The sequence below is a fragment of the Zosterops lateralis genome (assembly GCF_965231275.1).
Source record: "Zosterops lateralis genome assembly, chromosome: 2".
In the NCBI taxonomy this organism is placed as follows: domain Eukaryota; kingdom Metazoa; phylum Chordata; class Aves; order Passeriformes; family Zosteropidae; genus Zosterops; species Zosterops lateralis.
This window is the reverse complement of record NC_139763.1, coordinates 116,531,438-116,592,385: the sequence shown is the minus strand read 5'-3', so window position 1 is coordinate 116,592,385 and position 60,948 is coordinate 116,531,438. Positions and strand designations below refer to the sequence as shown.

At 41.1% G+C, this 60,948-nt stretch overlaps 1 protein-coding gene across 2 annotated transcripts; it reads left to right on the top strand.

The window, feature by feature from the left end:
• The first annotated feature begins 8,354 nt into the window (after nt 1-8,354).
• On the top strand, nt 8,355-29,449 carry MRPL39 (mitochondrial ribosomal protein L39). 2 transcript variants are annotated; one of them, XM_083885219.1, is made up of 10 exons: nt 8,355-8,432; nt 9,681-9,887; nt 10,108-10,247; nt 10,884-10,983; nt 12,262-12,329; nt 13,575-13,687; nt 15,196-15,261; nt 16,420-16,573; nt 28,595-28,642; nt 29,318-29,449. In XM_083885219.1, exons 1-10 carry the CDS (start codon nt 8,390-8,392, stop codon nt 29,414-29,416), a joined length of 1,038 nt encoding a protein of 345 aa, XP_083741345.1. In that variant the 5' UTR covers nt 8,355-8,389; the 3' UTR covers nt 29,417-29,449. The 2 variants fall into 2 exon arrangements, with proteins under 2 accessions (XP_083741345.1, XP_083741344.1); XM_083885218.1 differs by having other exon boundaries at nt 10,872-10,983.
• The last annotated feature ends 31,499 nt before the right edge of the window (nt 29,450-60,948 follow it).

Sequence of the window (60,948 nt, the reverse complement as noted above, 5' to 3'; positions counted from 1 at the left end):
CTTTTCTCCCTCCCCGCTACACTGCTGCTACGGAAAAGGTTTTTTCTAAAGGTTTTTTCCCTTAGAGTTCCCTCCTCCCGTGTTCTAAGCTCAGCTGTCTTACCAAAATCGAAGAATGCAGTGCAGGTGTTTTCAAATTCAGCTCAGAGGTTTCCTGATCACCGACCTGCAGATTTCAGGAGACGAGTCCTGGGCCCTTGGAACTCGTCCGTCCGAGGTGAATTTGCAAATAGCCGCCATCTCAGCATTTTGTTTGCTACATTTCTATACTTCTTCCATATTCTCTAAGTTGCTATGTCTTTAGGCTTGCTTTAAACTTACAGTGCTATTAAATCTACTCAACTGTGGCCTTTTCCTTTCAACCATTCCTCAACCAAATCCTCCACACTTTTTCCTTTTTCTTTTTGTGCCAACAGCGTGTTATGCCACATTTTAATCATTGTCTGCTTCATCACTTGTTGCATACATGAACAAAAGCATGGAATACAAACAACTAGCATCATAAGCACAGCTAAACACAACAGTTCAAACATGAGTAATGAACGCAACCATCCTGACAATCCTAAGCCTTTTAGCCAATCTAAAATATCTCATCCATTGCTAACTTGTAGGTGTTGCGTCAATTCCTGAAGCTTTTGAATTTGTTTGTGAATCGATTGTGAGTGATCAGACAAATTCATACAACACATACTTTCACAATTCAAATTATAAGCAAAAATCGTAGCCCTTCTTTCAAAGGCTGAGTTAGCCATGGTGTTAGACCAAAAGTCTGGGTTAGCCAATCATCTAGGGGATTTTGTGAAAGCTTAACCTCTGTCGTGTGCCTTTTTAGCCAGTCCAGTTGTGCATGTATTGATTGGCTATGATCGGATAAATTAAAGCAACACATCCCTTTGAACTCAGAGCACCCGTGTCCTTGAGCAAGAAGAAGGAAGTCAATAGTGGCTTTGTTTTCAAGAACCGTGTGTCTCAGGCTGTTTACGTCCTGAGTGAGTGCTGATATGACTTCCGTAGTAACATTTGCCTGCTTTATGGCCCAACATGCAAGTTTACTGTATTTGCTAAACAATCCTCTGTCCTTTGGATTAGTAAGATTAAGGGGTAACTCTATCAGGCAGGTTTTGAAAGGCTGTGAGACACTGGCTAATGACAGACAAAAAACATTAGTCCTGGTTGCATTTGCCCAAGTAACCTACACATTAGCATTTTCCAATATTGGAGGCATTGCGTTTGCCTCTCTTTTTAGATTTATGCCTCATTTTAGCAAAACGAGCACAAAGATCATCCCAGTCATTTTCTGGAATTACCCACTCTCTGGGGACACTTACTGTTTTACCACAGCATGTAGCACAAATATTTGAGCGTGCAGCAGCAAGCAAGCGTGCAGCGTGATGCTTTATCTCCCAGCGTACTCCGGCTATTATTCTTTGTTTCGGAGACTCAAACAGCTGGCTTGCCAAGTGGGTGGGAGGCCCTGTATCTTTTTCTAGTGCAGTAACGGGTGTCTCCCTGCGGTACCGATCAAAGCACAAGTAACAAATTCGAAAAAGTTTGTAAAGAATCCCCCTCTTCAGCAGGCAATATTACTTCTTGCCACTCATTTCCCTGCTGCCATGTAACAGCAGCTTTTTGTGACTTTTTCTCAGCATCTGTGAAAACTGTGATTGCTTCTGGGATGGGCTGTTCACTCCGCAGAGGTTTGCTCAGCCACTGTTGTTCTTCCACCTATCTCAAGGGTGGGGGCCACTTTACCGTTGTCACAACTGTAGCCCCTCCTCCCAGCAGAGCAAGGCCCACCTCCTCATGATTTTCAATGTACCATTGCAGTATATCTCGAGCTATTGGCAACAGAATAGTGCCTGGTTCATTCCCCGTAATCTGTCGTGCACGCTGTCTACCTTTATGGATAAGGACTGCCAACATTTCTGATTTTTGAAAAACAGTTTTACATTGTTGTAGGGGTGGCTGTAACCATTCTAATACCCGAATGTCTTTCTCCTCTCCCTTATTCTCACCCTTTTTCTTTAATTGCTGAACAAGGGCTCCAAGAAGATAGCATTTCCCGAGCCATATAGCCAAATCAATAGGCGGGAGAGGGTTACGACGAAAAGTACTGCTTTGCTGAATGATTTCAGCAAACCAAGAGCAATATTCCCATTGTGCTGTTGTCTCGTTTTGCCAATGAGAAATGTAACTTTTCTACGCTTTCCTTGCACATTCTTGTTTTAGACAAGTGCGAAATGGATTGGAAGGCGTGGCAGGTGATAAACACAAATTATCCTGACCAGATTGATTAACCCAAGTGACCCACATGTTTTGCCTTTTGTCTGTTTTTGGTAGCTCTGTGAGCTCAGCGGCGACAACACATATCCCAGTCAGCAGGATCCACCTGATGCATATGAGGTATCCCCACCCCATATTTGCAGGTTGTCTGCAATATGCGAGTAGCCTTTTGTGCCAACAGGCGACACACCTCTCTTTCTATTAAAAATACCAATTCCAGCCTATCTCTTTGACCTAAATCTTGAACAAGGTTTACTGCTTCTGGCACAGTACTGCACCCTGTATAATTTTTTATGGCGGTGTGCCAATTATAACGATGCCAATAAAAGGAGCAGCGTGGGCACCATGGCTGTGCAAGCTGCTGTTGAAAGACCCACCATTGTCTGCAACAAGCCTCACAATATATTTTTACCCAAGCACTACAGTTAGGCTTGTCGCAGTGCAGACAGTTAGAACTCTTAATTAATTGTAGTCGGGTGCTTTGTAGTTTATGCAACAATGTTAGTACATCAGTTCTATTTTCTACTACTAGAGGATTAGGCCACACTGGCTGGAGCCGAGCTATCACAGGTTGAAGGATCAGGAGCAGGCGATGCCGCTCTCGTTCTGCTGGACTGCTGGGTGTTGTCATTCACTGCTTGCATCCAGCAGCTGGTAGTCCACACAGGACCTGTGGGTGTAAGCACACACATGTGACCTCAACCAATATATTGTACTTCAGCAGGTCCAGTGTTAAGAATGCTGATCCTCCTGTAGAGTCAAAACCATAGTATCCTCTTTGTGTTTCCGAGCGATGTTCCGGAGCCAAGGTCGAAAATGGTAACAATTGAGCTATCTGGGTGCCAGCTGGAGTGAGCACTGGAGGATACAGTGTCCGTGCTAAAATACAAATCTCGCCTGTGAAATCAGCATCAATAAATTCCACAGTAATGTCCAATCCTTTTAAAAAAGTAGAAGATCATCCCAAAAGTAAAGCAGGAACCGACTGTCCCTGATAGGTTACTGGTCCCTTTACTCCAGTGGAAACTGGCACAGTGCAATTGTCCTTAATAGATATGTCCACTGTGGCTGCCAAGTCCAGGTCGAGGCTTCCGGAGGTGGCGGGGTGCAGGTCACTGGCTGCTGTACAGCTGCTATTTGTGTCCCGGCGCGGCGGCTGGATGGCGCGCTGGTCTTGCCATTTCCCGATTTCCTCTACAACAGTAGCACCTTTCTCGGTCTTTTCCGCCTCGCTTCAGCTGACTTGCTGTAACAGCAGCTTGGAGTGGAGCAAGAGCAGCAAAAACTTGAGCCTGACTACTCTCTGCCTGTTTCTGAAGTGTTTCACTTAGCTTTTTAATAGCCTTTACAATAAATGCCTGAGGCCCAGAGGGTACAGATGCTGCTTTCTCTAGAGCCTCTTCTACAGACCAATTAGCTCTCAAGGTGTTAACTAGGTTTTTTGTAGCCTGATTACTATTTTGAAGTATACAGTGTTTTAACATAGCTCCTTGCATATAGAGTGGCACTCTAGCATTTTCTATTCCTTCTACTAGTCGATCTACAAATTTACCTAATGGTTCTTTTCTACCCTGTTTTATTCTCATATATATATAGGGGTTCCATGTGGATCTTTTACCTTATCCATAGCAGCTCTAGCGAGTTTCATGACCTCTCAACATTTTTTCGGTCCTAACAGAGCCTGTGCCTCTGTTCTTGCATGCCATCGAGCTCTCTGATTCTATCATCTGTGCATTCCTTCGTTCTACTCCTTCTCTAGCTAGTGCACTCCATACCTCCCTCTGATTCCTGGCCATTACCTCTGTCAAATCTGATTCAATTTTAGGAATAGTTTCATCGCTCTCCCCAGTCCATGGTAATGGACATGAATCTGTCAGCTGACCCGCAGCGACTGGAGGCATTGGGGGAGCTGATGGTACAGAGTCTGCAGCTACTGTGTCCCCTTTGGTGGCACTTATTTGCTCTGGAGGCACATGTACTGTACATCCAGGAGGCAAGGGAAAGTCTGACTCTGATGAATATGTCAGATTCATTCCCTGGGCTGCTACTGCCTGCTGAGCTGCTTGTTTTTCTACTTGGTGTTGCAGCAGAGTATTATGTACTGCTCGCCACTGTTTCTCTAACTTCTTGGCTGTTTTATCATCATTTAAACTTGCTTCCCATATCTTATTTCTAAATTTTCGCCATTCAGAAAGCTCATGTACTGAATGGGGATTAATAAAGTAGCCTCTAGCATATCCCCATGTTAGTAATCTCGGAAGGTCTTTCCTTATGTCCTTAACCCCCCGTTTCTCTAACCCTGTCATAAATAAATCATATGCTGCTTGCCTGTCCATTATATCGTCAGCGCTGTTGCAACTCTCCGGCTTCGGCAGCACGTATGGCTCAGGACCACCTATATGGCTCCTGAGGGCGTTATCCCTTCCTCGTTTAACGCCGACCCGGTTGCATCAGGTCCCAACCCTACTTCTCCAACCGTGGCAGACGTGCACCAGGGCGCGGAAGCTCTTCTTTCGCCGTTTCTCTACCAGCCCCACCGATGTGAGCACCGGGGCGCGGAAGCTCTTCTTTCGCCAGGTGCAGGCAGACGTGCTCCCCCTTTTTCTTTTAGTCGAGACGAGAAGCAGCTTCAGATTCAGGTTCCTGTTTGGGTCCCTGTTCGGGCGCCATTTGTCGGAGAAGGGAGACGCGACACCATATGGTCATCAGCAGAACTCCGTTTATTCAAGTACAGTCTTAAGTTATATACTTTGCTTAATTAGCTCATACATATTGCAAAAGCCAAGCTCCTGATTGGTAGTGACTACACAATAGTTTACTTTATGTTATATCAGCATATTGCAACAGTTTGTATCGCCTTATAGCATTTAGTTCCTCTTTTCTCATCCTCATGCTGGCCTTGTCCTAGCTTCTAGTTACAATATTAGTCTGAGAGCTATTGTGTCCCTTGTCTTCTTGCCATTCCTGAGCCAGCATTCAAGCTCCATTTCTCAGCTAGCCTCTCCACAATGTGGTACTTTGTGATATGATTTAGTAGATGTGGTGGTATTCAGTTAAAGATTGGACTTGATGGTCTTGGAGGTCTTTTTCAACTTTAATGATTCCATGATTCTACAATTCTATGGTATTATGAAGAATACACCTCTCAAGATGTAATTACACTGCACGTTGTTTTACAAGGCTGTTGCTGCTTCTGGCCATGGATTACTGCTCTCTCTATGCTTTTGCATGGGAATTAGTATAAGAAATAATGTGAATCATGCAAATAAAACATTATCTTTCAGCAGTACTGATCCTGTAATTTGTATCACTCCAGTGACCTTGCATTCAGTGCATTCTACAGTGTGCAGTATTAAGCAGAACTTTACTCCTGTCGTTCTATACTCCCTCAGAGAGACAGGTTTGTTTCTGTCTTTCATTCTCTGAACATTCTGCATTTATCTACTCATAGAATACTAAAGTGTTCTTTTTATGTGCTACACTAGGAACCTTCTTTTGCTTTTTTTTTAACCATTTAAACCAAGATGACTGTCATGTGATCATTGACTGCATATGATTCCTTGAGTTAATAGGAGAAATGGTGTCATTGAGCTGTAATTACACAAATATTAGCATAATTCTAAGTGACTTGTATTTAACTTGTTTCAAAAATGAGGAAGCGGGATGATTGACTTGCTGAAATTCTTAACCTATCAAATAATGTAACAAAGGGCACATATAGCTACCATACTCCCACTCCTAGTTTTATGGATGAGAGCCCAAGTGATGAAGAAAGCCAGAGCCAGGTACCAAGGGGAGCCAGCTGTCTCACTGCTCCACAGATGTTTCCATGGTGGAAAATTCCATGTCTTTTATTATTTTGATGCTAAGTTTAATTACATGCTTTAGCTCTTAATGACACTAATTCAGTGTAACTGTCTGACACTGGCTTCACGATGCCCACTTATATTGTTGCCAGCTGAAGACTGTGATGAAGACCATCATGAGCTAAATTGTAAAGCATCAAAATGAACTCTTGAGTTATTTCATAAATATATTGTTTTAATGTGAACCATGGTTTTCCTCCATGAGCAGCAGCTAGTTTCTGCTTGTGTTCAATCTTTTGGGGAGGAAGGACAGTTGGGAGGTGTGAGGGGTTGGCTTTAGCTGGACACCAAGTGGCCCCCAAAACCACTCTGTCACTCCCCTCCTTAGCTGGACAGGGAAAATATAGTGAAAGGCTTGTGGGTTTGAGAGATCATGCACAAACGATCACCACCAGCAAACCAGACTGGTTTGGAAACTGAGGAAAGTTCATTTAATTTATTGACAAATCAGAGTAGGGAAGTGAGAAATAAAAGCAAGTCTTCCCTATCTCTCCCTTCTTCCCTGGGTTCAATTTCACTCCTGATTTCTCTACCTCCTCCCCTCCTCAGTAACACAGGAAGGTGGGGAATGAGGGCTGCAGTCAGTTTGTCACACATTGTCTCTGCTGCTTGCTCCTCATGAGGACTCACACTTTTCCAGTGTGGGCAGTGGAATCTCTGCTCTGGTGCCTGGAGCATGTTCTCCCTCTCCATCTGCACTGACCTTGGTGTCTGCGGGGCTTTTCCTCTCATACACTCCCAGTCCTTCTTTATCTGCCTACAATTGCTGCTGAAGAGTAACTTTTTTTCCTTCTTAAATCTGTTATCCCTGAGCACTACCGCTATTGCTGACAGTTCACCTTGGCCAGCAGTGGCTCTGCCTTAGATCCAGCTGGCATTGGCTCTGTTGGACACCAGGAAAGCTTCTTGCAGTTTCTCAGATAAAAATACTGGGGTGTTCCCCTGTAGCTACCCCGCTCCACTTCCCAAAGTCTAGCCATGCAAACCCAGTGCAGGTGGGCAGTGATAGCAAAGGGGAGCAGGCAGTGAGTGTGGAGGTACAACATTCTGTGATGATGTTCCTGCCTTAGAGTAATGTTTAGAACTACTCTCCAAGGCACTGGTCACAGCACCAAGACTGTCGGAGCTCACAGAATCATAGAATCACAGAGTGGGTCAGGTTGGAAGGCAATACCTGTTCCAACCACCCTGCTCAAGCAGGGTCATCCCAGAGCACATGGCACAGGATTGTGTCCAGATGATTGTGGAATATCTCCAGTGAGGGAGATTCCAGAACTTCTCTGGGCAAAGACGCTGTGATTCCACCACCTCTGTCTCAGACACATGGTGGTGGGATTCTTGGGGTTTTCCTTTGCAGGGCCAGGAGCTGGACTGCAATCAGTCATAGATTCACAGAAGGGTTTGGGTTGGAAAGGACCTTGAAAATCATCTCATTTCAACTCCTTGCCATGGATAGGGACCCCTAGACCAGGTTACTGCAAGCCCCATCCCTGACTATGAACACTTCCAGGGATGAGACAGCCACAGCTTCTTTGGGTAACTTGTACCATGCCCTCACTACCCTCTCAGAGAAAAAAATTTTCCTTATATGTAATCTAAACCTACTCTCTTTCAATTGAAGCCATTTCTCCTTCTTCTGTCACTGCAAGCTCTGGTAAATAGTATTGAATCTCTTTTCTGTAAGTTTTCTTCAGGTTGCAGTTAGGATGACCTAAAGCTTTCTCTCTTCCAGGCTGAACAGCCCCAGTTCTCTCAGCCTTACCTTACAGCATAAGTTCTTCATCCCTCTGATAAACTTGGTGGCCTCCTCTGGCCTGGCTCCAGCAGGTCCCTGTCCTTGCTGTGCTGGGAGCCCAGAGCTGGATGCAGCTCTGCAGGTGGGGTCTCAGCAGAGCGGGGCAGAGGGGCAGAATCCCCTCCCTGCCCTGCTGCCCACGGGCCTTTGGATGTAGCCCAGTACACGGGGGTTTCTAGGCTCCCAGCGCACACGGCTGGGCCATGTCCAGCCTCTCACCCACCAGGATGAGATCCTCCGATGATCGTTGCAGGTCCCTTCCAATGCAGAATACATTCTGTGGCTCTGACTTGTGCCAGGGCTGCTGAAGGGAGCGGTGACAGCCCGAGCCCGGGATGCTCCTGCCGCCCGGCGGCCGCGCGCGGAGCAGCGGCGGAACTGCGCGGCTGTTGCCGGTGTTTCCGGCGGAACCGCGGGAGGAGGCACTGTGGCGGGGCAGTGGAGCATGGCGGGGCCGTGGGTCGCCCGCGGGCTGCGGGCCGGGAGCCGTGAGTTTGGGAGGGAGCTGGAGGGAGCCGAGACTGCGGGAGGGAGCAGGGAGCCGCGAGTGTGGAGCCAGGCTGAGCTCGGGTTCTTACTGCGGCGGTGCTTTCAGAGGCTGAGGTGCCCCGTATTAGGCTGCGGGGGAGTTGGCCTGTCTGAGGGAAAGGCCTTTGCAGCCAGGGAGCGACATTGACTTTCGCATAGAACCACAGAGTAGTTGGGGTTGGAAGGGACTTCTGGAGATCATCCAGTCCAAGTCCCCTGCCAGGGCAGGGTCACCACGAGCAGGTGACACAGGAACGTTCTAGGTGGGTTTGGAATGTCTCCAGGGAGAGAAACTCCACACCTTCCCAGGGCAGCTTATTTCAGTGCTCTGCCCCTCTTCATGAAAACAAGTTCTTCTTCATGTTGAAGTGAAACTTCTTGTATTTTAGTTTATGGCCATTGCTTCTCGTCCTGTTGCTGGTCACCACTGAAAGGAGTCTGGCACAAACCTCTTGGCATCCGCCTTTGAGATACTTTTATGCGTTAATGAGATTCCCTCTCAGTCTTCTCCTCTCCAAACTAAACAGGCCCAGCTCCTGCAATGTCTCCTCATAAGAGAGATGATTGAGACCCCTCATCATCTTTTTGACCCCTTTTATTGCCTCAGAGTCTCCTGTTGAGACTTTGTGCAGGGGCCCACTGTGGTCACTTGCTGGAGCTGCAGAAGTGCTGCCTTGTACATACCGAAACAGACAGTTGGATGATGGGTAGTGTTGTAGAAATCAACACCTTTTAAAGAGTGGGGCACAGAATGGTTGAGGTTGGAAGGGACCACAGTGGTGGTGGACCACCTGGTCCAACCTCTCTGCTCAAGTAGGATCACCCCAGAGTACATAGCACAGGATTGCATCCAGATGGTTCTGCAATAGCTGCAGTTAGGGAGGCTTCACATCCTCTCTGGACAATCCAGTGCTTGGTCACTGTACAGGAACATTCTTCCTCATGTTCAGATGGAACTTCCTGTGCATCCTTTTCTGCCCCTTGCTTCTTGTCCCGTTGCTGGGCACCACTGAGCAGTGTTTGATCCATCCTCTGACCCTGCCCTGCAGGCACTGACAGACATTGATGAGGTCCCCTCTCAGTCATCTCTTTAGGCTGAGCAGCCCCAGTTCCCTCAGCCTTTCCTCATCAGAGGGATGCTCTGCTGGACCCACCTCCAGATAGCTTACTCCGGGATTACTGCTTACTCAGTATCTCTCTGTCACCAGGGTACATCTCCACACCAGCTTTCTCTCAGCTGACACCTGATGAGGTGGTTCGGATGCGTAATGAGCTCTTCACCAAAGAGAAAGAGAGACAATTGTCTCTTCACCCACGAATTGAGAAAATTGAAGTGAAATACACTGGGAAGTTCCATCCTGGCAGTGTGTTTGTCATGAACAAGGCTCTGTCTACACCATACAACTGTGCTATGCGTAAGTGGATGGACTTCTGAACTAGCCCCTCATGGTGAATGTTGTCCTGCCAATTGAAATAGAAACAGTTAATTTTTGGATGCTTTTTTCACTGCTCATCCTTCCAAATCATTTACAAATGTGAAACTTGCTGTTGTTAAAAATGCAGCAGTCTGAACTGCTGATCCTGAGAAATATGGTTAATAACTAATACTTTAGTTTTTTTTTTTACTTTCTTTAGATTTAAGCGAATGGCATTGCAAGAACTCTGTTCTGGCTGTTGTGGATGGTGAAATATGGGACATGTACAGACCCCTGACCAAATCATGTGAAATTCGGTTCCTTACCTTCAAAGATGAAGATCCAGAGGAAGTAAACAAGGTAAGTCATTATCTTGTTCCATTGTAGGTGACCCTGGTTCTCTGTAACTTGTCTCATTCCAGGTGGCTCTGATTATGACCACTTGATTCTGTGTGCACCTGTCTGCTTTCAATGCCTGTCTACTTTCTTGAACTTTTTTGTCATTAAAGTTCAGACATTTAATTTTTTTTTTTAATGGTGCATCATGGCTATCATTAGCTGGACCAGTGTGTGGGCTACGTGAATTGTTGGCTTTCCTTTCAATTGTATTATTCTATGATTTCAGATTTAAATATCTCCAGAGTTACAACTGGCTTGCATTTTAAGTGCAGTTTTGATTTTTTTATTTGATCCTGTTTGGAGAAGCATCTCCAAATATAAGTTTAAACACGTAAGAAAGTAATCATAGAATCATGGAAAATCTAGGGTTGGAAGGGACATTAGAAGCTCATCCAGTTCCACTCCCTGCCGTTGGCAGGGCTACATTCCACTAGACCAGGTTGCCCATAGCCCTGTCCAGCCTGGCCTTCAACAATTCCAGGGGTGAAATGCTTGGGTTGGCAGCTAGGTTTGTGTATCATCCAGTTAAGTTTTGATCGGTTTTTTGGAATAATTAGCTTATGGCAATAAATTCATGTTCTGAAGTTCTCTTTGCAGGCATATTGGCGTTCCTGTGCCACAGTCATGGCATGTGTACTAAAACGAGCGTTCAAGGATGAATACTCCGTCAACCTGGTTAAAGCTCCAGAAGTGCCAGGTGATAAAAGTGTTTTATATTGATTGTCTTTTGCTGCTTCTCGAGCAAGTGTTTAATAATCAAACTTAGAAAAAAATCAGAGGCTCTTTTTCTGATGATTGATGGTACTTAGCATTGATACATGTATTACATGCTGTTGTTGTTGCCTTTAATTTATAATAACCACACTGAAAACAATTTTGTTATCAGTGTTCAGAAAATTGATCTGTGCAGCCACTGGGTTTCAGACCTTTCCACTTAGGATTTCATAGCTGAAATTAGTAACTAAACCTCTGTATTGTGAAGTGACGTGAGCAAGGTTTCTAGATGTTATATGACATGTTTCTGTGGAATTTGCTCTAATAACTGATAAGCTTGCCCAGCACTTGAGTTACTAAAAATGACAATGTCTACACCAAACTGGAAGCTTATTGAGGTACAAACAAGCTTATTAACAACTTTTGCTCATCTGTGATCTAAGATTTAGAAAAGGGAGAAAATGCACAAGAGAAGAAGTTTCAATAACAAAACCTGCATAATTATGCATTTAATATATAAGAAGGTTGGTTGGTGGCTGGAGTGCAGTAACTGCTTCTCTTTTTTAGCAATTTTAACATTTGTAGTGATTGATAAGTACAGGTAAATATTTCAGTTCTACCAGAATTTGGAATAATCTTGGCTATACTCAGCTGTATCATTATACTGCATGTACAGAAATAGTATGATCTTATTTGGTTCGTAGGTTTGATTTCTAAATAGCCGTAACTCAATATACACAATAGAGTATTCTAACAACTGTCAGAGAAATTTGTGTTGCCTTTATCAGAAATTTGTGCCATGCTTGTGTCATGGATAAACAGCTCTAATATTGTCTGATTTCTCTATGGAAGAAATTCCTCTTTATCATTTAATAGCTCACATCTGTTTTATGAGGAATGCAATGGAAAAATGGTGAAGTATTTTTAAAGTGAGTGGTTTTGGTTTTTTTCTGCAGTGTTAGATGCAGTTTTGGGAAGCAGTGTATTTTTCCTCCTCTTTATTGGGATTCTATTATACTGACATTGCATTAAAACTCCTTTCAAATTGCTTTCTCATTCAGTGAAATTAAAACAACACAAATTCAATCTGCCATTTTATAGTATAATCAGAACTGAAAACTTTTGTATTATGATGAATTTATAGAGATAATTCAGTTTTTTTTTTTCTTTTCATTCATTTTGTTGTAAGAATATAGTATGATTGTGAAATACATACTTAGTTACAAACATGAATATTTTTGTCTTTGGATTGGAATTGCAGTGATCTCTGGAGCTTTCTGTTACGATGTAATTTTGGACAATAAACTGAATGACTGGAAACCAACAAACGTAAGCATTTTTCAAATTTAAACCCAAAAAGTTCTATGGCTTGTGTCCTTGTCCAGTTGTTCTTTTTTAATAGGGGAGAAGAGACAGCTTTTTTTTCCCTTTTTGTTAGTGCACATTTGGAATACTCTTTGGGAGCTGATCCCTGCACACACTGGTGCTATGTCAGAATGCTCTCAGATTTCCTTTCAGGCAAGAATAAACATTGTACTGTCTTCCACATGTTTTCAGGCTTTAGGTCTGGGGAGCTAGAGAACATTCTAGTCTGAAGTACAAGTTCAGAAACAGTTGATGAGGCTCTTGGGACCTCGGTGCCATTTTTGTTACTGTATATAGATCTGTTCCTCCTCAGCCACTCTTGCATGGTAATGTAGATGCAGCCACAGTCTCTGTGCAAGTAGAGCCTCCGAAAATGAAAGTGTGTATAAGGCATGTTTTCTGGTGGTTTACAGTGGAATCAGTTTGTTTTTGAATAAAATCTGTGAGCATATTCTGCTGCAGCTCTCCTTAATGGCTTGCTTATGTTTCATGCTCTGCAGTAAATCTAGTAATCTGAATACTCTAAATCTCAGAACTGTTTGTGATCGCAGATATTTTACCCATCTGGTGCCCACTCTTGTTCTTGTGACCAAAAACCAGCAGAGGTGTGTATGGCTACAAAGCAATATTGGTACAATGCAGAATTTTTCTTAATATGATCTTGTAGCTGAAGTAATTTCATTAGAAGTATTTTCTACGTGACATTTCAAATGTAATTTCACCTCATAACAATTTCTTATTTACGAGTAAATCTGAATTACACAGAACCTTGGGTTCTGGTCAAGGGTGGCCAATTTTTATTTATTAAATATTCAGTACCTTTTTTTCACTTTGATCTATCACAATAGAGCTTATCTGTAAGTGAAGACACCACTCTCTGGGAAACAAAATATGTAAATGAGTATATAGCAGTAGCAAGACTGTATGTAGTACCATGTAGGGAAAACCTGGGAAGTTTAATTAATAAATATTGTTTCTGATGGAAAAATGCCTATTGAGTTGACTGGGCATTGCATCTCTTCATTAAAACAGTGATGATCCGTAGAGCTCCTATGATAATAGTAGGACATTCCAATAGTAAAATTGCTGTATTTGGGGTTTTTAGTAGATGATCTTTGTGGTTTTGACTAACATTTAATGTTTGCTGTGCTTTTATCTGTTCACTATAGCTGTGAAAAGGTGGTTACAGTTTTTATGTCCTTTCTTTAGGACAACTTCTCTTCTCTTACAAGGGATGCCAAAAAGCTGATCCATCAAGACCTGCCCTTTGAAATACTGTGTGTTGAAGCAAAAGTAGCACGTCAAATGTTTCAGCATAATATGTGAGTGTCTGAATTTGCCTTTCTTTCAAAGAGGCAATTAGAAATCAAGTCAAATCTCTGCTTGAAATCTTAGGTTTTATAAATCTAAAATAAGATGTGACAGGTGAAGTAAGAAGCTACTTCTCCCACTGCTTTGAATGAGCCTGCTTCCATTTTCTTTCCACCAACTTACTTAGTTCTTATTGTTCTCTCCAGAGGCCAACACCAGGCACCTTTACTGGATGTTGTTTTATGACTAAAAGACTGAGACTTCTTCTGTTCACTAGTGAGCTTCAAGATTCCACTACTATTAAATTGAAACTCTGGTGGTTAGCCTTGACATGGTAGCCTTTGCTGAAAGGCTTCCATGTTTAAAGAAATGTACATTTTTCATGTCCTGGTATCCTCAAATGAAGATTTGATGAAATGCAGTTTTTGAACTCTGCAGGGGAAAAATGGATAAAATACTTTGGTCTGTGCTATAAAAACAGGTTTGTTCAAAACCTTTGGTCTTTTTTACCAAAAAAAAAAACCTTAGCCATGTTTCTGGTCCACAGCATTTTGGCAGTTGGAGAGATGTAGGGGGAAAATGATAAATAATTTATCATTTTGTGAACGAAAATTAAACTACGGTGAAGTTGCAAAATAGCAAATTTTTTAGCTTAATGTTGAATGTGATTTTAATGTGACACATGGATCATCATCTCCACATTGTTGGCTGCATTGACAGCAGGTGGGAGCTGACTTTTGATGGTATCTTTAGATACTGTGTATGGAAAGCACAGAGGACACTTTGCTGTATTGCAGGTGACCAGCTGTTGAGGGCTACGCATTGCATAAAATCAATTTAGGTGGTCTCATGGTGTATTCTAGTCTTACAAGTGACCTGAAAGACTTAATTGTAGTAGTAGTCCTTCGTGTCTTTCTGAATAAAACTCTGCTGTGGGAGCATGGCCCTCATATAAAATATGCACAGAATAGACTGGAATAGATGTTTCAACAGGAGGGGACCTACAATAACCACCTAGTTCAGCTGCCTGACTGATGTAGGGCTGACAAATTACAGCAATTTATTAAAGGCATTGCCCAGATGCCTCTTAATCAGTGACAGGCTTGGGGCATCAACCACCACTCCAAGAAGCCTGTTCAGTGTTTGAACACCATCTCCTAAGGAAATACTTCCTAATGTCCACTCCGAACTTCCTCCCAGCACAGTATTAAACCATTCCCAAACATCCTGTCTCAGGATCCTATGTTGACTGTGCCTGATGATAACATTATTTTTAAAGTGCCTTTCAGTAGTGCTCAATAAATCTCTGTAATTTTTCCATGAACTGAGGTTAACTAACAGGTCTGTTAATGAAGCATTTCAATATGTGTTGTCATTCGGAATTTAAACTAGTCTTGAAGTTCACATAAATACAAGCATGATTTTTAGGAATTTTAAATAAATTAAATTAGTTTCTGAAGTGTTCTTATAAGAACTAGATGTTAAAGATGAGGATTTTTAATTTTTTTTCCTTGTCCAGATACAAAATGGAGATGATAGAAAGAAAAGCTTCTCAGAATGTGGATGGAATTGTACCATTACATAGGTGAGCAAAACTGAACTCCCAGTTTGTAATGATTCATTGGTACATTTGAGTATATTGCAAGTACTCACTGCAAGTGAGAAGAGCAAGTTACTTGTGATGGTTTTAAATTTAAAGATCACTTGTATTCATTACTGTCTGTGTCTGTCTTAAGTTGCTTGGGGCGGTTTGTTTGCTTGATTTTTTAAAACAACCATTATTTTGTGATACTTTGTGATACTACATTTCTGTTTCTTATTATGTTAAGGGTGGTAAGTGCAGAGAAGTCTTACTGCTTTCAGTGCTTTTACATGAAAACTAAATAAATTTCTAGAGCTTGACAGGCTAAATAAAATATAAATGAAATCCTGGTTGGAAACAAGGGTTAGCATTGTATAATGGATTTTTCTTTCAAAGATGTCAAGATCTTCCTAACTTGCAAGCTGCTGCTTTGTAGTGGGGGAGATGAGAATAGAACAGCATCCTGGTGATACAGCCTAAGATACAGAGTTGTTAGTCTGGAGGCAGGAAACTTGTATTGTATCTCAGGCAATTCTCTATCTTAGGCCATTGTAGGATATTCAGTTTTGTAGCTGTCTAAAGAGTTCTTAATTTGTTTTTGTGGTCCACATCTATCTAAAGGAACACATGTCTTTGCAGTGGTGGTTCTTGACATTTTAGAACAATGTTGTGTCATTCTTCCTTCCACTCTGATTTGTGCAATAAAGGGGAAAAAGGCCTTACCTATTTCTGGGAGAGGTTCATTCTCAGTATTTCTTTACTGTACTCTGTGCTGTCTCTCTTCATTGATTTGCAGTTTTCCAAGAACAGGAAAGGAAAATAGCTGTGCAGGTTGTAAACACTGTACTGTGGAAAAGAGGCAATCTTGGAGAAAAATCTTCTTCTGGTTAATGACAGTTATCCCAGTTTTAGAGCCAACATGGCATCAAAGATTTTCTGAACCTAAGATCCTTTCCTAGACTTGGGGTTTAAATTTCCTAAGTTCCTTTAAGGAAATTGTGTGACCTGTACTTTTGGTTTAGGAAATTTAAAAATGCTGAGCAGGAGATTTCTGTGGACTTTCTTTCTGTTGACTGGAATTTGCTAATCAAAAATTAAACCTTGTATTTTGCTCCAAATATATTTGGCATATAAGCTGTTTTTTTTTTTTTGTCCCCTCAGGTTTGGTGACTTTGTAGATGTTAGTGAAGGTCCACATATTCCAAGGACAAGTTTCTGTTTTCAGTATGAGATAACGGCAGCCCATAATCTTCAGACTGACCAATGTGAATTGATAAGGAGATTCCAGGGTGTGTCCTTGCCAGTCCATTTGAAGGTAAGTAATCCATTTTGCACAGGTTTTCCCTCTTTAAGTTAGAGCATTTTACCTGTTTTCCTGTCACAGTTAGGGACACGAAATGAATCACACTCACCCGTCAGGTAGAAGCAGGGAAAACAAGGCAAATTATTATGATTTAGGGTTTAGATAGTATTTGGGATTTGGTCAAGGATTGGTCATTGAGAGGAACACCTCTCTGACTCCAGTGGTCAATACAGAAGTCCATCACCGAGAGGAATGAAAACAATATAGATTGTTTTGAGAGACTTTGAAGGATTGTATGTAAACTGTCATCAGAAGGCTTAGTATTATGCCAATATGTTCCCGTCTTTGTTAGGTGCTGTGTTGGTAGCTAGATGGAATTCATAGTTGAGTGTTACCCCTGCACTTTGAGGGTAACATGTTGCGACATGAGTGTGGACCCTGAGAGAGGACAGCAGGCAGCAGCATGGTCAAACATGGAAGGCTCCTTTATTATCTGATTCCAATCTACTTATATACACTTTTTACCCAGATTGGCCCAAGGAGGTTACAAACTCCTGACTCCATTGGTCACTATGACCATCAGTCAAATTCTCTCTCAGAGAGCAACTATGCAAAACATACAGATAAATTCTAAGAATACACATTGTTTACAAGAAGCAGCGTGAGAATCAGTCTGCAAATGTTCAAACACTTGAAAGCAGGAAAGTCAGGGGCGACATCTCACTCGTTTACCATTAAAAAAAAGAAAAAAGGAAAAAAGAAAATGAACATAGTTTAATTTCTGTTCCCATGGGAGGACCATCGGAGTGACACTCAGTGTCATCGACATCAGAGTGATCTCTCAGTGGTTTCTCCACTGTTGACCTTCATTTGGTCACGGTTTCTTGCTTTTCACATTGCAGGGTTAGTGAAATTCTGTGGCACCTGTAAGGTGCTCAATGGCATGCAAAACCTTTGCCAATTAAATTTGCGGGGTTTCGCCCTGCATTCCCTGTTTTTGTTTTGAAGAACCAGGCCTCTGTGGCTCGTCAAAGGTTCTTCAGCCAATGGAACAAACAACATTGCTGTCTCCCTTCAAATTGAACAACCCAACTGTGTGCCATGTCAGCCACAGAAATTAAATCCGTGACTCAATGAAAAGGTTCCTGGAAAAACTGTTGAAATGCCATGACAACAGCCCCAATACAACCAAATGGGCTGCCCATCCTCAGGGGCTTCCAAAACTTGCCCCTCAAAACCATCCTTCCAAGCAACAATGGCCTACCTCGTCCTCCTCAAATTGTCTGTAAAGACAGTGGGTTCCTGCACTAAGTTTGGACTATTTTTGGGCCGCAAAAAAAAAAAAAAAATCCAAAGGATTTTTGCCACTAGCAACAGCTCATGGCTCCAGAGCATTTGGCAGAAAAGCACTGCTTGCAAACCTCTGATCAAATTTCTCCCGTAATACTGAGAGTATGAATTCTACAAAAATCTGCACCCATTAAATTCATAAGCATTGTTGCCTGCATTTATCAATCGAGCAATGAGCTCATACAAAAATGATTGATTACCATCTTTTGGTAAATCAATCAATTACCATCTTTTGCTGAAATCGAGCAATTAGCTCAAAAAAAAAATTTTTTTTGATTGTTTGTTTGTTTTTTCAAACAATATTTTTGCCGCCTTGTGGCAGATGGGGCAAGATGACCCAGTCCAGAATGTGCAAGGGATTGGACATTCATCTGCCAATGGTACCTGCAGGATACAAATGAATCACACAAAACAATAATTCAGATTCACAATTGAGGACTGGCTTTTTGGAGGTGTTATAAAAACCTCCAGTCCCCAGAGTTCTGTTACGATGCAGAACACAGAAACTTCCCAGGACTGGTTGAAGATACCAGGATCCTGGTCCAGCAGCTCCCAAACCCAGTCACAAAGGACGACGAATGTGTCTTGAAGGACAGTCCATTCCAGCTGCCAAGCAGCAAAGGAGAAAATTGCAATGTCCATTCCAAATGGTTCCAGAACAGTCTCTGATCAGAGCAACAGTCCAGTGAACTTGAGGCAGCCCAGTAACTTCAGAGCAACTGCCTTCTCACCACTGACTCTTTGTCCTGTGAACAGAACTCAAACACAAACAATTCTGGTCCCTTCAGGGACTCTGACAGGGAGAGGTGGGTGTGGGACTGAACTTTTCCAACAGACCTCCGTCAGCTGTGGGGACTGGGAAGACCTTTGTGTCCAAGCACGCGTCCTCTTTGTGCCCCACTGCTCATTTGACAGAGGCTGGCCTTTCACATGAATTGTCTTGCAGACATTTGCCATGTGACCTGGCCGTTCACACCATCCACAAAGAAACAAAGGAGTGATCCATTTCTGCATTCTCTGTCTTTGTTTCTTGCTGACCTGAGCATTAGTCTTGCTGGCCTGAACATTAGACAAGACATCATGGGCCTCTGAATCCCATCTCATGTGCTCCACGGAGACAGGGATGAGAGCTTGTCTCACTGCACCTGCAGAGCTGGGGAATCCACTGCTGCCCTGCAGGGGCCACTGTGCTGACCCACAGCCGCCCACAGCATCAGCTTCGGTTGGGACATCATCCGAGACTGAGGGGGACCCGGCACCCCGGGACCCTTTACAGCAGGGGAACACCTGCTTGTCATCGGCTGTGCCACGCTGTTCCTTTAAAATTAACACCACACAGCCTGCAGCTGCCTTCAGATCAGCAGAAGCTGCCTCTGGATCAACAGCATCTGCCCCTGCCGCACTGCTTCTGCTCAGTGCAGAGGGGGGAATCGCAGCACTGGGGAGGGGTGTGTCCCTCAGTGCTGCTTTTGGACCGGTGGCCGCCGCCCGCTGCATGCCGCCCTGACCTGGCACGAGGGGGAATCGCAGTGCTGCAGGAGGCATGTCCCACTTGTCAAGCACTGCCCCCACAGGCGCAGGCGATTCGGGGGAAGTGCCACAATTGGCACAGGGAGGAGGGGGGCTGGGGGAGTGCCCCAGCTCCTCATTCCTCCATGGAGCCATGGCTACGGCTCCAGTGCTGGCTGGCTGGGCTGCCTGGTGCGGGGCCGCCCTGCCCCTTCTCATGAGTGGGACTGGCCGCTGTGGGAGGCATCTCTCCTGCTCCAGGGCCACGCCCCCTCACGCGGGCTGGGCAGACAGCGTTGCCCACCCTGGGCTGGCCCCGCCGTTTCTCTGGGGCCACCCGCCCCCCGGCGTGGGCTCCGTGGGCCCCCCCGCCGCTTCCGCGGGGCACTCAGCTTCTCACCAAACTGCTTGGAACTGTGCATCCCCTGCAAGTCCCCGCGAGGATCCGGGATTACCCCACCCAGCGCCCCGGAACGACGAAGCCCCGCACCATCCTGCTGCATGGAATATCTTATCAAAATTCCACAGTGCGAACAGTCCGCGAAAACCACCCTGCGCCGCCCCCCTCCCCCCCCCATCCAAGAGGGCTCTTGGCACTTCCTGGGTCAGGAAAGTACAGGGGGGAAAGTGAGGGAGGCAACCTTTCGCCTCCTCCACCACATCTTCTGCAGCTCGGGACTCAGGGAGACCAGTTTTTTGAGGCTTTCGCAAGCCCCGAATTTCTGCTGCCACTTTTGGGGCACGGGACTCGGAGGCGCTGATGACGCTGGTCCCACAGGGCTCTTGCTGGCCCCAAATTCTCCCACACTCGATCGCCAATGAGGCATGGGTGGAGAAGGGGTCTGCTTTGCAGACCCCGTGCCAACCTCAGCAGGTGTGCCGAGTACAGGCAGGCTTCCCACCATGCTGCTGTGTTTCTGAGGAAGGGGGGTCGGTTTTTCTGCCCGGCTCCTTGGGGCAGGAACAGGAGAAATGACTCCACCGTCTCCCCTGGCACCCAGCCCAATGAAGCTGAAGCCATCCTCAGAGCTGGAAAGCTGCAATTTAGGCAGCACCTTCTCCAGCCTGTTCCATGTCGCTATGAGTTCCAATAGCTTCATACTGTAATCTGCAAAGAAAACCTGAAACAAATGGTCACCCAGCGACTCCCACTCTGCTGTAGAAAATAACGTTTTGAAGGCTGCAAAAGACCTATGAGTTCTAGCATAATAGAACAATTTCTGGAGAGCATCTCCAGGAACAGAGGCTTCTTCCCTCTGTAAGACCTCAAGCCAAAGGTCCATGTCCTGGGTTGCAGTGTAGGATGTACACAAAGTACATTCTATCACCATCTTCATGAACTGTTAAACCAAGTGGGGCAGTGTTCTAGTGTTCCCAAGCCCCCTGTCTTTGGGCTGTCTTCTGCTAATGGCCCATCAACACCTTGCCCATGACTCACAGATAACTCCCTCCAGGAGTTATCTCTGTTTAATGGGCCATCAAGGACCCATGTCACAACTCATCATCCCATTGTGAGATGCTCCACCCAGGGGGAGGAGCCAAGCATTCTCACCTGGATATAATCTGGGATTTGGGACAGTACAAGCAGCCCTTACCTACTGGATTCCCAGAGGACCAGAGCTACCAGACCTTTCTACAGGATCACTGTTTCAGGAAGATCACTTCATCTGGACTGCTTACAGCATCCTGCTCATGTTGTATTCTGACTCTGTCAGTGGTCCTTTGTGTTATTGCATTTATTTTATTTTTACCTTTTCACCTTTCTTCTTTTTATTAAATTGTATTTCTTACTTGGAGCGTCTCACTCGTTTTGCTTTCAAACCACGACATACTTTTTGGTGACCAAAGTGGGGCGAAGAGGTACTGAGAGAAGTCAGAATTAAAGGGTTTTGGTTTTTTTTAGAAGACACCTGTTTGCTGTGATGCTCAACATGCTTACATGTGTCTTATACCTATCTCTGTATATTTTTCCAAACATGGGGCATTATCTGCTGGTCTTAATGCTCCTGCATAGACCACGGTATGGTACTAAAATTGCCTTATTGGTCTGTTATGTCCATTGCTTGATAAACTCCGAGGCAGTGAACAGCATTCTGAATATATATCCAGTTTTGTATTCGTGTTCTGGTCTAGGATGCTACATCTGGGGCCTCAACAATCTCACCCAGCCCCTGTGGGGAGGAGTAAAGAATGATTTTTCCCAGTTTTTCAGGCATAACACAGCAGTTTTTGAAAATATTGAGTACCCTCTGGGTGCCAAAGACAGTATGATGTTGTTGTTAGTCCTGCTTTGTCTTCTCTGCGTGGCCCTTTTTTTTTCTACACCATGCTTAGGATCAAAACACTACATGGTATGATGCAGTGTGTTCTTAAGGAAGAGGAAGAGGGAAGGAGAAGCAAAGCAACAGCATCAGCATCTACACGGACTGTCACAGAGGAGAAGGGAACCAAAGGCCTCATCTACACAGACCATCACAGAGGAGAAAAGCCAAAAGTGAATCAACAGTGTCCACCTCCACACAGACTGTCACAGAGGAGAAGGGAACCGAAGGCAAGGCAACAGTGTCCTCATCTACACAGACCATTGGAGAGGGGAAAGAAGCCAAAGGTGAGGCAACAGTGTCCACATCTATGCAGACTGTCACAGAGGGGAAGGGAACCAAAGGTGCCGTCAGCATCTCCACACAAACCGTCACTGAACTGGAGCAACCTAAACCAGTAGCAGTTGCCACCACTCAGAAAAAGAAGTCGAGGAGCAAATCAGTCCGTGTAGTGACTGACGAGGATGCAGCAGGACCTTCGCAGCCAGCAGAAGAGACAGAGATAGAGATTATTATTCATTCTCTATCCCTGGGTGAGCTGCGTGACCTGCGAAGGGAATTCACCTGCCAGACCAACGAGTCCATCCTGACCTGGCTGCTCTGCATCTGGGATGCTGCAGCCAATGACACCATTCTGGATGGAACTGAGGCCAGGCAACTGGGATCACTGTCCCGGGACGTGGTCATTGACCAGGGGATTGGGAAAACCCAAGAACCTCTCAGCCTCTGGCAACGACTGCTAACAAGTGAGAAAGACAGATACCTTTATAAAGAAGACCTCCAAGTGCACCAAGGAAAATGGAGCACAATAGAACAAGGTATCCAATGCCTGAGGGAATTGGCTGTGCTGGAGATCATTTTTTCAGAAGACCGGAGATTTCCTAAAAGCCCAGATGATGTCCAGTGCACATCACGGATGTGGTTGAGATTTTCACGGCTTGGACCAGAAATTTACTCGTTACCTGGCAACACTGCAATGGAGGGAAGGTAATGACAAGGTGGGTGTCTTGGCTAATAAATTAAGGATTTATGAGGACACTGTCATCGCCCCAGTTCACACCCATGTCTCGTCTGTGGAAACATGACTGGCTGAGCAAGTCTGGAGCTTGATTGAAGAAGGCCATCAGAAATTGAAAAAAGAACTTAAGGAAGAAATTTACCATATCTCACCAGAGCTGACGAGAGTCTCTGACATTAGGAGCAGGTGTCCCCCAGCCAGGGAGAGAGAATACACACCATGAAGTAACCTCTGGTCTTTTCTTCGAGAGCATGGAGAAGACATGAAGAAGTGGGATGGAAAACCCACCTCCTTCTTAGCAGCCCGGGTATGTGAACTGAAAAGAGGAACACCTACCACAAGAAGCCCATCTAGAATCAATGTTGCCCCAGTCTCTCAGAACTCCAGACGGTACAGGAATGATGATATGACTGATCCTCTTGAAGGGACCTCAGAAACATATGTACAGGAAAGCAATGTATGCCATGACCAGGAATAGGGAGGCCCTGCCTCTAGCCAGGAAGAGGAAAGGGACAATCGGATCTACTAGACTGTGTGGATCCGATGGCCTGGCACATCTGACCCACAAGAATATATGGCATTGGTTGACACTGGGGCCCAATGTACCATGATGCCATCAAGGTATGTAGGAACAGAATCCATCTCTATTTCTGGGGTGACAGGAGGGTCCCAGGAACTGACTTTATTAGAGGCTGAAGTGAGTTTAACTGGGAACGGGTGGCAAAAACACCCCATCGCAACTGGCCCAGAGGCCCCATGCATTCTCGGCATAGACTATCTCAGAAATGGATATTTCAAAGACCTGAAAGGATATCATTGGGCTTTTGGGATAGCCACAGTGGAGAAAGAAGACATCAGACGGTTGAATACTTTACCTGGTCTCTCAGATGACCCCTTTGCTGTGAGACTGCAGAGTCAAAGAACAACAGGCACCAACTGCCACAACAACAGTACACCGTCGCCAATACCGCACTGACACAGATCCTGTGATTCCCATACATGAGATGATTCATAAACTGGAGAGCCAAGGGCTGGTCAGTAGGACTCATTCACCTTTCAACAGCCCAATATGGCCCGTGCGTAAGTCCAGTGGAGAATGGAGACTGACGGTGGATTACCGTGCTCTGAATGAAGTCACGCCACCACTGAGCGCTGCCATGCCAGACATGTTAGAGCTTTAATATGAGCTGGAGTCCAAGGCAGCAAAGTGGTATGCGACCATTGACATTGCCAATGCCTTCTTCTCCATTCCTTTGGCAGCACAGTGCAGGCCCCAGTTTGCTTTCACCTGGAGGGGCGTGCAGTACACCTGGAACCGACTGCCCCAGAGGTAGAAACACAGCCCCACCATCTGCCATGGCCTGATCCAGTCTGCACTGGAGAAGGGTGAGGCTCTGGAACATCTGCAGTACATCAACGACATCATCGTATGGGGGAACACCTCAGGGGAGGTCTCTGAGAAAGGAGAGAAGATTATCCAAATTCTGTTGAAAGCTGGTTTTGCCATTAAACAAAGTAAGGTTAAGGGACCGGCTCAAGAAATCCAGTTCCTGGGAGTCAAGTGGCAAGATGGACACCGCCAAATCCCCACAGAGATAATAAACAAGATTACTGCCATGTCCCCACCTACCAACAAGAAGGAAACACAAGCTTTCCTAGGTGCATAGGCTTCTGGAGGATGCACATTCCTGAGTACAGTCAGATCATGAGCCCTCTCTACCTGGTTACCCACAAGAATAACAATTTCCACTGGGGCCCTGAACAGCAACAAGCCTTTGTTCAGATCAAGCAAGAAATTGCTCATGCAGTAGCCTTTGGCCCAGTCAGGACGGAACCAGATGTGAAGAATGTGCTTTACTCTGCAGCCGGGAACAATGGTCCGTCCTGGACCCTGTGGCAGAAGGTGCATGGAGAGACTCGAGGCCGACCATTGGGATTCTGGAGCCAAACTTACAGAGGCTCCGAAGCCAACTACACTCCCACAGAGAAGGAGATCTTGGCCGCCTATGAAGGAGTTCAAGCTGCCTCAGACATGATTGGCACTGAAACACAGCTGCTTCTGGCACCCCAATTACCAGTGCTGGAGTAGATGTTTAAGGGAAAGGTTCCCTCCACGCATCACGCCACTGACACCACATGGAGCAAATGGGTTGCTCTCATTACACAGCACGCCCGTACTGGAAACCCAAATCGCCCTGGGATTCTGGAAGTTATAACAAACTGGCCGGAAGGTGAGAATTTTGGATTATCGTCTGAAGAAGAAGAAAGGCAAGTAACACGTGCCGAGGGAGCCCCACCATATAATGAGCTACCGGAGACTTAAAGATGATACACTCCCTTCACTGGTGGCTCCTGCCAAATTGTAGGCGCTAACTGGAAATGGAAAGCTGCAGTTTGGGGCCCCACACGACAAGTTGCACAGGCTACCGAGGGACAAGGTTGGTCGAGTCAGGTTGCAGAACTTAAAGCTGTCCAGCTGGCTTTGGATATTGCTGAATGAGAGAAATGGCCAAGACTCTATCTCTACACTGACTCATGGATGGTAGCTTATGCTCTGTGGGGATGGCTGAATCACTGGAAAAAGGCCAACTCACAGCACAGAGGAAAACCCATCTGGGCCACTGACATTTGGCAGGACATCGCGGCCCAAATAGAGAGACTGACCATGAAGGTTCGACATGTGGACGTGCACGTACCCAAGAGCCAGGCTAATGAGGAGCATTGCACCAACAAGCACGTGGACAAAGCTGCCAAGGTGAAAGTATCACAGGTGGATCTAGACTGGCAGCACAAGGGAGAACTGTTCCTAGCTCGTTGGGCCCATGATGCCTCAGGTCATCAGGGAAGAGATGCGACATACCGATGGGCCCGTGACCGAGGGGTGTACCTTACTATGGACAGCATCTCCCAGGTCATCCACAACTGTGAGACCTGCGCTGCAATCAAACAGGCCAAGCAAGTGAAGCCTCTGTGGTATGGTGGACGATGGCTGAAGTACAGGTATGGGGAAGCCTGGCAAATTGACTACATCACCCTTCCCCAAACCCGTCAAGGAAAGCGCTACGTGCTGACCATGGTGGAAGCCACCACTGGATGGCTGGAAACCTACCCTGTGCCTCATGCCACTGCCCAGAACACCATCCTGGGCCTGGAAAAGCAAGTCCTATGGAGACATGGCACCCTTGAGAGAATTGAGTCGGACAATGGGACCCATTTCAAAAACAGCCTTATAAACACCTGGGCCAGAGAACATGGTATTGAATGGATATATCACATTCCTTATCACACACCAGCTGCCGAAAATGTTCAAAGGTGCAATGGACTACTAAAGACTGCCCTGAAGGCACTTGGCGGGTGGACCTTCAAGAATTGGGAAATGAACTTAGCCAAAGCTACTTGGATGGTCAACACCTGAGGGTCTATCAATCGAGGTGGTCCTGCCCAGTCTGAATCCTTGCACACAGTGAATGGAGATAAAGTCCCTGCAGTACATATGAAAGGCATTTTAGAGAAGACTGTTTGGATAAATCCCACCTCAGGAAAAGGCAGACCCATCTGTGGGATTGTCTTTGCTCAAGGACCTGGTCACACTTGGTGGGTAATGCAGAAAGATGGGGAAACCCGTTGTGTACCACAGGGAGACTTAATTTTAAGTGAGAAGAGTGTGTAACGTTCTATTCTCTATGTGTATGCATATCTTTGTAAGAATGTATTGATTTGGATATGATGTAGATGGTAATAGAAGAAGGGGTGAATTAAAAAAAAAATGTCGTGGTTTGAAAGCAAAACGAGTGAGACCCTCCAAGTCAGAAATACAATTTAATAAAAAGAAGAAAGGTGAAAAGGTGAAAATAAAATAAAATAAATGCAATAACACAAAGGACCACTGACAGAGTCAGAATACAACATGAGCGGGATGCTGTAAGCAGTCCAGATGAAGTGATCTTCCTGAAACAGTGATCCTGTAGAAAGGTCTGGTAGCTCTGGTCCTCTGGGAATCCAGTAGGTAAGGGCTGCTTGTACTGTCCCAAATCCCAGATTATATCCAGGTGAGAATGCTTGGCTCCTCCCCCTGGGTGGAGCATCTCACAATGGGATGATGAGTTGTGACGTGGGTCCTTGATGGCCCATTAAACATTAAACAGAGATAACTCCTGGAGGGAGTTATCTGTGAGTCATGGGCAAGGTGTTGATGGGCCATTAGCAGAAGACAGCCCAAAGGCAGGGGGTTTGGGAACGCTAGAACACTGCCCCACTTGGTTTAACAATTCATGAAGATGGTGATAGAATAAATACTTTGTGTACATCCTGCACTGCAACCCAGGACAGTCCAACATGAGGGCCTCATGATCTGAGGAGGGTTTAGAGATCATACCTCTTACCATGATTATCTCAGGCAGAGCAGCTGCAGTCTATCAGTGGGCACAGAGGTCCACCCGACATGCAGTCTCTCACACAGTTGGAGGTCACCAGTGTGACCTGTTCTCCCACATCAGGGGTTCGTTCAGACATGGACAGTGTTCAGATGTGCCGTTCAGACATGGAGAGGTCACCAAATGTGATGAGGGGGCCGGATTCTCCACAGTCAGATCCCCAGATGTTACCCCTTCACTTAGAGGGGTAACATGTTGCGATGTGGGTGTGAACCCTCAGAGAGGACACCAGGCAGCAGCAGGGTCAAACATGGAAGGCTCCTTTATTATCTGACTCCAATCTACTTATATACACTTTTTACAGAGGGCCCAGATTGGCCCAAGGAGGTTACAACCTCCTGACTCCATTGGTCACTATGACCATCAGTCAAATTCTCTCTCAGAGAACAACTATGCAAAACATACAGATAAATTCTAAGAATACACATTGTTTACATGAAGCAGCGTGAGAATCAGTCTGCAAATGTTCAAACACTTGAAAGCAGGAAAGTCAGGGGCGACAGTTTGAGAACCATAGCAAGGGAGGACTCCTGATGGTGACTGTGTTGGATATTTGGGATTCATTTTCCTGCAACTGTTATGGCTATGCAGTCAGAACTAGAAAAGTTTGCATGAGAGGGCCATGATACTATTTTTTAGTATGGAAAGTGTTGTTTCACTTACATAAATTCTTCTTGCCCAAGTTGTGCATGGCAGTCTTCTGACATCAAGGCTACTGACAGTGCTTAAAAGAGCAGAACTTTGTATTTATACTCATGATAAATATACCATTCCAAGAATTTCATGACACCAAAGTAAAATGTAGCAACAACAACAACAAAAAAATCCTAGCTCTAATGAGTCGTAAACAAAGGCTTTGCAGATTTCAAGGTGGAGGCAGGAGTCTTTATTCCCATTCCTGTTGACTTAGATGATTTTGACGTTGTGGTCTAGTACATGTGCTATTGTCTTAGTTGGAGAAGTTTTCAAGGGTTCCTCAGGTCATCTCTGTGTTCCCTTCCTAAGCATAATTCCCATTTTTGCCAATTAACTCCTCAAGGATTCCACACAGTAGATGAATCATAGAAGCATGGAATGGTTTGGGTTAGAAGGGACCTTCAGATTCATACAGTTCCAATTCCCGTTCCATGGGCAGGGGCACCTTCCACTGGACCAGGTTGCTCAGAGCTCCATCCAACCTGGCCAGGAACACTTCCAGGGATGGGGCATCTGATGGGTAGACATTTATTCAAATCCCCCACATGAATATGGGCAAATTGGACACCAAAATTGTTAAGTTGTGGCATTTGAACTGGACATTACTGTGGTTTTGCTCCATCATTTCTATACATTTGTCAGAATCTATTCTGTGAGAAGTTTATTTTCTACCTGTGTTAACATCATTTCATGACATTTCACACAGGCTCACCACACTGTATGGCACAAACTGCTGGAAAGATCAAAGAGGCTGGTAAGTCTTACTAGTGTTGGAAGTACATGGTACCAAATACAAAGGTATGCTCTGATAGAGGACAATTTGAATGATTAGAGGTGGGTAGTATACTCAAGAACATAAGTTTAGGAATGAAAATATTCACAGGTGAATGGAAATAGGAAATCTATCTGCTTGTTTATTAGAGAACATGGTAGCAGTGTTTCTGATGTCTGTTATTAAAATGCATTATGTCATTTAAAAAATACATCATAAACTATTTGATTGATATGATTTGTCCAATTAAAAATATTTTAAGTAAATGGAAGTAAATATATCATAACTCACATATGACCAAATAACCACTATAAAGACATGTTTAAACATAGGAAGTCTTTGTAAGTATTAAAGAGCAGCTGTTTTACAGCCTTCAGATTAATAATTTTACTTATTTCTTTGGCAAGAGGCAGAAAAAAAAGTACTTCATGTCTTCTGAAACTTGTTAGCCAAGGATATGTTTTGAGGCTTCCCCATCTCATTTTCCCTGAACTTAGTTTGAATATTCTTGTCCTTCAGGTTGTTTAATTTCAGAGAAGATTAAGTCTTTGTAGGTTGTTCTTTCTTGTTACAGTGGCTGTATGAGGCGAGTATTTTCAGGATCAAGGAGAGTGAAATAATTCTTTTAAATATAACAAAATTGGTATCTTTCTGCAGGTAACTGAAGAAGAATATTTGGAAGCAGCAGCACCATGTCTTGAGGCAAAAGATGGAACTGAAAAAGGAAGAACTGTTCAGTTTAAGTTGAACCTCTAAAATGTACATAATAAAATGTGTATTTTTACATGACTTGTTTATGCCTCATACAAAAATGTCTTGGGTAGTTAATTTGAATTCTGTGACCTACATCATATATAAGTATAGGCATGGGTGTACATGAGATTTTTCAGTCCACTTTAAAGATTTCCTTAAAGAAAAAAGAGTGGTAGGGAGGGAAGGTAATGTTTTATCTGCAATAACTTTAAAGTTTCCCCTGTCCTTACCTTGACAACAGTAATTCCATGTGTCCGTCCATATGGATGTGTCCTACTGCAACTGAAAATTGAGACAAATAATATCTTAGAAAGATACCTGTAAAGGTATGTAAAGGTGTAATTGCCATTGCTTTACCAATACAAAAACATCAGAATGTGAAAGCCAGGAAGTTCTTGGAGTTTAATGATTTCTTTCTGCTGCACAAATGCAGTTAAAGATCATTTTCCAGAATAATACCAAGAATGTAGTTCATTACTTGCATCGCCAGTGTAGTAAGATCTATTATGTATTTTCTTTCTTTGATATTTAAATATGGTAACTTCAATTAAATTTCACCAGGGTTTTTTTTAGATGATATTTTCTAACATTTTCTATTTTCATCCCTAACTCATTAGAACTGTTCTCATTATACCAGAGGAAATTGTTACTACTTTTTGAAGTGCAGATATTTTCTCTGAATTTTATCCCAGTTATTATTTTTACCATTAACTGCATCACTTGGTTCCTAATCAGTTGACACCACAGTTTCGTGAGAGCAGGGTAGTAGTTCAGTGAAATACATTTAGGTATAACTCATGTCTTCTCAGTATACTTGGGAAACTGATGGTTTTTTCCCTCTTGATTAATGTTGCAGAGGACTTTTTGCAATGGTATCAATGCTTATCTTTTAAAATAAGATTGTTGATTCAAAGTTTACTGTGAAAGTACACATATACATTTACACATTCTATATATTTTCAACAAATTGAACTTGCCAGAGTACTTTGGCTTTGAACCTGTTGTTCTGATGCTGTTGAAGAAGCAGGCATTGGTTCTTAAGAAACAGAAAAAATTGCTGTTTGTGTTGTTTTTTTGGGGTTTTGTTGTGGTTTTCTTTTAGTTTTGCTTGGTTGCTTGCTTTTTGTTTGTTTCACTACTTGCCATGTTTGATTAACCCAAGACTGGTGAAATTTTGCCATGTGATTTGGGATCCAATCCATGTGGTCTGTTTTAAATATGAAGTTTGTTTTATTACAACCCAGAGAGTGCCCTGATATCTGCTTGCTATTGTGTATCCAGAATTCCTCCTGGATTCTACCAGCTGCAGAGGAAGGTGAGAGTGCTGCTGTCCCTTGGGAATATATCTTTTTTAACTCTACCTGGAATTTCAGAGGTTTCCTGGTACGTTCTTTTTTGGGGGGCTGGGGAGAGGTTTTTTTTTTTTTGCTTGTTTGGGGTTTGAGTTTTTTTGGTTGGAGGAACAAGTCAGTCACCTCAAATCCCCACAAAAGGGACTGTTGCAAGTGCGTGACTACAATATACTGAAAATGCTGTTGGGGTCTGTAGTAGACCCATCCCTGCAGGTCTGTGCATAAAAAGGTGGAAGCTCGAACTTCTACTGAGCTCTCTGTTGTCTCACACCTTGATGTCCATGGGGTCCATAAGACAGGTAATCCTTTGGGAGAGATGTAGCTGGAGGATGCCTTTGAAAGCACCAGAATTCTCACAGAGCTCTGCAACAGTTAGGAGAACAGGGCAATAGTGTTTATTTCTTTCTCACTATAGCACATTTTGAAATAGGAATGTAGATTCAAGTCTGTTCTGCTAAAATAGGATTCAGAGCCACATGTGCGGGGAAGAACATCTGTGTATTTTGGGGGGGATGGCTTATATGGTAATTTGAGTACTCCCTCCCTGATGCATATTAAGTGATGGTGCTGCTAGAAAAGTCCTGAGTGTTTCTTGGATGAGCGTGAAACAAATGGAAGCAGTGCTTGGTTCCCCAGGCAGCCACAGAGCAGTAGGGAGACACAATCCTGAGCTCAAGGCCATTTATTTTACCATTGCCTGTTGGTGCATAAAATGCTGAAATTGTCTGCTGAGAGGGTGGTTGCAGCAGCTGGGTTAGAGGGATGCTTCCTTTCTCTTTTTGACTTAGGTTTTCTGAACTTCAGCTGAACTGCAGGGTAATTCCAGCCTGGCTGGCTTGGCTGGGGCTGTGCTCCAACACACACATGCAACTATCACTGTATATACCAAACTTAAAGCTATGGGGTTATATAAAGTACCAAAATGGGTATGGCAAAGCTCTGGCTGATTGTGGATTCTGGATGTTCGTGCATTCTCCTGCTTACCCTGAGGCCTGGCCCAGTCTTCTCCATTGGAAATAGTCAGAAGACACCATCACTGATCAGTTCAAAAAGAGACAGGAAAGCAGATGTTATTTTCCTATATGAACACCATAGGAAACTGCAGGGATTAGGGATTAATAGATGGGCAAAAGACACTGCAGAATTTAGCCAATTCCCCTTCTTGGCTATTTCTTTTTATTAAATTTCTGTGTGTAAAGAGGCAATTTTTACTCAGCAAAAGAACTGCAGAACCAGCTGAAAGGTAAGGAAGAATCTAGGAGGACACAATGCTGCAAAGTGGAGAAAGGGGAGGGTAGCATCACTTACATACATGTGCAGAAGATGATACTGGCCAGATTCTGATAAGGAATAAATAGGATTTTTTTTTTTTTTTTTATGGTGAAAGTGGTGAGACATAGGAATGTGTTGTTCAGAGAACTTGTGAGTACCTGTGCCTTGAAAATGTTTGAGGTCAGATTGGATTGAGCTTAGTGCATCCTGGTCTAGTGGAAAATGTCCCTGCCTTTGTCAGGGGTGTTGGAACAGGATGATCTTTAAGGTCTCTACAAACCCAACCCATTCCAGGATTTTATGATGACAGGAGAAAAGGCAGGAACTGAAGCTTTCTTCCTTATTGCACATCTCAGTAGTAGCTTCATGGCTTCTCACATTCAAGTTGTTCTTCCTTCTGCATTTTGTTTGAAAGAATTGAAACTTTTAATTTTTCCCTTTTGTTTACTAGCTTTATCCAAAAATAAAACCCCCTGTATTAAGGTTAAAGCTACATGGTGTCTTGATCCTAAGAGGTAGGAAGGCTGAGCAGTTCCAGCTGACACATATAACCAACCGAGAATTTTTTTTCCAAAAAAATATTCTGTATTTCATGTTATCATGGATTTTGGAGATAAAAAAGGCAGTTAGGATATAGTATGACTTATTTCATAACAGAAGGAATTAAATGCTAAGAAAGAGTTATTTTTTCTTACCAGGCAATAAAGGTCTTCCCTGGGAAATTATATGCAAGTGATGAACATATGCAAGTGATGAAAACAATCATCAGTAGACATCAAGTACTTTCATGACAGCAGCCAGATTCTTTTTTATTTCAACTTCTGGCAAGGAGTAATCTTCTACTGCTTTTTGGTAACTTATCTAGAAATATTCCACTCAGTGCAGTGCTTCATTTTATTTTAAGCTGGTGAACTTTCTACATTTATTTTATTCATTTTTACAGACGCAGGAGCTTGGCAGCATAAAGGTGTTTGATGGAAAGAGTTGACAGTGGGTATTTCTTGAAGAACACCAACCATCTGAAAATGGTAATGCTATCATGCTGTGGCTTTTCATGAGGCTTAACCCCAGTCATGGACAGCATTAACATTTTTCCAGAGTGACATGAAAACCTATTATTTGAGTATCTGCTAATATAATATTCACAACTTAACTATGTCTGCTTTTCTGGAGAATCAGCTATGCAGAAAGAATACACATAATTGGTCTAATATGGGACCATATTTATAATTTATATATATTTCTTAAGTTTGCAAGTTACTTACCTTTTAAAGAGAGAAAATGTGAGGGAACAAATACTTGATTTTTATGGCATGACTATGAATCAGGATGGTGAGTGGAAATACCTGTTTTCCTCCTTAAGACACCTTCTATTGACATGTTTCTGTGCAGGATAGATGCTCTAGGATTATCTTTGCTTCAGCAAATTGATACTGCTGATTGCAGCCTCAAATGGACAGAGAAATCAAACTGAGCTTAAGAGTCACCCAAGAAATGAGATTTTCTCTCCTTTTTTGGCCACAATTTTCTTCCTGGTTTTAAAGCCATTTTCTCTGGAAAGTTAATAGGAGTATGCTTTTCTTTACCAAAATATGCTGCACTACTTTGAGAATTCCTTCTCAGGGCTATGGCACTGACTTTGGAAGGGATAAAAGTGGCTTTTTCCTTTTTGGTAGTTATGGCTCCCCAGCTGTATGCATCTTGGGGGAGCCACTTAACCTAGAGCCTGATTTGGAAAACATTTATGCCCTGCAGCAGTTCTGTCTGAGTGTAAAAATCACATTCAGTGAGACTCTTTGTATGGGACACCTTTTTATGAGACCATTGATTTGTAAGTTTCTGTGGTCTTGGGTGCTCTGTGATCATTCCTAGTACTGGGGATTCAAAGGCAGAACACTGATAACAGAAAGAGGTGTTTGTATTGATACAACACAAATATAAACCACATTTCTTAATTAATGGTGAGTACTTTGAGTTTTTTAAGTTTCCACTTTTGTTCTTCCATCAAATTAATGTTTCATAGCTAAACTATTCCCCAATTAAATTTAAGTAGAGATAGGGGAGAGTTTGAAGGACTGGCTCTGTAACTCAGATTTTGTGACTGTGAATATTCAGGAACTATTTTGACCTTCCACAAAATAAATATAAAAATATTCTCCTCTTTCTCCACAATTTTCTAAGACTTCTAAAAGTTTAAAATGCACAGGTAATCCTAAAGTAAACTAAAGATATTTTCATTTTGTCCTAATGACCCATTGACCCATTTCTCCTAAAGAACTAACAATAGAATCTCAAAGAAATATTTTCTGTCAGTTTTTCTCTTACATATAATAAAATTCTATTGAAATTAATAGAAGTCGTACATGCCAAAAGTTTAATCCATCCTTTTTCTTTCCTAAATAAAAATGAAGAAATTAAATATTTGTGTAGGAAGTAAAACCAAAAGAGGTAAAAAGCGATAAAGTAAGGTTGTTGCATTCAAAATGTTACATATTTGACATGCTAGGAAGGACTTGCTAACACACCAAGCTGCTATTTTTCATTGTTTTTCCAGACTCTATGCCTAGCAAGCTTTCTAGCAAGCATGCCTGTATGCAGAACAACTTGTCCTTTTACATGTAGAGCAGAGGTTTTTCCCAGCAGAGCACTGACTGATTCATGAATTCTGTTCTCCTCCCACAGCAACAGCTTGTTCCGTGTGAATTCTGGTAAGAGGCATGGTACAGTGTTAATGCTAACATGTAGGAGTCAGCCGTAGGTAAAAACCCCTATCACGATTAGCATTAACAACATACAGCCAACAGAAAACCTCCAGAGACTGGAGTATGAGATGTAAAGAACTCAAAGCCCTGGGTTTGCTCATTAACATACCTAAAAAAAAATAAAAAAATAAAAAAATAAAAATAAATATATATATATATATATCTATATCAAGAAATTATGGCAGAGGATGGAGAGACATCAGAGAGGGAATTATTGCAGTTAAATACACAGGAACCATCTGCTGTACATTTAAACCCAGTCAAACTTGATATTGTTTTAGTTAGAGAGAGAGAACCAGAGAGCATTGAGCAGTGAGTGCATTGTGCTTGCTGTGAGCATGAAGAATAGAGATTGCAGCATTGTCTAGATTAATTTTGTATCTCTTTAGATATCTGTTAATGAAGGCTTCTAATATAAGCCTAGTTCCTCAAAGTGTTTTAAACTCCCAAAAAAAAACACCAAAACCAAAAAGGACTCAATTTATTCTGATTTAACTAAGAAAAAATGCCTTTCAGGAGAGCTGACTAACAGGAAGTGAGGAACAGAGCTAAAACACAATTGTAGTTTCATCAGTATGTGAGGCTGATGATTAGGCAACAAATATTCCTTTGGATTCTGGTATAAATGAGCAGAAAGAAAATCTGTTGGACAGATTTAGTTGCTGGTCTAGAATCCATACGCAGGGCTCCTACACCCTAGTACAAGTAGAATGAGATTAATTAATATAATTGTCTGTATTGAACTGTTCGCTAATTGCTTCATAATATTAGCCAGGCCATTAACTGTTGCTTTGACTATAAAATTAACGTGCTGAATCTTTTTGACCAAAGTTGAACACTTTCTTACTTCTTTCAACCTATTATCAGTTCTCCTCTGGAAACAAACAAGGAGATACAGTTTCAGAAATCAGCAATTTCAAAAATCTGCAAAGAAATTACATAATGAAATAGAAATACACTCAGTAAAAGCAAGGGTAGAGAATCATCGTTGTATATTCAACTACCTGATTTATTTTTAGAATTTTCAGTTACTTACATCAGTAATAAGGGTTGAATTGTAGAGAAGGTCTTTCCAAGCATTTTTAAAAAGGTCTAAGTAATGCCCATTTAGCTCTCTGCTAAGTATGTCTTGATTGAAATATATTCTTCTTTATCCATCCTTCTGAAATAAAGTATCAGCTCCTGTGCAGAGTTCATAGATAGTTGAATCTTGTTTCTTTTCTCTTTGGTCTCACAGTAACCACTTAAAAAAACCCCACCTTTCTGTTGTTTAATCAAAAAGTAACAAGAAAGCCCCTATGAGAAATGAGAGATTATATATGAGGCAGTTTTGGAGATTTTTTGTATGTAAATTTAAAGAAACTGATGTACTTTTATAACTTCCCTACTGTTACTAACACATGTTTTAAGAGGAAGTCAAAATGTCATAGTAAGAGTATGATCTAATTTAGAGATTTTAGGGAAATTACCTTTCACTTTGTGCCACTCTAAATGAAACCAGCTTCATACATGGCTGCAATATGTGAGTGGCAAGCAAAAATTCCAAGGTGAATATAAATTTTTGGTAGGCAGAAAAAAAGTGGTTTAGAAATTTCCAAACCTCAGGTTTAAAGAGATGATTCAGAGCACTGGTGAGTGCTCCGAGTAAACTCCTACTAAAGGTGGGCACAGAAAGCTGTGGTATAAGATTTGCCTTTGTGGGCAGTGAAGTGAACAGTTTTTAAACGTGTGATAAAATGTTGTGTGTCTGTTCATGATATGTCTGCTTAGGGTAAGGGACACAGGAGAGGAGGACAAAAGACGCAAGTTAAGGTGTTAATTTTTGGTGGGTTTTTTGTTGTTGTTGTTTTAGGAAGAAAGCAAACTAGTAATTCCTGTCAATAAAAGGCTATTTTCTTACCTAAATTCATTCTGCATAGAACCTTCTTTGGGCAGGGCTTTGAATTTGATGATCTGCAGAGTCTTTTTAACTTAAATTATACTTGAATTCAATTACTGTGCTTTTAACGTCTCTAAGTCCCTAAATCCTTATTCACTTGATATCACCCAGTGGGCATACATATGTATGAAGAGTTCAGTGCAAAACTTCAGCTCCTTTTGTGGAAAAAAATTGGTCTTCATTAAGCTTTGGATAAGGATCACTTCAGGCAGTAGGACAAGAGCTTTCATAACAAAAGCTTCTGTCACCTCCAAGTCTACTGCCTCTAGAATATTTGTAGAAAATGTTTGTTAATTTGCACTCTCTTAAATGTATTCCAGGTTGCTATTCTTTACACCATGCTTCCAAACTCTAATTAATTTCGTGTCTTAAATAGGTTTTGCTAAAAAGCAAATGTTTTTATCTGTGGTTCGCAGCAGCAATTTGTAGTTGACAGTATACTTTTCTCTTCAGTCTGCCTGTGTTCAGACTTGGATAAGCGATTGTTTTGGGACTGATCACTTGAAAAATCTAGTAGTTGTTTCTCTAAAGAAGCTGAGTGCCATACTTGCCCATGCCAACTTTCAGCAGTGTTGCTGAGCAGTGATATAAGTGAGAGACTCTGGGCAGCAGCTGGTCTCTGGAGCTTTACTCCAGAGCCAGGCCTTCTTGACAAAAGCACAAGACCAGAACCACAGATGAGAATCTACTTTAGGGCTTTTCTACTCCCATGATCTTGAATTTATGTAATGGTACAGTTTTGCCTAGGCTGCTATACTTGCATTTCAGTTTTGGAGTTAAAAGCTGTATAGCACCTCCAGCACTGCAAACTGTTTGGCTTCTATGCTCTAGAGGCAGAAATAGTAACATGCTTTATCAGGAAGGGGTGAGAAATTACACGTGTTTCCTCTTGCTGAACCTTTGTAACAGCCTTTTGTACAGCTGTCAGGTTTCCCTTACGTGCACAAATACCTGCATTGCTCCCTGCTGTCTTCTCAAACAGCTCAAGAAATGTGGCCTTGACATCAGTGGTAACAGTGATCATCTACTCAGGTTTAAATATAATGAAATAAAACCCCCTGTTATTCCCCTTGCAACATTAATAAAGAAAAAGCTCATAAGATCTGGTGTTACTTTCCTCTTCCCTTTTCTGGCACTGTCTTCCTTCCCCTATCATCAGAATAAAACACGTATCCTTCCAATCTTGTATGCTGATCTCTGGTTCTTAGGCCCCATCCACTCGTCTGCTTCTCTGTTCCTTCATCTATTGCAGTGAGCTCAAATAGGTGTGTGTCTTATTTTCATTTTCAGACTTCATATCTACTTTCACTACTACTGCCTCCATGGAAGTTTTCCAATTAAAGAGTCAGATTCCCTTCAGAAGTATGATCACAAGTGTAGTTCAAAGTACTTAGTTAAACTGTGAAAAATGCTTCTTTCTCCACCTGTACATCTGGACATTTTTGTATGGTACCTCAAGGTTCTGAGGGGATTTATAGTAGTCCACTGAATGATTAGGAGCAACTAGCTCATTAGTCTGGTTATGTGACTCTTAGCCAGTTTTGCCTCTCCAGTTCCAATGGTCAAATTCTTATTTACTTATTGCCCAACCAGAGAGGCTCCTTTGTCACAAATCTGGAATAAGATTCAACCTTTTGTCCCTGGGCTGATAGGAAGAAGACATTTAGACAGGAAGAAGACAAGCTTTGGTAGTACTTCCCAGTATAATTTTTTCTTATGAAAAGCGTATGCAGCTTAGGAAAGTGTTACTTTCCTAAGCTCTGCAAAATTCACTAGCCAGTTTAGAAAGGTAAACAGTGTTCTCCAAACAGCAAAAAGAATTTAGAATTTGCCTTTTGGGAAGCATTTGCTAATGGTGCTTAGGGTTGTGCTGTCACATCTACAAAGTCCTTTTTCTGGTGGGAGGAAAGGCAGTTCACCAAGGCCAGAAATCTGCAGTGCTCATACATGAGTATATAAACTCATAGCTGTGTTGGAGGAATCAGACTGTGATAGACCCCAAGCCTGATGCTTTGGTAGTGTGTGAGTGTCTTTTGAATATATTGTTCTGCAGTCAATGAAAAACCCATTTTTGTAAAAGATAAGACCAAAACGGAATGTACCAGTTTCAGGAATGTTTTAGCTTTGAATAGCAGAAATCTGATTTTGACTGAAAGAGAATTAGAGTTAATGCAATTAACAATTATATGAATATTTTAATCACCTACAAAAGGCTATTACATATAAACAATACACAACCATCTATTTTCAGATACCCTATTTACATTTTCAGAGGTTATTAAGTCTTCTCATCTAATTTCTCAGAAAGTAAACCTATTCTTTTAATAATATTAAAAAAAATGAATTCAGGTTTTTAAGATACTGGGAGAGCTCCAAAGATGTGCATGTAGATAGAAAAAGCTTTTCTCTACTGAAAACTTTCCTGTTTAATAAAACATGCCTCCACTTTGTGACTCAAGTAGCTGGATTTTTTTTTTAATACTAACTTTCAGCTACTTTGTTTGCTCCTTTGTAAATTAAAAATTGCCATATTGAAAAGCTAGTAGATGAAAATATTAATCTTAGATATTTGCTGCCAAAATTTGAATCCAGAGCAAATTTTTGTTATCCAATAAAACCTTAGAGTTTTTGCTTGACAGGTATTAATGCTGAGCATGGAGCTCCTTTTTTTGTTGATATGTTTAGGGATTTCAAGAAAGCTATGTTGAGTTCTTATATTAGCATTTGAATCATGTTAATTTTAAAAATAATAAAATGAACCATGGCAAATTATGCAAGTCTAATGGGTATATTTTAAATAAGGCATTTCTCTGCTGCTTATTTATGAAATGAAGATCAAAACTTGACACATTATTCAAAACTGGTTTTTTGGCCAAATTTAAAAAGTCACACTGGTTTATACAGTTACTTTTCCACATCTCAAATTGCCTCTGGTAAGCTGTTGGCAAGACTGTAACTGCAGATGCATCATTAAACTCTTCCAAGCAGCCATCCGAAATGCTGTAGAAATTCTGTTCCATGTTGTATGGTCTTCTAAACTGTTAACCTCAGTACAAAAGCAGGGGAGCATGAGCTAACAAGCAGTATGCAGGCATGTGTGTGCTGTCCCACCAGATAAATGAGGTCACCATGAAGGTGAATTCAAAGAAAAAAAGGGCACTGCCTTTGCATTCCCTGGAGGCTATGTGAGTCTGGATGGCTGGAGGCATATTCCATAACGATGCCTGCTAGAGTATTTCTGCATGTGTGCAAAAGTTTGAAATTCAGCCTCCCTGTCTCTATACCCCTCTAAGCTCTGCCCTGGAGGCCCCTCCCTTGGCCTGGTCTCCTCTCCTTTAGCACACAAGCTTCTCAATTTTAAAAAAAAGAGTGCATGCAAAAATAAACAAAACAAACACCAGAGAACCAAGGTGAAAAACCTACCTTCTATGAGGCAGTGTCTTTACACAGAGATACAAGCAAAACCAATGCAGCAAGAAGGCCTCAGACTTCCTTTGTTCCATCTCACAGGTTAACCATGATCACTCAGCTTGGCTTTTTTTTTTTTTTTTTTTTTTTTTTTTTTTTTTTTTTTACCTTTTAAAAAGAGAGAGAGAGAAAGAAGGCAAATGAAAAGTGAGGCAGGAGCAGTTGCCACACTGATGTGTTGGTCTGGCTGGTCTCCTGATATCCCTTCAGCATGAGTTAGGTGAAGAAAGCCCGCTCGAAAAAACTTGAGACCCTTTATAAGTCATGAAAGTGACTCATAACTAACCGACTTGCCTTGCTTTTAGTAAATCCCCCACTTTCCTTTTCTTAGAACAGAGCTTCAAAAAAAAAAAAAAAAAAAAAAAAAAGAAGAAGAAAAACAAAAAGTAGAGAAACCCCAAAGAAAACAGAAAACTCCAATCAAATTGAGGATTTTTTTTTTAAATGCACCAAGTACTTTCCTTCCCTCAGACATCTTGACATCAGCCTTTGAATTGAATAATAATAAACACAAATGATTGTTTAGTAGTGCTGGTACACTTAAACAGGTTGTGGGTATGTTGTGAGGGAGAGAGTTCAGTATCTTCTGACTGAAGAGGGAGTTCACTGTAGTGAGGTGTTTCTTACTTTTCTCTGTATTACTTTTACATCCAGGGCTGTCCTGTATGGACTTTTTGTATTACAATTAACCTTGGCAGATTTAGCCAGGGAAAAACAAACCTTAACAAACAAACCTTAAGAAATGTTCAGAGACACCAGACAGCTATAGCTGGAAGAGCTGCAAAACCTCTAAAACCAGGGACATACTTTAGTGAAAATAGGGTGTAGGTGGAAGACTGTTACTAAAATTGTATAGCATTTTTTTAACACCACTGAAAGACCACTGCAGAGAACTGGAAAGACAGGCTGGTCTAAATGGACAGAACGTACAGTATTATACAGTTCTTAGATTCTGAACATTTTTTCTGAAAAATCCAATTTATTTTTATTTCCAACAACAAAAATGGTGGCTGCTACTGCCTAATTTTTCTCAGACACTGAGGGTTGTATCTTTTCAAAATTGATACATTTTCACTGTGAATACAGGATCTTTTTTCCTTGAGTTTTGGAAATTCTATGATGTTTTTAAAAGTATTTTCATGCAGAACTCACTAAGATGGCTGAAATACAATAGTTCTGTTTGTCAATCACTGAAAGGAAAAAAATCTGTCAAATTCTATCTTAAACATACTGTTGTTCTCCTTGTTTTGTGTGTGTAATTACATATGCCTTAATTTTTCCCAGTAAGCCCACATAAGTTTCTGGTGTTTGTCCTTAGATCTGCACTTCCATGGTTCCATCAGACCCTCATTGCTCATCAACAATTTGATTAGATTTGTCTTCCATGGTTATAGAGATGAGTTTGAAGCTGTGGCTGGAGCAGTGGTGATTCCCTGACATATCAGCTCTTGGAAACACAAACAATTTTGTCTCCAAGGTCCCCTGCTCTGGGAACATTGCTGCTGCCCACACTGCTGGAGGAGAGGAGGGTAGTCAGCTGGGCTGAGCTCTAGTGCTCCTGCCTCTAGATAGGTGGGGAGGCTACGACAGACACCTCTCTGTGTTCTTCCTGCACCTGTGGCTTGAAACAAGGCTTGATTTCCCTTGGGCACTTACTGAGGAGAAAGGAAAAATCCTCACCTACTTGGTCCACTTCCCCAATGATCTTCTCCTATGTGGTGGTACTTGATGTAGGGCCAAAACTTGGGGCCAGATTTTATGGGAAAGAAGTGTGAGATTACACTGATATTGTCTCTAACCTGATCATATTACAAGACAATTTCTTAATTTTTACCTCAAATTCTTTTCTTAACTTGCATATTTGATTTCAATATAAATTGAAAACTTATATTCCTAAGGAGATGAGACATACGGAATTGTTGTGTATGTCTGTGTGCATATCTCTTGGTCTCCTCTCTAATAAGTTGAAATAATGGATTAATTTGAACACATTTGATGATGAAGGGGTATCTCAAAAATATGAAGCTCCTATAATTTCTGTGAAAACAAATGCGCAGATTAGAAATGGCCTTATTAAAATTCCCATTTGTGGCAAGGATGGTAATTGGAGTTCAACTCTTATTTAATATCAGTTTTACAAATCTATAGGCAATAAAATTTTGCTCATTTTGCCATTCACAAAATGACCAGGTTTGTAAGAGATGATTTTAAATGCATCAAAGCATCACTTGATACATTGATTGATAGAGAATTTTGGGTTAAACAACATATAAAATCCTAATGTTGCAAAGAGCAATATGCACAGGTAATTTAGCAGGATAACTGTCAACTAGGCATTGATGCCTAGTTAGAGTTAGACTGTTTAGGGTTCTGTACATGCATTTATTTGAAGCCAAGCAGAAAACAGCTCCAAATGCCCAGACCGCAGATGCTCTGAGGTGGTCTGGTGGCATTCCTGTGGTCTAGGGTGCTGCTGAGGCTCTCCCAAGCTCTCTTCCTGCTTCTCTGGGTTTCACTCCCTAAACTCTATTTTGCACCTTTCAGCAGTTATCAACATGGTTCTGCACTTGAGTATGGCACAGTATAATTTCCAGGGAGAGGATAAACACCCTTTGTATTTTCAAGTGTGTTCATATGATTCCAGTGGCTAGTCTGAGGCCCAAAGCAATATTGCCTTGCAAGAATGTAAAAAAAACCCTGGAGTCTTTCTAGTTGTCCAGCCTACATAGAAACATAAATCTCCTGGATGACAAGGAAAAGATGCTTAGGTTTCCTGTCTTCTGTGAGCAATATATTCATACAGGGAATAGACTCCAGTCAAAAACTTATGGGATTCAAGGTGAGACCTATAACACTCAGCACTAACTTCACTTGAGATTGTTGTTATGGCTCAAAATAACTTACCAGAGACAGGAGCAAATCACAACTTGGAGTATATTAGAAAATAGACAATGGAGGAGGTAGAAATGCTAGGTTTAATTAAAGTTGCTTAATGACAGAAATACCATTTTCAAATAGAGTTTCTTCATGATTAACTGTGGAGCTTTAACACTGGAAAAGGTAATAAAAATCTAAATGTCATAACTTTTCTTTTAATTAGCTGCAATTTTTTTCAGACTGTCCAGACTCATTTTCTCCTTTTTGAAATAAGTTTTATTCCTTAATGAGGCTTTTTCCATTGAAAATTCCAAAATTGCTAAAACTTGTCTTTGCAATAAAAGCTGCCTATTAATTTTTATTTTCAGTGTCCTTTTAATACTTTCATGGAAATTTTGATATTCATAAGACAAGATATTAAGGAAAAAAATTCCTTAAAAGTTACCATTTCAGGTATCCAAAAAACATTCTATATGTTTTAATCAGTTCTTGTCACACTGCATAGTCTAAATCATCATTTGAGATGGATGTTTGAAGTTTTTTAAAATCCTCTCTCCTCATTCTCCTCTATTCCTTTGCCATAGTTTCTGGCACTTCAAGTTGTGCAATACTGGGTCTTAAAGAAAACTGAGTTGCTTTTACAGTAAAACATTTCTTTCTTGTGGACACCAAAATTCTGTCCAAGTTACTCTTTAAGTGGCTATTACTCTGATAGTGAAATCTTACTGATGAGCCAAAGAGGAGACAGAATGTGATTGCTCAGATCTATCTTCCTTTTCTGATGCAGCTTTAAAACTGATGAACAGTGCCCTTCCTTTCTTGTCCATCTTCTTGTCCTTGCAGTGGACATGCTGCTTTCTAAAGCTGCCACTAAAACAAGATGTTCTGCAGAACCATTCTGCAGTTCTACTTCAAACTTATTTTTTCTGAGAACCTAGAGCTAGAGCCAGTGCCCCACCAGGAGGTGTGCAGGCTAAGGAAAATTTTGTGGTCCTCCTCCACTCATATCAAAATGGACAGTGAGAATTCCAGGGGGACATACCAGAACAATAAGTAGGTTGTGCAGATGGTGGAGTGCAGCTTGGAGGGTGTTCCAGAGAAAAAACCTGGACACCAGAATTTGAACATAAACTTCCGAGTCCCCACAGTCAAGCCCTGGAATGACACAGCAGTGATGAAGAAAACTGCTTGAAATGCTGCATCCTAAGTAAAACAGGTTCCTTCTACGTCTTTAAAGGAAAGACTCAGTCACAGAAAGCAATGAAATCTGGAATTAGTAAGCAGTTTTTAATAAAAGAAGGGAATGGATGTTAATGTGAATTGCCTTTGAGATTAAGTTTACATGGCAGAATGGGCTATGCTCATAAAATACATTTTAATGCATCCTGAATAAGTCTAAATGTGACTGAATAGAATTCAGGTCTAATTAAAAAGTTGTTTTCTAATGCCTAAATACTCTGCGCAATTTCTAAGTGCTTTGAATTCTATCCAGACATCAAAGTATAATGTTTGCATTTATATCCTAATATCATTTTTCCTAAGACAGTCCTCAACTTACAGCTGGAGCTTGCATAGTTTCTGGATGTTTTCTTTATTACAGCCTTTCATTCATAAGGGAGAAACACACACTTCCAGTAATTTTAATTTCTAGCAGACTCTGATGCAGTCCTTTATTTTTCATTATGTTTATCATGCATGCTTTTTCCACTTTTTTTCTAGGAAGGAAGGGACAATACAGGACAGGGAGAAACGAGATCCTTGCTGGGCTTGGAAGGAGGAAAAAAGAGCAAGGAGAGGGAAGTGCTGTCTGAACACTGAAATAGCAAAAGATTCTTTTGTAGCAGAATTCAGAAAACTTGAATTTTCACTTGTCTCCTTGTGAAGAACTTATTGGAGCTTTTCTGTTTAGTTGTATAATATAGTCTACAATTACATTAGGCATTGAAAATATGACTGAGGAAGTTAATCACCCCAAAAGTGCATTTAGTCCAAGCTGGAGCCACAAAAATATGTATGTAACCTTAAGCAGGGAAGTTTTATGTTTCTACTGCTTTTTTCACCTTTGGTCTTGGTAGGTATGGGACAACATGACTCCAGCTTGGAGAAATGACTTTCACAAACCCCTTAGGTCCCTCATTAAGCTAAAACATCTTGTACATGTCTTAGTTGGGATCACAGTGAAGCTTCAACCCAAAACTAAAAAAGAATTTTTTCTCTCATCCCAGCCCGACTGTTGCACTTGTATTTTCACAGACAAGAGGAAAACAGAAGACTCTGACTGCCTTCCCTGTTGTGGAACCTCCTTCTAGCTGTAGGCCATTTACTACTGTATGCCTTCCTTGTGTGGCATTTGAGAATAAGCAACCTGAGTTAATCAGAACAGTAGTTGTATGATTTTTATACAAGTTACACAGGAAAATGTGTAGGTCACTTGTAAATGCCCCCAAGTGCAGACCAGGTATCAAATCCTTCAATTCTCACTTCCTTCTGAAAAGTCAAAATTATATTTTTGGGAATCAGGAGAACATTTCTATAGATTATTGATCACTTAAGCTGAAGGAAACTGCAAGTCTGGAATTTATTTTTTTAAGAAATTTTATTGACTTTCTCAAGGTTGCAATTGTGGGGGGTTTTGCATAAGCCAGGTAATGCTGTGAAAGAAATGGTGAATTCTCTTGTTCCCATCTTTCTCCAAATAAGTAGTTTTATATGGGAAATTGGACCAAGGGTCACCTGGCTTCAAAAATAATCATTAACTTTTGAACTTACTGAAATATTATTATTATATTCCAAAAGTACATGGTGACACATCCTCAACAAAAGAATGGGAAGTAGAACAGCAGTTCAGAAGTTATAAGAATGTAAGACTGTGTACAAAGCAAAAGAATGGCAAGCCTCTTGTTTCCTCACAAGAGAAGAGTTGGCAATATTTTAGGGGATATCTGCAGGAGCTTTTTCTGAGTGCTACTGGAAGGTCGAAAATCCTTTCCCTGAAATATGACCTATTTTGCCTTTGAAGATGATTTGCATGCTGTTCCTTCCTGAGCTGCATTTGTGCTCTCTTTGGTGGTTGTGTTTACTCACTTTGCCCAATGGTCAGATGCAGCAAGATAAGGTTGGTCTGTAATTGAATTTCTTTCCAACCTGGTGTAATTCATTGGTTCCAACAGCAGAGTTCAGATAGAATATAGCACAGATAAAGGATTTCTTGGTAAAGAATGCAAAACTCACAGGTAGTACACAAAACATTCTGATAGATGAAGTTAATGGTACACATTTTGGGGCTGAATCTTGTGTTTATGATCTCTGCTCACCTCTTACTATGGTGTAAGCTAAGGACATCCGCCCTGTCTTCTCCCATTTCTACCACAAATTTTATCCATGAGGTGTATTAGGATACTTCTAAGTGAATGTCTATTTTGATAAGCCATTATTTGCAGAACATTAGGAATCATTAAGAATTCCACAGGGCAAGATATCCTTACAGCTCCAGAATTTCTCTTTGTCTAGATGTCTAGGAAATTTTATATAAGGATTATGAATTTGCATTGTTTTATTCACAGCTCCTAATCTATTGCAGTCTGCCCATCTCTAACCATCCAGCAAAAGACTTCAGCAGGAACTAAATCAGAAATATCTACCATGCATTGTTGATAGTTTAGAGCTACGTCTGAGCTTATGGTACAGCTCTGTTTCAACAACACACTAGGCTGCCAAATCAAGAAAAAAAAACCCCAAATGTTAATTTTGTAGGATGAGAGAATATGCTAAAGTTTTGTATGAGAAAAATATTTTGTAGCTGTTAGAAAAAGCAATGTTGTAGAGAACACAAAAACACCCACAAATATCTTCGGTGGATAAATAAATTACTGAAAAAGTAGAACAAAAAGTTCATAAAGAAAAAAAACCCTCCTCACAGCCACTGCTGTTTCCCACTGAGACTGTTTTTCTTTGTTCTAAAACATGCAAGATTACAAATATGTAAATATAATGTGTACGGAAAGGGTTAATGGAGTTTATCTGCTTCTTTTATACTCACAGGAAAATGACTTAGGTCAATTTCCTGTAAGATAGAGAGCTGTATCACACCATTAAATACTCAGCTGACAGTTTTATGCCAAGAAATGAAAGGAGCAGCCCTGTGAGATCTTCAAAGAGAATAATGTGGGTGGGGAACTTTTACAAGCTCCACACAAGTTCAAAAATTTCTGAAGAAGTCAGTCTTCAATCAATGATCTTTCTTTCCATAAAGTACATGGGATTTTGGGCTTTTTTTTTTCAGTGATGAATATTTCCTTCCCAGGATATCCTTAATAACAACATTGGTTGGTACTACAGAGACATGAGATTAATGAAAGAAAAAAGATTTCCTGATAATACGGTAGTAAGTATTTTTGTGTCAGAGAGAGTGAGGGATGTTGAATGAAAAATTATATGTTCAGATGTATTCTATGCTTTTGCGTGTTCCTAGGAATACTGAATAACTTTATAAATTGTTCCACAATTGCATTTTCTCTTTAAAAGTTAGTAAGTTTAATAAAGTAAGTATTAATAAGCATCAATAGGGTTTATTATTAAAGCAGCAGTAGCATTAGTAAGAACAACAACAAATAACAAAAACTCATTTGCTGAATCACAATCATTTAAAATTTTCATTAGATACAACCACTCTGCATTCAAGAAATGGGTCAATAGATAAGTAAAACAAAACCAACACATAAACAAGTGGAGAGGACTGGTTTCAAAGGGGTAAAATCTTCTTTTTTTCTTTTCTTCTACTTTTTCTCTGAGAAAGATTTTTAGGCAAGTGAGTGTCACACTTTAAGTCATAGCTGGGAGCTGAAATTCATTGGGTAGGGAAAATGTCACTATAACCAATATCACTATAACTACACTTCTATTTATCTTTTTAGAAGAAAGGAAAAATGGGATCTACCTTTTCCAGGTTGGCACCCTGGAAGCTCATGTCTGCAGGGAGGACAGGGTGTTTCAGTGCCATGAGGAGCTCTAGGGCTCCTAATCACAGCCTCCTATAAGTGGCAGTGGCAGAACTAGAATAATAAAGCCTTGAGGGTATAACAGCATGTGATGCCAGCATCAGGTTGTCTTGGGAAACCAACTAGTAATTATGTACCTAAAAATCATGTTATTTCATCACATCTAACATGGCTTTCAAAGGAGAGGCAGTGGTCTTCATGGGACCATAATTTTTATTTTGAATCACAGCCTCAACAGATTTCTTCACTGTTGGAGGGAGGGAGGGATGAAGGAATATATCTGTCTTGTTCAAAAGAGAGCAACAAAATCCTGCACTGAGAAAAGTTAGAGCTGCATGTACTAGCATGGTCTCTTTAAAAAAGGACATGGTAGCCCTGAGGAGACTACCATGAGAGCCCTTCCTCATACAGCCAGTCCTGTGTTGGGTTAAACACTTGTGTCTGTTAATGGTAGGATCTGGATCATCTACATTTCTGGAACTAGAGACAAGCAAATTAAAATACCCCAGACCAGAGCTTGCCTCAACATATTTGAGCAAACACATGAGAAGGGAAGTAGCATCATACCTAATTAAATGGCTGACAGTGTGACAGTGTAGCAGTCTCTTTCTCTCTCTCTCTCTCTCTCTCTGTCTCCACATAGGTTGTGGTTCTGTGAATATTCCAGTGTTTCAAGCTACCTCAGCCTAAAAATGGCTAACCTGGACAGGCAGGGTTCTCTGCAAGAAAGGAAAGTGAGATTCCTCAAATGTGGTGCAGTTGGAAGAAGTGGAAGTGAGATTCCTCAAATGTGGTGCAATTGGAAATTTAGGTTAATCACTGGCTACTTCTAGCAGCCATCAAATTGTGGGTAGGTATTTCAGCCCAGAGAATCTCTGGCACACAGGAGCAGTTGATCCCTGCTTGATCAGCAGAGGCTTGATAAAACTCACCATAGCGGGGCACAGCAGGGACCAAGGTTCCAGCTTGTCCAGAACTGCTGGAGTTTTTGCTCAGGCATCTTAAAAGTCCTAATTTAATTCGGGGTAGTTTGGTCCTGAGGCTTTAATTTGAGGCAGTTTGGTCCTGAGGCAGTCCTAGTGGTAGGGAAGTGATAGTCTGGGCCCAGAAGCCTCAGTGAGCAGAGCTCACAGGGAGAGATGAGGCAGCAGGAAACCAGGGGAAGTGCTGCTCCCTACTTTGTGAAAGTCTTTTGAAACAGAAATATTTCCACGAGGCCTATGTTCATCATAAAATTGCACTGTGTTGCTGGATTTTTGATCAACTGTATGTGATGTCTCCAAGTGCAAAAACTTTGGTCGGAAGCAAAATGCCAGCATATTGACTTAGAAGTGGTAAAACAATTTTTTTTCCCTGTTCCTTCATGTATTCTCCATTTTAGGATATTTTTTTCACTTTCACACAAAAAAAGTGAAAAAAAATTCCTAAAATGGAGAATACATGCTACAGGCTATGAGGGCCTGCAAGCTTCTCTGAGTGAAAACTGGAATTATAATGTTACTGCAGAATTCTTGAGTCTGAGTTTGCTAAGGAAAACACCCAATAACCCAACATTTCAGTGCTGTGCTCTGCCCAGTAAAATGTAGCCACTGCACAACCTCATTCTTTTACTTTGTGCTCCTTTTCCCTGCATTCTCTTATTCTGTAGGAAGAACAGGTAGCAGAGTAGAACAAGGAAGATCTGGTATCAGCCAGAACATTTACAGCTGTCATTTCAGCTCCATGCAGTAGCTATCAGCTACTAAGCCCAAGTGAAACTCAGTAGGACTAGTCCTTTCTAATAATTCAAAACATCAGACAATTGTGTTGCTGCACATTGGATGCTACAAAGGGCTAAATTGCTATGAATTTCCAGTTTTCAGCATGGAAAAGAGCACTAATTTGGCCAGACAGTTTGTTGCCAAAGCAGAGCTGGTGAGATGGAAAGGTATGATCTAGTTGGGAGAGATGAGATAGATTAGTAGCTGTAAAACCCCTCCACCCAAGGGAAGATAATTTGAGATGAGGAAGGTGATTACAAATAACAGTCCATTCCTCCTAGGCCATGTAAAGACCTTTCTGAGTCGGCCCTTGGAGATTGAACATAATCATTGTAAGTGTGTACATGCACATGGATTTATCTCTTCTGTCTCCACCCCAGCCCATGGTGGTCTTTGCTGTAGGTCCTCAGATGACTGTGAACACTTCTCAGGATTCTAAACGTGTTGATGAATGAGTTTCAGGAAAAATAAGACAGAGTATCAGTAGATTGGTAAATTATTTTTGATTCCAGAAAATGTACAAGGTTACAACTCACCAGCACACATGCATACACACTTTTTACCCAAAATTCTAAAACCCCTTTCTATAGGGTTTATCTACATTTTAGCATAAAAAGAAAACCTTCAGGCATTAAGTGTTACATGTTTCTCTGAAATTTCAGCCTTTGAAAGATGAACATTTACAAAGCACACCCAAAAACTAATAACAAGAAGCGTGTCTAGTATTTTCTTGCCTTCCACATAGATATCCTCTTTTCCAGGGGACATAGCCACATGCATAAAATTTTAGTTTCTGAAATGACTCATGAAATGCATGCAGGCTCTGTTTATGACTTCTTCACCTTCTTAAACAAAGAATGCCAAACCACTGAACGTTAGGAAGCATTCCTACTTCATTTCTTAGAAGTTCTTGCTGTTCCCCTTTCTAACGAAGGCTGCCGTTACAGTCACATGTCAAGAATGATTCATATAACACAAGATAAGTTTACATATGCCTAAGTTTGTGTACTTTCACTTATTCATAAACTTACAAACTTATTCTTTTTTTAGATTGTATTTAATTCCTGTAAAAGGATGTGTATTCATTTACTTAGACACACCATTTATCATATTGCATAGACTTTTGCGCATAACATATGTTGTCTGGACACTTGGATGCTTTAGTTTTGAAAGAAACAGAGATTTAAAAAAGAATTCTAAAAACTAGCTTGTACAGATATATGTATTTTTGTCTCCTGTATGTCATACTACAGGGTAGAAGGCTTTATTTTACATTCACTGCTGTCTTAATTTTACTGGTTTAAGCAATCGATAGTCATTTCTATAGTAATTCATTTGTCTTGTTGCAGCAGGTGGTGACCTCACAGACTTCCAGATGTTTGCCAACATAGGCTACTGGATATTTCAAAATAGGAGATGCCTAGGGCATAGTTTAAGTATTTCATATGAAAACTAGAACTGAAGAGGTTTGAATGTGTGGAAAAGGTCAGTTCTTGCTCAAGGTTTACTGCACATGCAGGTGAAAAAGTAGGTTAATGGAGCCTCTGTTGCCAGGGATGTTCCAGGGACAATTACTTTAATGGACTTGCGACTTTGTACAAGAGCAGGGTGATTCTGACGTCCTTTTGGACTTGATTCTGAGCAGGTTCAGATTGTTGACAAGGGATTAATTCTCATGTGATGGACTTCAATGATATTGATATCTGTGTTTATGCTAGTTGGATTCTCTGAACAGTCTGTAAGTGGGAAGAAACACTTTTTGGATGCAGTTCATGCCGCCTGTTTTAGATTTTTACTTTATGGAGATGATTTATAATCTAAAAGACCTATTTATCTCCATGACTATGCAGAAAATTTATACATTTACCTCACATGCTCACGTCTGCTTATGCTAGACACTGTATTTTTTCGGATGAATCCTATTCCTGGAGCTCAGGCCAAGTCATAGATTCATCAGAAAACCTAAAAGAAGTGCACTAATCTCAGCATCCTCCTGAAGCAGGGGTTTATACAGGTATAGTCATTGAGATCCAGTGTTGATTACCAGCTTTAGCAACATGAACACAATTCCAAAGTTTTGTGGAGTTATTCTAAAAGATTTCAGGTGTGTATTTACAAAATTGATTTATTTTAAACATATGATGTTGCAGATGAATGCATAAATTTACTGTAACATGATCCAAATAAGTTTCTACGATTCCACAGTTTAAAAGTACAGAAAATGTATGAAATCCATTTATGAATGCTACTACATTGACTTTATCAATTCGCGGTTTTATCTGCAGCTGGCTCAAATAAATAATCTGAGTAAGTGTACCTGTAAATTACCTCTATTTGCCAAAGGCTGTAAATAAAGAGAGAGGCCGGACATCTTCTGGCATGATGAGGGCTTTCTTGGCAGGCAGTGATTGCAATTAACTGATCATTGCAGTTTCTTATTTATGGAATGCAGTGCAAGAACATCTATCTTGGCCTAAACATCAAAACTTTCTGTGGATATATATATGCAGAAGTCCAAATTATGATAACCATATTTGAGCCCTTAAAGGCTTGTCATACTCAGATTGTCAGCTTTGTTTAGAGTTAGTAGACTGATACACTTGTCTGCTGCCATAATCTAGCAATGCCACAGAAATAAAAGAGTGGATAGGGAAGGAATTTCCTCACAGCTTTGCAGAGGTACATATTATACCTTTATTTAGATATGCCAATAAGGACCTACTCTGATGTTGCATTCCTACTGCCTGGTAAAATAAGTCAGACAATACAAATGAGCATTGAGTGCAGGAAATACTTTTTCTTACATTTTGAGCTGTAAACGAAGGTTACCCCATACCCCACAGCTCAGAGTACTGTACTATGAAAGCAGTTGCACCACTTTGTGTTTCTGGCATTGCATGCTCCTGAAAGGTTCTGTTGCTCCCCTCTTTCAAACAGGAAATGCCACTCAATTTTATCAGATTTTTAAAAACAGGACTGTGTTTTAGCCACAACATTTATTTTATGAAACAAAATTACTATATTCTGACTGACTTCTGAGATATGCACGTGCACAGGGAAAAAAGTGTAACTATTTTTTAAAGAAAAGTCTAATTTGGATTTCAGCAAAAGTTAGAATCAAATAATCATAGAATATTCTGAGTTAGAAGGGGCTTATCAAGATCATTGAGTCCAACTCCTATCTCTGTACATGTCACTGTAGGACATGAAAGACTCTAAATATTTCAAAAGGCAAAGAATACAGAAAAAGAAGGCTTTATTGTTCAAATTCTTACTACCTTTTATAAGGTGTTCTGATACAGACTTAATATGACTGGTGAATAGGAACGACCCCTCTCCAATGCCTTTAGTTAAACTAGAAAAACAGCAAACACCACCTGGGCAAAGATTGCCCTGAGAAAAGACAGTCACCTACTAAGATTGCTCCAAGAAAAACCTCTCTCGAGAAACTTCTCCCCAGGAAAAAGTTTGCAGCTGCTAGCAGGCCAAAAATCTCTCAGGCCCACAAGTACAGGTTACCCCAAGAATCACACCATGTGCCCAACAGTGTTGTCCAAACACTTCTGGAACTTTATTAGGTTTGGTGCTGTGACCACTTCCCTGAGGAGCCAGTTCTAGTGCCCAACCACCCTATGAGTGAAGAATTTTTTCCTCATATTCAACCTAAACCTTCCCTGACTCAGTTCCAGCCATTTGTTTGAGTCCTGCCATGGGTCAGGAGAGTGAAGAGATTAGCTGGTGGAGTAGGGTGACATAGAAGGATTTGGAAAAGGAAAGATGCTTCATTCTAATCAATTACATCAATAGGAATCTGGGATTCTCAGTTCCTTCTGGGTGGTTGGCTACTAAGTAAGGTGATTTGTCCATTAAATGCCAAACACATGTGTGATGTGTAATTTAAAACCACAACAATAAAACTTTCGTGTTGGCGTACATGCTCCCACTTATTTTTTAAAAGCAGTATGAGTTTTCCAGATTTTTTCCTTTGGAACAGATTTGTTAAGAAACTATATAAAATAAAGCTAAATAGAAAGAAATGTGTTGTTATCTGAAATATATAAATAAATTTAACACTGATGGAGTAGGAAGCAATTTTCTTGCAAGGTATAACATGGCCTTAACAACAAACAATGGTTACTTACTAGTTGAGTGGATTCCTAAAATAGTTGGTTATTCAAACCACATTAACTAATATCTTGTGATCTTAATACTGAAGCCCATGGGACATGGACCATAAGAATAGCAGGTTTTATTTTGTGTAAATATTATGTAAAATTAAGAAAGACTGTCTGGAGAGAATGAATGGATTTATTCATGCTGTTCCTACATATATATCATAATGTCATATCTACTGAAGACTCTCACATGTCCACTGTGACTTTGGAAAAAGCTGTATCCAAATATGAAAACATAAAATACAAATTATTTCTAAGAACAAAGAGTGTTTATATATGTATACACACACTCCCTGGTATCATGCATTCACTTACTCAGAGACACTGTGAAAACATACTGTTAAATTAAATAGAAAATCTTGTTTAATCTTATTTTTTGTCACATGCAGCTGTTACTTATTTTTGATTTTTCAATGTCTTAACAGCTAGAGAAATGATATAGAAACAGATTTCTCTATTTGAAATAGAAAATCTCATCTGGTATTTCTAAATTTAAAAAAAAATTATTATTTTTAATTAAACTTAGTACTCAAGTAATATCTTTTATTAAAAATTAAAAATCAGATCCCAGAATGACAAACTAGTCTAAACTGAAAGAATATGGAGTCTTATACAAGTGGCACTTCTTCATGTTTCTGTTAAAGAAATTAATCTGATTTTTGTAGTGGCCTGCATTCATTTTAAGCTGAGAATCTCACTGGTGCGGGGATGGTTTGATAATTCATTTGGAAATGTTAAAAGGAAAATCTAAAGCCTCTTGCTTTTACACCTTTCATGCTGAAACTTTATGTGTTAATATGAAATTACTGCTTCTTACCAGCCACAGGGGAAGAACATGCTCTCAAACTTGTCTTCTGCTCTCAGAGGGGACAAAGTGATGCCTTCCCTTTATTCCTCCTGGTTTACCGGCCCACTATAGTGATTATGCACACAGAAGCGAGAACTGCTCTGTTCAACATGTCAGAAGACAGTGCATCAATTATTTTTTTGTGAGCCATTAAGTGTAGTAAAATAATGATACCTGTACTCACTACTTTTTTTTAATTAGTTCACTATCAATTTCTTGAGTACACTTCAAATTATTTTATTCCAGGAGCATGTCCAGATGAAATATGAGGTACTTCAGCAATATTCAGTGTGCATGTAGTTCTTCTCAACATAGCATGAAGTGTCCTACATCTCACTTTCATTCCTAGTGCCCTACTCAGCAACTTGCTTCTTTTAAAAATATTTTAATGAGCTTTGGAAACTGTCCTGTAGTCATAGAAATCCTGGTAACAGTGCTTCATGTGAAAGAGGAATTTCAGCAAACCTAATAGGACTATTCAAAAGTTTAAGGTAGAGTAAATCTGTTTATAGGATCCCGAATTTCTTCAGGGTCCATGGGGATCACTGTGATGCACAGGAGAAGACCGTGAAATAGTTTTTAGATACCTTGTAACAAACTCTTGAGAAAGGCTATTACCTAAAGAATATTTACATCTCATTTGTGGCTGGTAATCTCCTTCTTGGGACCTACACCTGTAATGAGTCAATTTTTTTTGTATTTTAAGGTCACTGAACCACAGATGGAGAGAGAAGGCAGTGAGAGAACTATTATTTCCTTTGGATAACTACATGTCATTAAGTTCCCTTGTAATTCCAGCTGTTTCTTGCATCCCAGGGTGGAGTTGTTTTACTGTGTGATATATATGAATACTGTTCAGTGATCATTTTCACTCATTATATGTTTTCATCTCTTGAAATCTGCTTATGTTAATTTTTGCAGATCTTCATGCTTTTGCCACAAAGAGAAAAAAATCTAAATCAAGTTTGCCAGAAATTTAAAAAGAATTAATAATTTTGTATAGATTTTTGAATAAATGTATCCCTTTGCTATTACTGCTGTCTTAGAGCTATGGTGAAGCAACATGGGCTTACACACAGAGGACTTAAAATACATACAGAAATAATGACAAATGAAAGTTTGACTTAAAAAGCAAGATATTTCTTAGTGATTTTAAACCCAGGGTGTGTGCAACAGCAGCTCTAGTTTTGCCTAGAGCAGGCTGAACCACTGCTATGATTCATCCTGGCAATTCTCAGTTGATTTTATGCACTGAATGGGGATTCCCACTGAACAAGGGTAATTCTAAAAGAGTGCTTGAAAGTGAATTTCTGCATCTCAGCAGATTTCTGATCTCAGCCCTGTTGTGAAGATTGGGACTTTATCATCCTACATGTGTGTCTGCTGATGTGTTCCCTCTGACACTCACTCACGTTCTTTCTACCTAAACCTGGGGGGGGGCACTGAACTGTGCAGTGGGGGGGAATGGTACTATTTCCATGTAAGAGTTGACTTCTTACTTTCATACTGTTTTCCTCATTGTCCATACCTTCTTTTTCTTTTCCAAAAATCTTCACCAGAAACAGTGAAGAACTCTTTTCAATCTCACCCCTCTTGGCTTCCTGAGTTTTTTATCTGAGACACTTTCAATCATTTACTAGCAGTCTTGGTTAACCCAGAAAGGTCTCAGTTGACTAGAAATTGGCAAAGATGTAATTTATCTATAAGAAGGGCTGGAAGGAGTATAGGGGCAACTACAGGGCTGTCAGCCGGACCTCAGTGGTGGGGAAGGTCATCAGATGGAGCAGATCATCTTGAGTGCAATCACACAGCATGTTCAGGACAAACAGCAGATCAGACCCAGCCAGCACTGTTTGTGAAAGACGGGTCCTGCCTGACCAACCCAATGGCCTTCTATGATAAGGTGACCTGGTTAGTAAATAAGGAAAGGATGAGGATGCTGTCTTACCTGGACTTGTATTACTTGGTAATAAAGTCTTTGACATCATTTCTCACAGCATTCTCCTGGACAAACTGGCTGCTCATGGCTTGGACTTCACTGAGTTAAGAAGCGTCTGGATGGCCAGGCCCAGAGAGTGGTGGCAAAGCGAAATAAATCCAGTTGGCTGCTGGTCACAAGTGGTGCCCCCAGAACTCAGTATTGGGGAAAACCCTGTTTTGTATCTTTATCAGTGATTTGGACGAGGGGGTCAAGTGCACCCTCAGTCAGTTTGCAGATGACACCTAGCCAGGCAGGAGTGTTGATCTGCTGGAGGGCAGGAAGGGTCTATAAAGGGATCAGACTAGATCAATGGGCTGAGGCCAGTGGTTCAACCAGGCCAATTACCAGATCCTGACCTTAGGTACCAACAACCCCATGCAGTGCCGCAGGCTGGGGACAGAGTGGCTGGAAAGCAGGAAAAGGACCTGGAGGTGCTGGTTGCAGCTGGTGAACATGAGCCCAAGTGTGCTTAGGTGGCCAAGGTACTCAACGCGATCCTGACCTGTATCAGTGATAGTGTGGCAGGAGAACGAGGGCAGTGATTGTTTCTCTGTGCTGGGCACTGGTGAAGCCACATCTTGAATCCTGTATTCAATTTTGGCCCTCCACTACAAGAAAGACATTGAAGGGCTTGAGAAAGCCAGGGTCCAGGGAAAGGCAACAGAGCTGGCAAAGGTTCTGGAGCATAAGTCTGATGAGGAGCAGCTGAGGGAGATAAGGGCACTCAGCCTGGAGAAAAGGAGACTCAGGGGAAACATTCTCACCCTCTACAACCCTCTGGCGAGAGGGTATAGACATGAGACGATTGGGCTCTTTTCCCAGGTAACAAGTGACAGGATAAGAGCTGTGCCAGGATAGATTTAGGTTGGATTCTAGGAAAAAGTTTTTCACTGAAAGAAGAAATCAAGCACTAGAAGTGCTCAAGTCACCATCCCTAGAGGTGTTTGAAAGACACATAAATGTGGCAATCAGAACATGGATTAGCAGTGAACATGGTAATGCTGGGTTTACTTAGATCTTGGAGTCTTTTCCAACCTAAAGGATTTTATGACTCTATCTAGTTTCCTCTGCTGTCAACATTTCAGTGACTATGAAGACTGTCAAAACTGTCTCTGGAAATCTGGCTTCTGAAGAATTTCCAGAATTCAACAAATGTTTGAATACTAGAGGAGATACATTGAGAAGACAAGTAGAAAGCAATCAAAATAGTGCTCTTTAAAGCAGCATTTGGGAGTGACACTCTAGCACTTTTAATATGTAGCTGTTTTTTGGTTCTAAGAAGTAAATTAGGACATTAACACTAAAAGCTAAAAGCAGATAAAGAAAATGTGTTTCTTAAATGCAGAACAGATGAAATTTCATTGAAAAGCTGAATCTGAGCAGATGAACTTGTGTGTGCTGCCATCTTAATCTATTGATAAACCAAACTGAAAATCTGGATGGTCATGAGTGAACTAAAGTATGTTAGAGAACATTTGCTTCATGTTTTTTTCTCTGTATCTACCTTTCCTCAAACCCCCCACCTCAAACATTGGGTCTCATCCTGAAGTGCAGCTGAAACACCTCTAGAGTTACTCTGTGGAAGCTCTTAGCGTAGACACAGCTGATAAACTGGTGAAGAGAATGTTTGTCCTGGGAAAGTGTTTGAGGCACTCATTTCAGCTCACCCTTTGCTCCAAGATGACTACTCAGACCTGGAGATGGAAATTTGTTGATGGTGTTCCAGATTAGAGCAGAAAGATTAGCATCAAATTTCTCAGCTTGTCTTGATAGGTTTTTTACTTTCTTTCCCCTAGAGCACAGGTAGACATGTTAGCCTCTCTGCTGGGAAGGGAAAAAGAATGACTGTGATTGTGTGTTCTTGGCTTTCAAAGGACTTTTATATAGGTGATAATAATTTGGTTTGGATTATTGTTGCTAAAGATGTAGTCGCTTTATTTTGCTCCTCCAAAAAAATAAATATTTGGCTAGAAAATGGACATTTAAAAGTATGGCATATGGGTTTAACCTATGCTACCTCATGGCAGGCTATTTTCATTCCCTGCAGAGACTGCTTTTCATTCAGGAAGGAAAAGTATTTCAGTGATCTCAATGAATACAACCAGGAAGATGACTGACTTCCTTTAACTTTTTCTTGAAGACAGTGAATGAGATACTTCTAACAGCAGCTGCTAGGTCTGCCACACCCAACTGTGTCAGAAAAGAGTCAAAGAGGAATGAGATAGTAACACACAAAATACTTAGTGTACAGTTTCTGTAGTAACAAGCATAACTCCATGTACTGCTTTAAGGGCCCTGTTCTTTAGGAAGTGTTGCCTTTGTCTTCTGTCAACTATCAGTGGTCTTCAGGACAGTCATGCAGGGGGTCACCTCCTACTCCACACTGCTGAAAGTGCAAATGATGGCAAAAGAGAGTGATGAGGTCTACAGGCAGGTTTTGTAGGAGCTGATTTGTGCCTGGGGCAGCATTTGAAATAAGAGAGCAAGTCTGATGTGGCCCTAAGGTCATTCACAGTTCTCTTTGTAAACCTTTAGGAAACAGATGATACTAAAAAAGTCTGGAGGAGGGCAGGCACATCACAAAGGGAATCTAGGGAGTTATAGACTCTTATCTTTTATTACCAAAATATACTGAAACAAATAATGAAACAATTTTTAAATTTTTAAACCCCTACAAGTATAGATTCATTAAGGACAAATTGTGTCAAGTAGTTTCTGAAGGTGAACTTGGTTTCGTGCTAGGAAAGATACTTGATTTACATCTTTTGACACTTTCTTACATGACATTGTCATAAGTAAACTGTAGAAAAATTATCTAGATTACATTGCTGTAGAGTGCAAAACTGGTTGGAAAACTATTCTTACAGAATATCAATTAGTGATTCTTCAGCAGAAGAAGAGAATAAATTTTCATTAGTGTCCATGATAAAACAGGGAGCATGACTTAAATTTACAGATGACCCGAACAACACTAGAAGATAGCATTAAAATTCAAAATGTTCCTGGTAAACTTGAGAGAAAAAAATCTGGAAAAGGGTCCTATACAGTAAAGATAAATGCCAGGTTGTGCCTTGAAGGTCAACTTTCTAGTATATCTACTATGTGTTCATCAACAAGGGTATTTCTTTCAATCCTCATGCTACATGAACTATACAGAACAATTGGAGAAAATTTAGAAATGAACAGCAAGAATGGTCCACCTCCTGAAATATGTGACCTATAAGGAAAACTTGAAGGATCTGGAGTTATTTAGTCAGGAAGGAAATGAGAGAGGTAGCAATTCATCAGTTGTGAAAACCAGAAGAAAGAGGAAAAAATTAATCTGTTCTCTGTGTTCTTGATTGTTAGGATAAGAAATAATAGACTCTGATGTAAACTCTTTGAGTTAAGAAGCCTACTCAAAATTGTAAATAATTTCCAGCAGGGCATATATCTAGGCTTATGCCTTATATAAAGGCATTACTAGAGATTTTTCAGATCAGCTGTTAGGAATAATATAGCAGCAGTTCTACAGCATTTGGGACAGATGAATAGACTAGATGGTGTCTTTAAACCTGTTCCTCACCTGGTTTCTGTGGTTCTGTGATACAGCTTTGATAGACAAATCAGAAGTTGCGGCTTATAGAAGTATTAGTCTTGAATTCAAGAACTGTCTTTTGTGCTTCCTGTGTCTCTTTGGTTAGAAATGACTGTTTCTGTCTTGCTCTAGTTGGGGACAATCACGCCAATATTTAGCTTATATGTATGTACTGGTAAAACCAAGAACCCGTAGCCTGGCTTTGCTGTATTCCTTCTGATTCACCATTATCAGGGCCTCATGTGCACTAATAAGGCATAAACCCCCTGACTAGCCTCACCTGGGACTTCCACCCACACCTGTGGCTCCAGGAGCTCTTTATAAGCTCAGCCCCAAGCCTTTTCTCCCTGGCTGGGCTGGGCTCCTCAGCTCTGGTACAGCCTTGCCCTGGCCTCTTTACAAAGCCTTCTGAGCTAAGAGACCACATGCTGTGGAAGGTAAATTTTCATAGCACAGATAAGTACTGTGGATGAATATCAGGACAGCAATAATGTCTGTTTAGACTGGCAATACACATATGTGGTTTTG

What these genes read in the sequence shown, in the direction of transcription:
- MRPL39 (XM_083885218.1), top strand. Translation starts at nt 8,390, where the DNA reads ATGGCGGGGCCGTGGGTCGCCCGCGGGCTGCGGGCCGGGAGCC. An exon ending in CGGGCTGCGGGCCGGGAGCC is followed by an intron (nt 8,433 to 9,680) that starts GTGAGTTTGGGA and finishes CTCTGTCACCAG; the next exon opens with GGTACATCTCCACACCAGCT. An exon ending in ATGACTGGAAACCAACAAAC is followed by an intron (nt 12,330 to 13,574) that starts GTAAGCATTTTT and finishes TCCTTTCTTTAG; the next exon opens with GACAACTTCTCTTCTCTTAC.